Source organism: Zootoca vivipara, chromosome 14 (genome assembly GCF_965207765.1).
Source record: "Zootoca vivipara chromosome 14, rZooViv2.hap1.1, whole genome shotgun sequence".
Lineage (NCBI taxonomy): Eukaryota > Metazoa > Chordata > Lepidosauria > Squamata > Lacertidae > Zootoca > Zootoca vivipara.
In genome coordinates this window covers 32,861,309-32,923,330 of record NC_142597.1, presented here as the reverse complement: position 1 = coordinate 32,923,330, position 62,022 = coordinate 32,861,309, and the positions used below count along the sequence as shown (strand labels likewise).

At 47.1% G+C, this 62,022-nt stretch overlaps 3 protein-coding genes across 6 annotated transcripts in view; 1 reads left to right on the top strand and 2 right to left on the bottom strand.

Moving 5' to 3' along the window:
• Positions 1–8,190: 8,190 nt before the first annotated feature.
• Positions 8,191–20,872, bottom strand: LOC118097250 (uroplakin-3b-like). Its single transcript, XM_060268409.2, has 6 exons — positions 20,444–20,872; positions 15,191–15,340; positions 14,002–14,224; positions 10,041–10,117; positions 9,662–9,791; positions 8,191–8,923 (listed from the first exon to the last, which is right to left on the bottom strand). The coding sequence occupies exons 1-6, from the start codon at positions 20,502–20,504 to the stop codon at positions 8,776–8,778; spliced, it is 789 nt and encodes a 262-aa protein (XP_060124392.1). The 5' UTR covers positions 20,505–20,872; the 3' UTR covers positions 8,191–8,775.
• Positions 20,873–24,895: 4,023 nt separating this feature from the next.
• Positions 24,896–52,579, bottom strand: DTX2 (deltex E3 ubiquitin ligase 2). 4 transcript variants are annotated; one of them, XM_088657748.1, is made up of 11 exons: positions 52,493–52,579; positions 48,899–48,989; positions 46,055–46,448; positions 43,671–44,289; positions 39,452–39,510; positions 36,606–36,740; positions 32,794–32,864; positions 31,742–31,900; positions 29,127–29,288; positions 28,366–28,455; positions 24,896–27,210 (listed from the first exon to the last, which is right to left on the bottom strand). In XM_088657748.1, exons 3-11 carry the CDS (start codon positions 46,332–46,334, stop codon positions 26,986–26,988), a joined length of 1,800 nt encoding a protein of 599 aa, XP_088513874.1. In that variant the 5' UTR covers positions 46,335–46,448; positions 48,899–48,989; positions 52,493–52,579; the 3' UTR covers positions 24,896–26,985. The 4 variants fall into 4 exon arrangements, with proteins under 4 accessions (XP_088513874.1, XP_088513875.1, XP_034995471.3 ...); XM_088657749.1 differs by lacking the exon at positions 36,606–36,740; XM_035139580.3 differs by lacking the exon at positions 48,899–48,989.
• Positions 52,580–61,655: 9,076 nt separating this feature from the next.
• SSC4D (scavenger receptor cysteine rich family member with 4 domains) overlaps positions 61,656–62,022 on the top strand; it is a 21,634-nt gene continuing 21,267 nt past the window's right edge. The window contains exon 1 of the mRNA XM_088657770.1: positions 61,656–62,018. Within this exon, the coding sequence (XP_088513896.1) occupies positions 61,901–62,018 (118 nt within the window). The 5' untranslated portion in view covers positions 61,656–61,900. The remainder of the gene's footprint in view (positions 62,019–62,022) is intronic.

Sequence of the window (62,022 nt, the reverse complement as noted above, 5' to 3'; positions counted from 1 at the left end):
TTGTGCCACAGAGCTGAGGCCAATGGACTCCTGCTTGCCCAGACCAGGGAACATTTTCCAGCATTGTCTTCTGACGTCGACCAGCTTTTGTGATTTTTATTATTGGACATTCACTTGAATTGTAAAGTTCCTCTCAGGTCATAAAAACGTAATACAGAGGTGTAGCATGGGGGAGGGGGGGCTACTGGAGCGATTGCCCCGGGTTCAAAAAAAGTTAGGGGCACGCCTCTTCAGCTGCCGCCTCCTACTGGAGGCAGTCCCCATCTGGCCTCACCCTGCGGCGTAGTGAGGGGAGGGCGCAGCATCGCTACGTAACAACACATGCGTGCTAGGTAGAGGGAGATCGCGCCCCCGCGACTTCTAAATGGTGCCTAAACGGAGTGCCCAGGCTCCAGGTAGATAGCCCACTGGGCACAGTGCACCGTGCCGTGCCGAGCGGCCTTTTTACCGGGAGGCGGGAGGGGCTCGCCTTGGGAGTCGCTGGTTGGGGCGCCGACTGTCACCCCCCACATAGTGGAACCTGGGGCGGACCACCCCCTACACCCCCTAGCTCCACCCCTGGCCTCACCTGAGCAGCACGCTGAGCAGGAGCTGGGAGAGGGCAGGCCCTGGCATCCCTCAGCCACACTGATGGGGAAACTCACGGCACTCCCAGCCCAAGGAGGCACAAACGCATGTCCTGCTGCTGCTCTGTCTGGCAGCAGTGCCGCATGGAGTCGCCAGTTAGGGGATGACATACTTTCCTTGCCCCGGGCTGGCAACCCATGCTACGCCACTGATGATGGAAGAGCCTGCTGGATCAAGCCAATGGCTCATCTAGCCCAGCAGCCTGTTCTTACCTTCCAAGTCCCGGACTGCAGAATCCGGGACCGGCAGCCGCGTGACACCGGAAGTTGTGTCGACGTAACTTCCGGTGTCGCTTTGCCCTTCTATGGGCACCAAAAATGGCTGCCGCCGGCTTCAAAAGTAGCTTCTACGCATGACCGGAAGTGCATCGACGCAACTTCTGGTGCCACCCCGCCAATCTATGGGCACCAAAATGGCTGCCACCGACACCGGAAGTCGCATCTACGCACTTCCGGTCATGCGAAGATGCGACTTTTGAAGCCGCTGGCGGCCACTTTTTGTGCCCATAGAAGGGCAAATCAGAAAAAAATGGCCGCCGGCAGGAGAAAATAACGGAGAAAATGGGAGACGAAGTGATACGGGGGACCACCGGGAAAAGGTAAGTAAAAACGGGGGTTTCCCGGGGAAAACGGGGTACTTGGCAGCTATGCCTGTTCTCATCGTGGTGAAGTAGATGCCCCAAACAGAAAGCCAAAAGCAAGCCCTGATCACAAGAGCACCTTCCCCTTCCTGTGGTTTCCAGCAACTGGTATTCAGAAGCAGGACTGCTTCCAACTGCGGAGGCAGAGCAGAGCCATCATGGGTGGTGGCCGTTGATAGCCTTCTCCTTGATGGATTTGTCCAATTAAAGTTGATGGCCCTCTCTGCCTCCTGCGGAAGTGAGTCCCATAGTTTAATTATGTGCCACGTGAAGAACTTTATCTTCCTGAATCTTCTGATATTCAGCTTCATTGGACATCTACGAGTTCTAGTGTTACTAGAGACAGATAAAAATATATATGTGATTTTATAAACTTCGATCCTGCCTCCTCTTCACTGTCCCATCTTCTCCAACGTTAATCTATCGAAAATCAAGAAGTGTGTCTTTCGGAGCAGCGCTGCCACGCAAGTCAGCTGACAATTGCGAGAGTGCGGCACCAAAAGACGTGCGTCTTCCACGCTCTCGTGGGAGCCAGCTGACTTGTGTGAAAGCGCGGCACCACTGCAAGCACCCGCTCATGCGCAGGACCTTCCAAGGTCAAATCAGAAGCCAGGATGGCTTCTGTAATTCCATGAATGTTCCAAGCCAGGCTTCTTCAACCTCGGCCCTCAAGATGTTTTTGGCCTACAACTCCCATGACCCCCAGCTAGCAGGACCAGTGGTCAGGGATGGTGGGAATTGTAGTCTCAAAACATCTGGAGGGCTGAGGTTGAGGAAGCCTGTTCCAGGCAAAAAGGGACGGTTGGGGGTTATGCTGTTCTCTAAATTTAAAAGTCGCAAACCCTGCAACCTTTCCTAGTACGAGAGTTTCTCTATCCCCTTTATCATTCGTGTTGCCCTTTTCCAACTCTACAATATCCTTTTTGAGGCAAGGTGACCAGAACTGTACATAGCATTCCATATGCGATCGCACCATAGATTTGTATAATGGCAGTTTTATTTTCAGTTCCTGCCCTTCTCATCCCTAACATGGATTTTGCCTTTTTTGCCATGTGCTGGGTCGACATCGGAGGTAGACTGCATCCGAACCTGGAGGTTCTACTGGTTTCTTGTGGCTAATAGTTGTCGAGAGACATCTCTTTCCCGGCAGATATGTCTCACCTCCTTCCGAAGCCGGTGGCCGTGTGGCCCCACCTTATGGGTCAGAATTCCAGAATTATGCGCTGTCGAAGAATTTAAGAACGCTACGCGGGTCGACTTTCTTTCTGCTCATTGCACTCCCATTAAAAAGACCCAAAACCCTGCCCAGAAAGAAAAAGGTGACAGGCAACACAGCTTTTGTCCTTCATGAGGACTCGGCCACACCTGACAGCGTAGGGTTGGGGCCTTGTCGAAACCCAGCCCTTTTGCAACGGGAACACAACACAAAATGTCGAGGAAAAGTTCTCAAGTGCGTGATTGAAAGATCGCACGCTGACAAGCCCAAGCAGGTGAGCCAAAGGCTTCCAATGCGCTGAGATCAGCTTGGCCGCACCTAACAACAAGGCTCGGTTATTTTTAGCAGAGTGGCGCTTCCTAAATTGGGAGGAGCCTGGACTCGGATAGGCAGCTCAACCTGCCTTGGGGCCTTTTGCTCCTCAGGTATTTAATTGTCCAAATATGGGCACAGATTTGCTTAACATTTGCATGTGCCAGTTTATATGCATCGTTGTGAACTTTTTGATAGATTGCAACTGATAAAGAACAGGGAGGGGGGGGGCCAGGGACGCTAACAGGATTTCCTGGGGACAGTACATTGTATGAGGATTGCTGCCCCACTTATTGAAAAGATCTGCTGCTTCTCTGCAAATCTTAACTTAGCCTAGCCTACCTCGCAGGACTGTTGTTGTAATCAGTTTGGTTTCTTCACTGGTAATTGAAGCCCTCCAGGCCCCTCTCTCTCTGGCCCTCACGGTGCCATAATCAGGCCTTTAGTGGGGCAGCACCTTCCCTCTCCAACATCCTTCTGCCTCTTGCTACCTTCTCGGTGCTTACTTTCCAATTCCAGCAAGATTTTTCCTTTTAAATCGCAACCTGCATTGTACTGGATTTGAAACGGTTGTTTATGTCCGTCGGTGTTTTCATTAAAGATTTCCTCGTGTTACAAAACAAGCAAACATGGGAAAGTACACCTAGCACCTTTCAATCCATAGAGCCTTTTCCACAGTTCACTTACGTTAGGGATGAGACACGACTACTGCAATGTTTTTTATTATTGAATCGCTTTGGGGCGCTTGTTGGCAACCTCAGATGCGGCCCTCGAGGCCTCCTGTCTGGCCCTTGGGACCCCGGCTCTGCCGAGGCCCTCACCAGTGTTCCTTTGTACGCTTCTTGAGCATTTCCGCCTGACTGGAACATGTCCTTGAACTCTGATGATAAGATCCTAAGAGGAACCTGCTGGATCAGGCCAGTGGCCCATCTAGTCCATTCTCCTGTTCTCACAGTGGCCAACCAGATGCCTCTGCTGGGAAGCTCACATGCAGGACCTGAGTTCAAGAACCCGCTCCCCCTCCTGTGGTTTTCAGTAAGGTAAAAAAAGAAAAAGGTAAAAGACCCCTGGATGGTTAAGTCTGGTCAAAGGTGACTCTGGGGTTGCGGCGCTCATCTCGCTTTCAGGCTGAGGGAGCCGCTGTTTGTCCACAGACAGCTTTCCGGGTCATGTGGCCAGCATGACTAAGCCGCTCACAACGGAACACCATAACGGAAACAAGAGTGCATGGAAACACCGTTTACCTTCCCGCCACAATGATACCCAGTGCTTTTTTTTCTTTAAAAATGTTTAAAGGTAAAGGGACCCTGCCCTGACCATTAGGTCCAGTCGTGACCGACTCTGGGGTTGTGGCACTTATCTCGCGTTATTGGCCGAGGGAGCCGGCTTACAGCTTCCAGGTCATGTGGCCAGCATGACTAAGCCGCTTCTGGCGAACCAGAGCAGCACACGGAAACGCCGTTTACCTTCCCGCCGGAGCGGTACCTATTTATCTACTTGCACTTTGATGTGCTTTTGAACTGCTAGATTGGCAGGAGCTGGGACCGAGCAACGGGAGCTCACCCCTTCACGGGGATTCGAACCACCGACCTTCTGATCGGCAAGCCCTAGGCTCTGTGGTTTAGACCGCAGCGCCACCTGCGTTAGGTGTGCTCTAATTTTTCTACTCATGTTGAAAGACTGCCCCTCAATGAGGCCACACTTAGATTCACAAAATGTTTAGGGGTATGCGTACCCCCAGGGGGGGGAAAAGCACTGGCGGTACCTACTGTATTTTTCCGTGTATAAGACGATGCTTTTTGCTAAAACAAATTAGGCAAAAATTGGGTGTCATCTTATACACTGGATAGTGAATGCAGAGGGGGGATGTGTGATTAATGGCAGCAGTAAGCAGGAATTGGCAGCGCCGGTTGGGTGGGTGATTGGTGGCTGCAGCAAGGCCTGCTGGCGATTGGCTGTGGCTGCGGCAATTAGGCAGGCAATTGGTGGCTGTGGCAAGTGGGCGGGTGGTGGCGGCAAGTGGGCAGACAATTGGCAGCTGCAGCAAGGTATGCGATCGGCAGTGGCTGTGGCAAGCGATTGGCAGTGGCGGGCAGGCGGGTGAGCGATTGGCGGGGTAAAATAGGGGTCGTCTTATACATGGAAAAATACAGTATTTATCTACTTGCACTGGCGTGCTTTCGACCTGCTAGGTTGGCAGGAGCTGGAACAGAGCTCACCCCCTCGGCAAGTCCAAGAGCCTCAGTCATTTAGACCACAGCACCACCCGCATCCTTGGTTTCCAGTAGCTGGTATTCGGAAGCATTGCTGTCTCAAGCTGTGGAGGCAGAGCAGAACCATAATAGCCTCCTCCTCCTCCGTGAATTTGCCCATTCCTCTTTTAAAGCCGTCCAATTTGGCTGCCATCCCTGCCTCCTGTGGAAGGGAGTTCCGCAGTTTAACTAGGTACTTCACGGAGAAGTCTTTTCTTTTACCTGTCTTGAATCTTCAATCATCCCGGCTTCATTGGACATCCCAAAGTTCTAGTGTTACAAGAGGGAGAAAGATTTGACAAACGTTTCTCTTATTTCCAGCGGCAGGAAGAAGTCCCACCCGGTGGGGTTGGCGGTTGGGGTGGGAATCCCCAAGCACCGTCCCGATCTGTGTATACAGGGTGGGGCTCATATGTCAGCACACTGGGTGACTCAAACCCTTTCACACTTCAGTGGCAGAGAAATATTTTCAGTCTCACCCAGCCCTGCTGCTTTAGGATTTCCACGTTCGGATCTCAAAAGGTCTTATTTCTTTTTTCAAGATTTATTGACGCAACGTCAAGTTGGCACACGCAGAGCTTTCGTACATAGATTCTATCGGCAAAATTAACTCTCATTTTGCATAACTTGCGCCTAAAAGTAAATATAAGCAAAATAGGAACAGGAAAATTCAGGAAATTAAAAGAAGAAGAAAGAATAGTAGATGTGTTTAGCAACGTAAAAACCTGTTGGTTCAGGCCCACTCAGGGCCCCTCTAGTCCAGCATCCTGTTCTCATACTGGCGAACCAGATGCCCATAATGGGAAAACCAGTGGAAATTGGAGTTCTTGGGAAAGTCCAGAAATAAGCGATAAATTGCAAGAACTCAGGCCAAAAGAAGATGATTTCCAAAAAATCTTCACAAGGTTTTATTGATTTGATGCGGAGTTTAAATGGGAATCAATCCCAACGTCGAAGGCAAATAAAGATAAATTCCAGTAAAAATCAGGACAAGGCCCTGTTTCGACTATTCTTCATCAGCAAAGATTCACAGGTCAGAGTGTACCAAGTATGTTTGCCTTTATTTAAAATGCATCTCTTGGTTATTTGTGGGGCATAGGACTTCGCTCACCCCCCCCCAAATATTTCCCCCCCCCAAGGTCCAAGGGACAGTGGACTGAAAAAGTTTGCTGACCCCTGAGCTACGTGGTGCTGAATGTTACCCGGTCATTCTGTTCTAGCCCATTTGTCCTGTTCCCATTTGTGTTTGTTTAAACCAAGAACCTTTACATTGACCACTAATGCACAAAATGTTCCAGATATCACTGCAAATTTATTGTGCTGTTTTTTTGCGATGTACAAATGACATGAGAAGACTTGCTCTCTTTATTCGTATCATTTATTATTCCCAGGACCCTTGTTTACCAACCCCCCCCCCCAAAGTTATTTAAAGAAAAGAAAAAAAAGAGGAAACAATCACAGCCAGCTTAGTCATGCGACATTCGAAAAAGCAAACAGAGGACAGGCTTATTGCTGAGAGGAAGAATAAAAGCTAGAGAAGGTGGTCTAGGTGGTTGTATGAAGTCGTGAGTGCTGATGTAACAGGGCTACTTTTGCGCAAGTGGGTGGCTGTCTGATCTGGATGGAATCAGACTGCAGACAGACATGGGAAGGCAGAGCCACATTTAAAGTATATCCGCAGTGCGCATTTCAAGCACACAACTTCCCCCAAAGAATTCTGGGAACTGTAGTCTTCCTTCCGCACAGCTAACCCGTCCCCAGCGAGCCTAGCCAACTACAGTTCCCAGGGTTCTTTGTGGGAAGTCGTGCGCTTGAAATGTGTGTTTTAGACGTACGGTGTGTGCTGATCTGCCTAGAGACCCAAACGGGGGGGGGGGGTGGTCCCTCTAGGAAGCAGTGTCCATGGCAGGGGGAGGGGGAGGGGCAGGAGGGGCAGGAGGGATGTGGTGCGTATCGTAGCGGCTGGCTTGGAAGGGGTCTTGGCGCGGGGGCTCCTCCTGGTTTTCCGGTGGGCCTGGGCGGCAAAGCTTGAAGCTGCAGAGAGAGAGAGAGAGAGAGGGAGCGCACAGAGCATGAATGTCGGAGGAGAGCTGGGAACGAGTGATGGGGGGCAGCATCAGAAACTGCCTTCTTCTACCGAGTCAGACCACTGCTCCATTTAGCTCAGTACTGTCTACACGGACTGGCAGTGGCTCCCAGGTAATTCAGGCAGGGAGTCTCTCCAAGCCCAAACTGGAGGTGATGGGGCTCGATCCTGAGATCATCTGCCTGCGAAACAGATACTCTCCCATGGTGCTTTGGCCTTAGCCTTGCAACTCAGCGGTGCTTACATCTGACAGCATGCATTTGATCATTTATATATATATATATTGAAATATCCCACTTAATATAAGCACAGATCTTCCAGCGGTTGACGTACGAAGCAATGCAAGTGCAACTTGGTTCTGCTTGTAAGAAAACGTTGAGCTGTAGCAAAATGCGACACAGCTGCTGTTTGAACTGCTAGCATGAATCGGGAACCCCATCAAAGGAAAGGGAAAACGTACCTAGCCTGTGGGCTGAATGGTTTCCCGCATCCTCTGACTCCCCTCACCCCATCAGCATTTGTCTCAATCTGGTTGATCTAAATTTAAGTTTAAACGTAAATTATGATCGTCACTTTGAACCCCCCCTCCCACATTTACCAATAGATCAACACATTATATTGTTTTCATTGGTGACATAAGATGAAAAATGACTATTACTCATACTTCATCGAAGCAAAACCACGAGGGCTCCCAATTGGACTTTTAGCTATGCCATGGGTAGGCAAACTAGGGCCTGGGGGCCTGATCCGGCCCAATCGTCTTCTAAATCTGGCCCTCAGGTGGTCCGGGAATCAGCGTGTTTTTACATGAGTAGAATGTGTGCTTTTATTTAAAATGCATCTCTTGGTTATTTGTGGGGCATAGGACTTTGCTCACCCCCCAAAAGAAATATCCCCCCCCCAAGGTCCAAGGGACAGTGGACTGAAAAGTTTGCTGACCCCTGAGCTACGTGATGCTGAATGTTACCTGGTCATTCTGTTCTAGCCCATTTGTCCTGTTCCCATTTGTGTTTGTTTAAACCAAGAACCTTTACATTGACCACTAATGCACAATATGTTCCAGATATCACTGCAGATTTATTGTGCTGTTTTTTGTGATGTACAAATAACATGAGAAGACTTGAGGTCTCTTTATTCGTATCATTTATTATTCCCAGGACCCTTGTTTACCAACCCCCCCAAAAAAGTTATTTAAAGAAAAGAAAAGAAAAAACAGGAAACAATCACAGCCAGCTTAGTAATGCAACATTCGAAAAAGCAAACAGAGGACAGGCTTATCGCTGAGAGGAAGAATAAAAGCTAGAGAAGGTGGTCTAGGTGGTGGGATTAAGTGAGGGCTACTTTTGCGCAAGTGGGTGGCTGTCTGATCTGGATGGAATCAGACTGCAGACAGACATGGGAAGGCAGAGCCACATTTAAAGTATATCCGCAGTGCGCATTTCAAGCACACAACTTCCCCCAAAGAATTCTGGGAACTGTAGTCTTCCTTCCGCACAGCTACCCCGTCCCCAGCGAGCCTAGCAAACTACAGTTCCCAGGGTTCTTTGTGGGAAGTCGTGCGCTTGAAATGTGTGTTTTAGACGTACGGTGTGTGCTGATCTGCCTAGAGACCCAAACCGGGTGTGTGTGTGTGTGTGTCCCTCTAGGAAGCAGTGTCCATGGCAGGGGGAGGGGGAGGGGCAGGAGGGGCAGGAGGGATGTGGTGCGTATCGTAGCGGCTGGCTTGGAAGGGGTCTTGGCGCGGGGGCTCCTCCTGGTTTTCCGGTGGGCCTGGGCGGCAAAGCTTGAAGCTGCAGAGAGAGAGAGAGAGAGAGGGAGCGCACAGAGCATGAATGTCGGAGGAGAGCTGGGAACGAGTGATGGGGGGCAGCATCAGAAACTGCCTTCTTCTACCGAGTCAGACCACTGCTCCATTTAGCTCAGTACTGTCTACACGGACTGGCAGTGGCTCCCAGGTAATTCAGGCAGGGAGTCTCTCCAAGCCCAAACTGGAGGTGATGGGGCTCGATCCTGAGATCATCTGCCTGCGAAACAGATACTCTCCCATGGTGCTTTGGCCTTAGCCTTGCAACTCAGCGGTGCTTACATCTGACAGCATGCATTTGATCATTTATATATATATATATTGAAATATCCCACTTAATATAAGCACAGATCTTCCAGCGGTTGACGTACGAAGCAATGCAAGTGCAACTTGGTTCTGCTTGTAAGAAAACGCTGAGCTGTAGAAAAATGCGACACAGCTGCTGTTTGAACTGCTAGCATGAATCAGGAACCCCATCAAAGGAAAGGGAAAACGTACCTAGCCTGTGGGCTGAATGGTTTCCCGCATCCTCTGACTCCCTCTGTGCTAACGAACCTGAAAGTTCCGTTATGAGAGGAGCAGGGAGGGCCTGTCGATCCCTTAGGCGTTTTAGCAGAAGGCCTTGCTGGAGTAAAACCCAGGACCTATCCTCTCTGCCACAATTCCCCTCCACTACCCCACTAAGCCTGCCAGCTTCTCCCAAATCTAGGCAGCAAAGTCTTACCATTCATAGCTGACGGTGCTAAGGAAGCCGATGGTGACAACCCCGCAAAGGGCGGAGAGAATGACGGTGATGACGATCATGTCCCCACTGCGACGTCCAGGCCAGGTATCCACTGTGTTCCACCTTTCAGCTGGAAGGGATAACAAAAGGAGGCAATTTTCTTATCGGTCCCTCAGCTGCCTGAAATTCTGGAGAGCAGCTGCCAGTCAGTGTAAGCTAGATGGTCTGACTCAGGTGCCTTTGTGAGGACTCTGCCAGTTACCCTGCTCGCTTGGCGAGCTTCTGAAGACAGGGCGCCATGTTGCCCTTTGCCTCAGGTGGCAAACCACATTGAGCCAGCCCAGATCTTCTCCGCGAGCCTCTTCGTTTTATAACATACCTTTTTTCAACGTAATTGGAGCAGACCACCTTGTTTCAGCTTTGGGTCCTTTGGAATCCATGATGAGAAATTTCACTCTGAGGAGGAGTTTAAAAAGAGACAGAGGTGGGTGGGTGGAAATATCAGGGATGTCTTACTAAACTCTATCGGAACAAATCACTGGTTGAATCTAGATCTAGCGTGTGCAACTGGCCTTGCTTTCTGTCTGTCTCTTGTTTTCCCAGCCTTAAATTTGGCTTTTCACATTTCCACATCACCTTGCCTTAGGAAAATTCACTTGCATTTTTCCTCATAAACACACCTTCGTATGCAGTCTTGCTTAATATACACATTCCTTGCAAGATGTATCCCCCCTGCTATTTATATTTCCCCTAATATAAAGCATTGGCGTATGTTATTTTTTGCTAATATACGCATTCTTCTGCACGCTTTACTCCAGTACAGTATATGCATTTGTGTACGCATAACTTAACTAGAGAAGTGCGAATTTCAAAGGCTGGCTGGGGATTTTTTTTCGTTTGCATGTTCTTTTGGAAATAATTATGTGGGTTCACCTTTCAATGTAAACTGAACTGAATCTAATGGAACCACCTTTGCCATCGAGGCCTGGTGACGACCCCAAGATCTGCAATGATTTTGCAAAGTTCTTTGCAGATAAAGTCGCTCAGATTTGGAAAGAGGTAGACCATGGGAGCAGGGTCAGGGCAGAAGAGTGCTAGGGTCCTGTCAGGTCATGTTGCATGGGATCAATTCTAATCTGTTACCTCCGAGGATGTGGACAGGCTGCTTGGACGAGTGAAACTAACCACCTGTCTCCTTGATCCTTGCCCATCCTGGCTTATAAAAGCGAGCCAGGAGGGGCTGAGCGATGGGCTCCAGGGGTGGTGAATGCTTCCCTCAGTGAGGGAGCCTTCCCAGACCCGCTGAAAGAGGCAGTTATTAAACTGCTTCTTTTAATAAAAAAAAACATATTTGGACCCGGCCAATATGGCAAACTATTGCCCAGTCTCAAATCTTCCATTCTTGGGAAGGCGATTGAGCGGTTGGTTGCTGAACAACTCCAAGCGAGGATGCGGACCATTTGGATCCCTTCCAATTGGGATTCAGGCCTCATCATGGGACTGAAACTGCCTTGGTCGCACTGGTCGATGATCTCCGGCGGGCTAGGGACAAAGGTGAGAGCTGTTTCCCAGTTCTGCTGGATCTCTCAGCGGCCTTTGACACCATAGATAGACCATGACATCCTTCTGGATTGTCTAGAGGGGCTGAGAGCTTGGGCACTGTTATACAGCGTTTCCGCTCCTTCCTCCTGGACTGTGTCCAGAAAGTGGTGTTGGGGGGGGATGAATGTTTGGACCCCTGGGCCCTCACTTGTGGGGTGCCTCAGGGTTCTGTCCTCTCCCCCATGCTTTTTAACATCTACATGCAGCCACTGGGAGAGATCATCAGGGGGTTTGGGCTGGGTGTCCATCAGTATGCGGATGATACCCAGCTCTACCTCTCTTTCAAATCAGAACCAGTGAAGGTGGTGAAGGTCCTGTGTGAGTGCATGGAGGCGGTTGGAGGATGGATGGCGGCTAACAGATTGAGGTTGAATCCTGACAAGACAGTAGTACGGTTTGTGGGGGACAGGAGGCGGGCAGGTGTGAAGGACTCCCTGGTCCTGAATGGGGTAACTGTGCCCCTGAAGGACCAGGTGCGCAGCCTGAGAGTCATTCTGGAATCACAGCTGTCCATGGAGGCACAGGTCAATTCTGTGTCCAGGGCAGCTGTCTATCAGCTCCATCTGGTACGCAGGCTGAGACCCTACCTGCCTGCGGACTGTCTCGCCAGAGTGGTGCATGCTCTAGTTATCTCCCGCTTGGACTACTGCAATGCGCTTTACGTGGGGCTACCTTTGAAGGTGACCCGGAAACTGCAACTAATCCAGAATGCGGCAGCTAGACTGGTGACTGGGAGCAGCCGCCGAGACCATATAACACCGGTCCTGAAAGACCTTCATTGGCTCCCAGTATGTTTCTGAGCACAATTCAGGGTGTTGGTGCTGACCTTTAAAGCCCTAAACGGCCTCGGTCCTGTATACCTGAAGGAGCGTCTCCACCCCCATTGTTCATCCCAATCAGGAAGCTCCAACTTGCTCAATAAATGTCAATCTAAACTTTCTCTGCAAGGGAGACTCTCACCTGATCGCAGGGCGCAGACCTTTTCTGTATCTTCCAGGCCTGTGTTTAAAATAGAGCCCTGACTGCACCCATAATAAGCTCCGTCGCCTGAGGCCTCGTTCCAGTTTCCTCAGAAATGTCAACTCACGTGGAGTGCAATGTGGAATTTCTGGCTGAACAGATCTGCCCTGCCACGGATGTTTCAGTAGAGGGATGGTCCCAGGGCTGTCAGAAACTCAAAGTGCCTCAGGCTTCAAACAAGCCAGGACTGATGACACAGTTGCTTCATTTCTAAGATGGGTGTGTGGCATTTTCGGACATCTTTGGAAGCCATGTTTTAATTTTATTATAGTTTAATTACTTTTTAATGATTGTCTTTGAGCTTTCTATATTTTATCTGTGTTGCTTTAATTTGCGTAAGCTGCCTTGAGCCCTGGTTTGACGGAAAGGCGAGATAATAATAATAATAATAATAATAATAATAATAATAATAATAATAATAATAAATATGTGGGGGGGAGGGCAACCTTCTCAGTTTAAAGGCTCTTGCACAAACCACTCTCTCATTCCAGTTGCAAAACAGCTATCACCTTTTACAGCGGTACCTGAGGTTAAGAACTTAATTCGTTGTGGAGGTCCGTTCTTAACCTGAGGTCCCTTTTTAGCTAATGGGGCCTCCTGCTGCCGCCACCGCACGATTTCTGTTCTCGTCCTGAAGCAAACTTCTTAACCTGAGGTACTATTTCTGGGTTAGCGGAGTCTGTAACCTGAAGCGTCTGTAACCTGAAGCATCTGTAACCCGAGGTACCACTGTAATGTTAAGAGTCTGAGGTGTTAGGTTGTATGCCGAGACCCTTCCAATCCCTGGATCCAGCAAAAGTTAGAATTTAATCAGGCTTCTAATTATTGGAAGAGCCAGGCTAGCCTTCTGGTGAAGCGATAGCCTGGGTGGTGAGCCATTAAGGGGAACAAAGGAAAGGGGCTCTGTGGGAGATGGCCAGTGGGTGAAGCCCCTTCCTCAACTCCAGGTAGTTAGAAAGCCAGAGTGAGAATTGAGAGCAGAAAGATGCAGTGATGTGAGCTAGAGGCAAAGCAGCAAGCTGGTGAAAGAGAGGGAGAGGGAGAGGGAGAGAGAGCATAGCTGCCAAGTCTCCCGTATTCCCCAGGAAACCCCCGTTTTTCCAGCTGTCCCCAGCCGAAAAAACGGATTTTTTTGTTTCCCCCGGTTTATTCTGGCGCGGTGGCCATTTTGGAACTGGGCGGAGCATGCTCAGAAACGACTTTTGATGCTGCTTTGCCCAGTTCCAAAATGGCTGCAGCACGACTTCTGGTGCGGCGGCCATTTTGGAACAGGGCAGAGCAGCATCAAAAGTCGCTTCTGAGCATGCTCTGCCCAGTTCCAAAATGGCAGCAGCGCTACTTCCGCTCTGCTACTTCCGGTCCAGTCCCTTATTTCTCAGGCCGGAACTTGGCAGGTATGGAGAGAGAGCAATGTTTGGTTTCTGACTGAATCCAGGGCTGCGTCCATATGGGAAGCAAGGCCCTATTGGAGTGTTGATGCTGTGAGCCCCTCCATTGTAGGCTCAGGTTGTATATATATGTCAATAAACCATTATATCCTAAATACACCACGGTCTCCGCGGTGCCTCATTTCCGAAAGGGAACACGAACCCTGGGGAAGCTCCTGGAACCTCGCATCACAGCAATAATGGTTGAATTGGCTAAGGGTCTCTCTGTCTGAGTTTCCCATGCAAATTCGGCTCCTCTGCTCTGCATCAAGTCAGCTGATGAATTGTTACCTATAAGAGGCAGGAGAAGGCAGCGGCCCATTGCAGCTGGTCTGGGTGTCGTCGTTCTTGCAAGACGATTCGCCTCCTACCCGGAGGACGGTATTGGAATTGCCGCCTTTGCAGGGGTACTGGGAGATGGTGGACTTCATGGTCATGTAGCCTTGAGTGGTGAACAGAGCTTCGTATGGCGGGATCTGCTGAGGTGTTTTGGGGTTCTTGAAGCTGGCTGTGGCTGTTGGGTGGAGAAGGCATAGCGGAGGCAGGAATGAAACATTTTGCTGGGGAAGGAATATTTCTGTAAGGACCAAGACAGCCCCCTCTGCTTGTGGAATAGCTCCAGCCGCATATAACCAACATGCTTAACTCTAATTAATGCACAAAGGGGTTAATATCATAGAGTAAGCTGTCCTGCCAGGCTTAGCGAGGTCACACACCATCACCTTGGGAGGAAGGACTACCAAACTCTTCTTAAGCCTTTCCCCCATGTGAATCGACCAGTAAGGATGTTTGGGCTGGTTGCTCCAAACCCAGGCTGCATGTTTTTAGCAAGCCATCTTTGTGTTTCTATCGGGACCAGATTTAGGTTTGATGAGGCCCTAAGCTACTGAAGGTAATGGGGCCCTTTATATGTCCAGCTGTCCTTTGTCAGCAACAAATTGCTGCTGTTTTTTTGTGTTGAATATATGCTATATGGTAAATTATGGACCTAAAGCCATTTGCACATAACAAAATATGTATTTTATCAAAGTAATTGTTGAACTGAAATACAATTAAGAAAAAGTATATTAATATTAATATTAAAATTTTGGGGGTCCCCACTCCCTAAGCTATAGCCTGTTTAGCTTATACATAAAATTTAGAAACATTTACCATTTTGTAACCTAAATTCAGCTGCTTGTCTTTTCTTGCTACTTCAAGTTGATTTATTTATTGCTGAAAGCTTGCAGCCCTGGTGTTAAGGCAGTTACATTAACTGCCAACATGCCATCTCTTCTCATCTACAAACCTGGCTTGCTAAAATAGCCGAGTGCTGCCGCAACTCAGACTGGGAGAGAGGTCAAAAAGTAAAAATGGGAAATAGAAAAGTAAAAGTTGCGGCTAGTTTTGAGTTGACAAGTGTTTAAATTGAGAACCACCCACCTCTAACCCCGTTGTCCAGATTTGGGTGGGCTCTACAAAAAGCTCACCCCAGACTCACCGTTTGTGTACGTAACCACCAGCCAGATACTGTCCGAGGCGTTGGCAAATCGGTCAAATTGGCAGCTGGGTAGATCCAGGGCGAAGGTGCTTTGTGTGATTTTCCCTTCCAGTTGCTGGCTGGAGACGTAGGGGGTGTAGGGGATCACCTCTGAAAATACACAGGGAGATTCAGTGGGTTCCTACTCCCAGATGCAGAAAACTGTGAGGTACGCAAACAGACGCCCCATCAGAAGGGCATCAGGAGACGCCTGTAGCTGCATTGGGGACCTGGCATCCAGTTCTCACGGCAGCCAGCCAGATGCTCCAAAGGGAAGTGAGTCAGTGTGGTCTAGTGGTTAGAGCACTGAGACTTAGGACCTGGGGAGACCAGGGTTCGAACCCTCACTCGGCCATGAGGAAGCTCACTGGGTGGCCTTGGGCCAGTCACTGTCTCTCGGCCTAACCTACCTTCCAGGGTTGATGTGAGGATAAAACAGAGAGGGGGAGAACCATGGGTTTATCTATTGATTACATTTACAGGTGAAACTCGGAAAATTAGAATGTCGTCGGAAAGTGCATTTATTTCAGTAATGCAACTTAAAAGGTGAAACCAATATACAGTGGCACCTCTACTTACGAATAACTCTACTTACGAATGTTTCTACTTACGAATGGAGCTCCGTCCACCATCTTGGATGTGGTTTAGATAGGATTTTTTCTACTTATGAATTTTTAGATAGGGTTGCTTCTACTTACGAATTTTTTATCCCAATGCATTCCTATGGGATTCGACTTTTTTCAACTTACAAATGTGCGTTCGGAACGCATTAAATTCGTAAGTAGAGGTACCACTGTATGAGATAGATGCATGACATGCAAAGCAAGATATGTCAAGCCTTTATTTGTTGTAACTGTAATTATTTGTCGTTGGGCGGGTCAATTATAAATGGAATGTAATTAATGAAATGTAATAGCGGTGTTTATTTTTGTATTATTTTAACTATTTGTTTTATTACTGTGGAATTTCCAAAAGAAAGCATTTGTAAAAATTAAAAATAATAAGTTGCATTACTGAAATAAATGCACTTTTCGATGATATTCTAATTTTCCAAGTTTCACCTGTATACAGCACCTCCTCCTCCAAGGAGCTCAAGATGATGTGTATGGCTACCTTACATTTAATCCTCACAGAAACCCTGTGAAGTAGATTAGGCTGAGGAATGTTGATTGGCAGTGCTCCCCCCCCCTAAAAAAATGTTTAAGGTTACTCAAGAAAGCCACCATTTTATGGGTCAAATCGGGGAAAATAAATACAGTAAAAATGGAAAAAAGTACAAAGATTCAGACAAGGATGGCAGTACTAACAGCTATTTAGAATCCCAGGACTTTGGAGCATGGGGAGTCTGATTTTTTTTTTTTAGGATTTGGCATAATATTTGGCTTAATTGATATGTATATGTATAATTGGATATAATTGAAATAATTGAATTGTTTTCTTTAATTGGAAAATTTAATAAAAAGTATTTTTTTAAAAAAAAATGTACAAAGATTCACAAAATGTTTAGGGGTATGCGCATCCCTGCATACCCCCAGGGGAAAAAAAAATCACTGGTGACTGGCCCAAGTTCACCCAGTGAGCTTCCTCATTGCTGAGTGGGGATTCGAACCCTGGTCTCCCAGGGGCTGACCGAACACTCCCCCACACTGTTACACCACACGGGTTTTCCTTGCTGCCTTAAGCTCCTTGCAGGAAAGGTGGCGTGGGAGGCAGATGGAATAAATAAATAAGTACAGTGGTACCTCGGGTTACGTACTCAATTCGTTCCGGGGTTGCCGTTCACACCCCGGCTTTGCGGAGTACGCAACCCGAAAGTACGTAACCCAAAACATACGTAACCTGAGGTATGACTGTAAATAATTAAATAATCCCCTGTAAGGGGGAGGGATTACAGAGAACCCCCCCCATCAGAAGCAGCCCGTCTCCGAGCAGTCAGGAAAGCAAGGAGCCTGAAGGGATGAGTCAGGAGACGGAGAAGGAGTGCCAGAGCTCTGGCAGCACTGGAGAGCCCCTGCTCCACAGGCAGGAAGAGAGAGAGAGACGGGAAGGGTGGACAGGAACAGGGCAGACCGTAGACCCTCCCCCCCCCCCGACACCGGTATTGAGAAGGAGGAGAAAAGGGAGGAGATTCACTGTCCCAAGGCTTTTATGTTGGTCAAAATCGCGAAAAGGGGCAGTGCCGGATTCTGATTCGGAATGAGGAGACATGAAACCAACAGCTCGCTACACTGTAAATAATGTGCACTAATAAAGACTTTTGAAAGACAAGCATGTGGAAGGTCGTTTCTCAGGAGGAATCATAACAACTCTGACATCCCCCCCCATCAGGACCAGGGGCATACTGCCTTCGACGGTGGAGAGGTGACATTGTCATCACAACTAGTAGCCATTCTTAGCTTTATCCTCCACGACTGTGTCTAAGCCCACCTTTAAAGTTTAAACAAACTACTAACTTCCCCCCAAGAATTATGGGAACTGTCGCTTCTTAAAGGTGATGATAGTTGTTAGGAGACACACACACACCCATTCCCCTCCCACAGCTACAATTCCCAGAGTTCCCTGCGAAGCGGGATTGTTAAACCACTCTGGGAATCATGGTCCTCTGAAGGAATTAAGGGTCTCCTGACAACTCTCAGCACTCTTAACAAACCACGGATCCCATAGTGTTTTGAACATATGGTGGGAATGGAGCCTCTATCCACTACTCCCTGCAATTTTTAGGGTGTATAAATTTACACAAGACAAGCTCCTCTTTTTTTCTGGACGGGACAACCAGGCACCCCCCCAAAAAGTCCTTCTGTACCCCGCAAATGGCCATGCAATCTAGTGTTTCTCCAGCTAAGGGCAGCAGGTCTGCTCCCAGGCTCAACAGCTCTGGATACGTCTCAGCTGAAAGAGACCCAGGCATAGGTGCCAACTGTACCCCTCAGAATGGGAGCCCCCCCATGGTACAATCTTTCCTCTCTCCAGTGATCTTAGAAGATGGAATTTCAAGAAAAGCTGGACCACATTCACACCATACGATACTGCTTTAAACAGTCATGGCTTCCCCCAAAGAATCCTGGGAGCTGTAGTTTGTTAAGGGCGCTGAGAGTTGTTAGCAGGCGAATACATGGAAAATGATGTATAGATGGTATTTGACGCCAGCTAAATTAGCAAAAAAAGGGCCGCTCATACCAATGACAAACTTAGTTGGTCTCTAAGGTGCTACTGGAAGGAATTTTTTTATATTTTGTTTCGACTACGTCAGACAAACACGGCTACCTACCTGTAACTTTAAAGATACTGTATGTAAAATCACACAGTGTTTTGTTGAAAACAAAAATGCCAATAAAAATTGTAATTTAAAAAATAGTTGTTTGGAAGCCCCTGTCGCCCCCACCACCACCACTACAGCCGCCGCCAAAGACCTAACATTCCTAGAGTTCCGTCTTACCTGTTAAGCCACTCTGGGAATTGTAGCTCTGCCAGGGGAAAGAGGTGGGGTGTTCGTTAAACAGCCAGCAGTGTGGTGTATTGGGGAGAGTCTCAGACTAGGATCTGGGAGACCAGGGTTCAAATCGCCGCCGCCCCCCCCCCAGATAGCCATGAAGCTCACTGAGCGACTGGGGGGGAAGGGGGCAGTCACTGCCTCTCAGCCCAACCTACCTCACAGGGTTGTTGTGGGGATTAACTGGGGAGAGGGAGACCCACTGTTGTAGGACGTACGCCACCCTTGAGCTCCTTGGAGAGGTAAGGTGGGATAGAGACAAAATAAACAGATAACAAACTCTCAAAATCCTTCACAAACTACAGCTCCCAGAATTCTCTGGGGGAAAGCCATTACTATATAAAATGGTATGACGGTGCTTTAAATGTATGGTCTGGTTCCATTCCCAAGTCATCCTGGTTAACTGGGCAAAGGGTAGGTGGTTTGCTGCCTGAGGCAAAGCAGTAAACAGCGATCCTGCCCTCCTCAACAGAAATGGGCAAATCTATCAAGTTCTACTTCTCGTTTTTCTATTCTTCAAGTCTCCACATTTCCACATCAGATTTAAAAAGAAAACAACTTGCCATGAAAATTTGGTAGCATTGAAATTTGAATTTCTCCAAATCGACATGTTTTCATGCAATTTGGCCTTCCTTCCTTTTTGTTTTTACAAAGTAATATCCGGAATAGAATGCATGTTTTAAATATTTTTCCTTCATGGATATAGTATGCAGATTTTATGCAGATTTTTACCACAGTACTTGCATTTTCGTACCATTTATTCAGTTGGAGAGCGACACTACAAAATTTGGAGAAGTGTGAATTCTGAAGGATGGATGCGTTCTGGTTCAAGCATTGTTTCAGGAAGAGCAAATTTATCTTTGAAGAGGAACTGAATCAAATTTATTCCTTCCATTCCGCCTACCCTGGTCATCATCACTCAAAGCGCATCAAACTACCGACATTCAGCTTCGTTCAATGTCTACAAATTCTAGTGTTACGAGGGAGAAAAACTTTCTTCTGTCCACTTTCTCTGCCTAATTTTATAAACTTCTATCATGCTGCCTCTTACTCAGCTTTTCCTCTAAACTAAAAAACCCCCAAGCCCTGCAACCTTTCCTTACAGGAGAATTGCTCCAAACACATGCCACATTTTAAAACACATTCTTTCCCCCAAAGAATCATGGGAAGTGTAGTTTCCCCCTCACAGAGCTACAACCCCCAGCACTTTGCAAATCTACAGTTACATACCCTCCAACATTTCTCCAATTAAAATAGGGATGCCTCATTCCATAATAAAAAATAAAATAATATTATTATTATTATTTATAGCCCACCCATCTGAATGGGTTGCCCGAGCCACACTGGGCAGCTACCAACATATATAAAAATGCAATAAAACGTTAAAACATAAATAAATAAATCTTCCCTATTCAGGGCTGCCTTCAGATCTCTTCTAAGGGATGTATCTCCTTGGCTGAGGGGGGGGGGGCACATAACTCCATACCCTCCAACATTTCTCTGATGAAAATAAGGACATCCTAAGGAAAAGCGGGACATTCTGGGATCAAATCATAAAATGGAACGGCTTCTGTAAATCCAGGACTGTCCCTGGAAAATAGGGACACTTGGAGGGTCTGCTGTTCCCAGGATTCTTTGAAGGAACTACCCCAAAATCTTGGGGATGAGTCAGAATATATATAAAATTATCTTTAAAATGCACAGTGTTACCAAACAATAGTCACCTATGCCAGCGACGGTCCCTCCAGCTGCTAGCAGTAGAAGAAGCAGAAGGAAGGAGGCCATCTTCACACAGCCCAGATCTTCTCCAGATGTTTCTCCTCACTAAAATAGGAGATGGTCAGGGCCACAGAAACCACTTCTCTTGCTGTCCTGGGTGCAAGTGAAGAGAGGACCACTGAGGCGAAAGGTCTTCCTCCTCCTCCTCCTCCTCCTCCTCCTCAACTGGCTGGCTTTTTCTTTTCCTTTTTTTTTGCTTTGCCTTCAGGGGCTGCCCTAAGCCCTTCCCCACTTTCCACATTCCTCCCGGCCTGTGTAAGAAGGATCTTGACCCTGATAGCGAGCAGGTTTGTCTTGTTTTTAATCTGCCCCACCGAAAAACACACACACAACAGCCACCAAGAGGAACGTGGGTAGAGCTTGCCAGATGAGACCAGCAGCCCCTCTGGTCCAGCTGTGATAAATCAAGATGCTTCATAACCAAATCTGCCTTTGTGTCGAGAATAGGAGTTTTCTTGGACTGAGTTCCTCAACCTATTGTCGTTCCTGAAGTTTATTTTATAATTAACATGCAGCAAGGTCCCCTGTAGACTCCCATCCAGGTATTAGCCAGTCCTGGCTGCATTTTGCTCGGCAAGGCAGTTTTTCATTCATTAATAGTGCCCAGTGCTATTTTTTTTATATAGAAAAAGAGAACTCACCATGAACGCGTCCTTTTTTCTCTTGCAGACACTCCAACTGTCCCTGTTTTCCAAGGACAGTCCCAGATTTACAGAAGCCATCTCAGTTTCTGATTTGATCCCAGAATGTCCCACTTTTCCTTAAGACTATTTTCATTGGAGAAATGTTGGAGGGTATAAAGAATGGCAATGGCACCCACCTGAGAGGTGCCAGAACTGAGTTCCGGTGAGTTCCCCCTGAAAAAAACCCCTTATAGTGTCCTCGAGGTGCAAAACATTTCACAAAGGTAAAGAGAAGAGGCCTTTGCCTTGAAGAGCTTACAACCTGACACTCCACACAGAGGAAACACAGGCAAGAGATGGAAGTGGAAAATGGAAGTAAACAAGGAAGACCATGACATGGTTTCAGATACATGTATATACTTAGTGGCAGAGCACCTGCTTTGCTGCCAGTCAGTGTTGTTGTTTAGTCGTTTAGTTGTGTCCGACTCTTCGTGACCCCATGGACCATAGCACGCCAGGCACTCCTGTCTTGCACTGCCTCCCGCAGTTTGGTCAAACTCATGTTCGTAGCATCGAGAACACTGTCCAACCATCTTGTCCTCTGTCGTCCCCTTCTCCTAGTGCCCTCAATCTTTCCCAACATCAGGGTCTTTTCCAAGGATTCTTCTCTTCTCATGAGGTGGCTAAAGTATTGGAGCCTCAGCTTCAGGATCTGTCCTTCCAGTGAGCACTCAGGGCTGATTTCCTTAAGAATGGATAGGTTTGATCTTCTTGCAGTCCATGGGACTCTCAAGAGTCTCCTCCAGCACCAGAATTCAAAAGCATCAATTCTTCGGCGATCAGCCTTCTTTATGGTCCAGCTCTCACTTCCATACATCACTACTGGGAAAACCATAGCTTTAACTATACGGACCTTTGTTGGCAAGGTAATGTCTCTGCTTTTTAAGATGCTGTCTAGGTTTGTCATTGCTTTTCTCCCAAGAAGCAGGCGTCTTTTAATTTCGTGACTGCTGTCACCATCTGCAGTGATCAAGGAGCCCAAGAAAGTAAAATCTCTCACTGCCTCCATTTCTTCCCCTTCTATTTGCCAGGAGGTGATGGGACCAGTGGCCATGATCTTGGTTTTTTTGATGTTGAGCTTCAGACCACATTTTGCGCTCTCCTCTTTCACCCTTATTAAAAGGTTCTTTAATTCCTCCTCGCTTTCTGCCATCAAGGTTGTGTCATCTGCATATCTGAGGTTGTTGATATTTCTTCCGGCAATCTTAATTCCGTCTTGGGATTCATCTAGTCCAGCCTTTCGCATGATGAATTCTGCATATAAGTTAAGTTAGTGTAGACAACATTGATTAGGATTAGGATTATATGATTATTATTAACTGAGCTACAGTAGATGGGCGAGAGGTCTGAGCTTTCTATGCCCCTAAGGTAGCTATTATTCTGGGTCTTCAGACCGTGCTGCGAGATCTTTGGAGTTACAGAATCATAGAATTGCAGAGTTGGAGGGGATACCAAGGGTCATCTAGTCCAACCCCCTGCAATGCAGGAATCACTTGACAGGTTCCTGTTCGGAGCTCCTGATGTTTTAGTCTGATTTAAACTGGAATACAGCATTTAATGGGGGGAAAAACACTCCAAATGGTTAGAAATGGCAGGAGATGGTGGTGAAAGGAAAATAGGAACTGGTCATTTCAGGATTGAACAATGTTGTAATCACCCAGGTATGTGTCAAGTAAGCTCAAGGATGAGGAGGGATCTCTTGAGGTGGCCCTGGAAGATCATGAAACAAAGCAGGTCACCTTAATTCAATGCAGATTTGAAGTTAATAGAAGTGCAGATTAAACCTGGGGTTGTCTGGGGGGGGGAACGCTGGGGGGCCTAATTTTTGTAGCATTCCAAAATTCTGATATGGTCCGCAGCATGTGTGAACTGCTTTTCAATTTAAACAATTATTTTTTGCCATCTAAACTTCCCTATACAGTCATACCTCAGGTTAAGTACGCTTCAGGTTGAGTACTTTCAATTTAAGTACTCCGCGGACCCGTCTGGAACAGATTAATCCACTTTCCATTACTTTCAATGGGAAAGTTCAATGGTCTCATTAGACAGTAAAATTCGTATTAAATTGCTGTTGTAGTGGGTGTTTTTCATCGTCTGGAACGGATTAATCCACTTTCCATTAATTTCAATGGGAAAGTTCGCTTCAGGTTAAGTATGCTTCAGGTTAAGTACGTACATCTGGAACCAATTAAGTACTTAACCTGAGGTACCACTGTAAATGGTCCATAAATGCTTTTAAGTTAAGAAATAAGCCATATTTCAGGCGAATGTTTGTGAGTCCATCAACCAGGCCAGCGGAACACAGGAAAAGAACAGCGGGGCAGGTGGGAGACCGGAAAGGCAGAAACACTTGAAAAATGCCGACAGACCTGTCTGGATTGGGGAGTGGGTACACATATGTGTAAAAGTCCCAGCCATGCTACCTGCCACACAGGTTACGGACAAGGCTAGGGGGTAATGCAGCCAAACCAGTTCCACGAGGCTGGGTTGTACTGGGCAGTCCATTAATGTGGGTAGGCAGGTCTGAGCCGCCCCAAAGCTCAGGTGTTCCCAAAGAGACTTGAGATTAAATGATGAGTAAACTCCCGAGAGCACAGGGCACTCGTTCGAAGAGGAGGGTGCCTGCTGTCTCTCTGGATGATGCACTGCCTTGGCATTTCCTCCTTGCAGCCAAGCGTCTGAGGGGATGGGGCAGAACAATGATGTCTCTGTGCCTTGGAAGCAAAGATGCACTGGGACTACTTCTACTCAGAGGAGGTAGCTCGCTCTGTCTCTGCATGCAAGTGTTCTGCCCTTCCAATGAGCTCCTTTTTGGTAGGGTGGCCACTTACTGAACCACAAAAAAAAAAGACAAAATCCAGATTTCCAAGGCTCGCAGTCTACAACACTATAGGATGCCTGTTCTTGAACCTTTTCCTCTCTTTAAATTGGGGTTTTCACCCCTTGCCAGATTGAGAAGGATGACCTCACTAAGTGGCTGTGTTTGAATACAGTAATGGTTATTATGTGTGGAATTCTGCAGCTGGAAGAATGCATTTTTATTTTACTTCATTACTGTTAAGTGCAAGAGACTAGTCATCATGACTCCTAAGGTAGGCTTCGTAAAGGAGGTGGGGCAGGGGAGTAGTTTAAACAGGACACTAGAATCCAGTTTTTCTCCATGTAGAATTTCCAACACTCACCGTAAAATGTGAGGAAGAAATGACCAGTTTCCAAGTTCTGTGCAAAAGTATTTATTGTTTAGTTTATCATGCTCTCCGTTCCCAGCAGCTGAGCATTTACGGTCTAGATTCAAAACTCTCAAGCTCACGAGCCAAATAAGTAAGAAGCCTGCAAAGCTCAGCTTTAGGACATTCATACAGATCAGCAAAGACAACACAGGGGTAAGTCGGCTGTGCTTGAAGGATGGGCCCGTTTTGATGTCAAAACCAAGTTCCTAGTCCACAGGCCAGAGAAATTCAAAAAGTGTCTGAATCCTCAAAAGCTGGAGAACCTGGAAAGGTCTGCCAGTAGCTGGGAAAGAGGGGTGGGGGAAAGCCTGGATTGCCGAGCCCTGCCCACTGGGATATGAATCTCACATTGGACAGAGATTTGATCTTCCATCTCCAATGTAGAGCCTATGTCTCCCTCTCATGGTCAGCCTTGGCGTAATCTTTATTCATTTGCTATGCTACAAATAAAAAAGGGCAGCGATCAATGAGTGTGAAGATAAGATAATCTTTAGATAAGATGATCTTTATTGTCATTGTCCCCTTGCAGGAACAACGAAATTACTCGGTTAGCACATCCACATGAGCTTTGTCCCAATAGAAGCTTCCATTCCTTTGTCACGGTGCTTAAAGTGGGAAAATCACTCCCAAACTACAACATCCTTACCTTCCAAAATCTTAGAGCTCAAAGTTCTCTTGCCTCAGTTTTTTGGCCTGATGGCACTCCAGAAGTTACAGAAATTGATTGGAGAAGGGAATAGAGGGTTACACGTCATGTCTGAACAGGGTGCCAAGGCCCCGAGCCTGCTTTTTGCTGACAAATCAACACAGCCCCCAAATAGTGGTTCTGATGGGGAGTTACCAAGAAACCTTGGCGACTCTGTGAGGATTCGAGCTCCGTAGCATTAAAATCAACCAACCAACCAACCACGTAATGGTTATACAATTCAGCATCCTGAGAATCTCAAATTTCAGGGATTGAGGTTCTTTTGGTAAGCAAGTCCTTATGGCTGTGAAAATACACTTCAAAGTATGTAGGCGAAGACAGGCCATATATCTTAGAAGGGTAGCTGAGTAAGACTTTACTTCTCCATATGACTAGCATAGTAATAAAAATTATGCAGAATTATGGAGAACATTATGCAAATCTATTTGATTTGCATAATGCATGCAGGGTGTTAATTCCTGCTTTTACTGATGCAGGGGGTCTATTTTACTTCAACTCCAAAGGACACAGCGCTGCCAGCAGCGTCTCTGTAGGTAGATAGCACATTTCAAGCTGAGTGTTGGGATTCTAGTGGTCATGCGGGCCTCCTGCGAGAGAGTTCCACAATTCAACTATCTGCTGTGGGAAGGAGGACTTCCCTTGGCTGGGAGAGAAAGAGCGTCCCTCTATCCTTTTACTCCACGCACTGTGCATTGTTTTAAACATCTCCCATCAAGTCCCCTCTCCTTTACTTGCCTTCCTGCCCTGAATTCAGAAACTCAAAGGCTGTAGCCTTTTCTCATAGGAAACTCATTTTAGGCCTTTTTGGCTGTTCTGGGTGTCCTGCTCTGCACAGAATCATAGAGCTGAAAGGGACCTCAGAAGTCATCCAGCCTAACCCGCTTCCTGCCATGTGGGAGGCAACGGTGGCCTCCCTGAAAGGTCACCGTCCGGTGAAGGAGAGCCCACCGACTCCCAAAGAGCAACACCATCCTGGATCCCAGCCACGGAGAGAGACCACCTAAAACGAATGCTGCCCTGCCTCTACATCTCCCTGCGCAGAGAAGATGAGCAGATCATGGAGAAGTCTCAACTACAGCTCTTCGCCCTGCTCTGCCAACTTCTGCACACAGGAAGTGACCTTGTAGGTCATCTTATATAAGAACATCATGCTGGATCAGGCCAATGACTCGTCTGGTCCAGCATCCTATTCCCATAATGGCCAACTAGATAGCAAGCAGGATTCGCACACAAGAGCACTCTCTCCTTTTGTGGTTTCCAGCAACAGGTATTGTGAAATGTTGCTGCCTCAAACTGTGGAAGCAGAGCATAGCCAGCGATTGCCCTCTTCTCACATATTTTTTATCTAGCTCTCTTTTAAGGCAATCCAAAGCAGGTGGACATCCCAACTTCCTATGGGAGCGAGCTCTGGAGTTTAACTCAGTGCTGCCTGAAGACAGACGTCCTTGCTCAAATGCAGGAGGCAGACGCAGAGCCCCCAGAGAAGGCAAGCCCACATTGCATGAGAGGAGCCTCCAAGCCCCCCCCCCCCAACGGCAACCACATATTGCGGAAGAAGGCAACGAGGGGAGAGTTAAAGTCACTGTCCTTTTATGCATTTCTTCTATACAGGAGGGAGAAGGCTTCGCTGTGTACATTCAGGCTGGGCTAAGCCCTTAGAAAGATACAAAACGGAGTAGAGAAACCTCCTCCCTGCAACCAGGCAATGCCAGAGACAGCATTATTGCTCAGAGAAAGGGGGGCAAGCGAGCTTAAGGCAACAAGGGCGACTGGCTGTAGCGGCGGCGACCCTCGAGGGGGGTGCCTGCAGTCCGAAGGTGCAGGAGCAGGCTCCGTCCGACTGACGCGGCTTCAGCTGACGCGGGTGATCAGGGTCTCAAGCAGTCTTCCGTGACCCCCTGAGCTGCCAGCTCGGCCAGCACATTGTCCAGGTAGTTGGGGTCCGGATAGCCGTGCCCCGAGATGTTGGAGTCCATCTCTGTCTTGTGGTGGATCTCGTTCCACACCACAGTGTTGCTCTCTCCTGTTGTGCTGGACGTCCCGATGGTGAAGATCAGTCTTCTCCTCCAGGCCACCTTCAAGAGCTCCAAGACCTGGCAAGAGGAAGGCAAGGCAGGGAGGGGTGGAGAGGTCACTCAAAACTGACCTGCTGATTCAATGGAGGCCATCTCTGCTGGTGAAGCCAACTCAGAGTGAGGGTGTGAAGCTTTGCCCTCGCGCAGAACTAACTTCTTGTTGTAATGGAGGCCACCGCTGCCAGTGACAATGCATTGTTGTGAAGCCAAATCAGAGAGAGGGCACCCCTCCCCATCTTAGCCCTGGCAGCTTGGGATGGTAGGTGGCACCCTACAACCATGTGGGCAAATGTACCTTGGCTTTAAGTGTGAACTGTCTCTATGAAGCTGGTGCCGTTTTGAGCTGAATCTGAGTGATGGGGAAGTTCTAATTTGGCTTTGTTCTGCATTCATCGAGAGGTGTTTGCCAGTCCTTACACCTCGCCTCTTTTCTTAGCCTTCCCTGGTGTTGGATGGGGTCTTGGCCAGGATAGTTGCCAATGTCCTCCACTGCATCTTACATTTATTATTATTATTATTACTACTACTGTTAATATTTATATCCTGCCTTTTCCATCATACTGGGGCTCAACACAGCTTACAAAAATCAAAACACGGTACAGATAAAATACAAAAAGGCTAAAAACATATAAAAGATTATCATTAAAAGTAATCAACTTTTAACAGGATCTAAACAATAAAAGAAGCAAATCTATTAACATACAGACAATGAAGACAGACATAAGCTTGTGCTCACCCCTCTCTATTACAGCCTTCACCAACCTGATCCCCTCCAGGTGTTTTATAGGAAAGTTTTCAGCAGGCATTTAAAAATTGATACAGAAGGCCCCTGGTGAATCTCCAGTGGCAGTGAGTTCCACAGTACTGGGCTGATGACACTAAAGGCTCAGTTTTTTGTTATTGTCAAATGAGCCTCACCTACTCGGGGAGCAGCCAGCGCTGCTCCTGCAGATAATCCCGGAGTTCGAGCTGGAATATAAAGGATCGGGAGAGTCCCTGAGGTAACCTGGACCTAAGTGGTTCCAGCGCCCAGCAGCCCTTGCTAGGGATGATGGGACTTGTAGTCCAAAACACCTGGAGTGCATCAGGTTGTCTGAGGCTGACCTCCTAGCTCCTCTGACTCTGTTGAAGGATGACTGCCACAGGTAAGCGCAGGTGCTGACTCCATCTTACCTTTCTTCCCTTTTCGTTATCCGGCAGGTAACAGTAGCGTGGGAAGCCCCTTGCGGAATAGGGGTGGCCTGGGTTGGGGTGCTCTGGACCCTGGAAGAGAGGCAAAGGTCACACATGTGCAATCCAGTCATTGGCTGTACTGCCCACTTAGCTTCAGACGTGGCTGCGGGAAGGTGGCAGCGCTGTATAGGGACACGTTGGAAGGGTTGCTGGTTAAATATCAGATGGGTACTTTGCACGCTGTCAGTCAGGCCTGTTGGCAGACCAACTCTCACTTACAAAGATGTTGCAAATGTGGCATGAAGGCCGGCAACATCAACCCCGCTATGTGGGAATCCCTCACAGATGACCACAGTGCCTGCAGGCAGTCAGGTTGTGAACCCATAGCAGTGACCAGAGGGGGAATGGCTGCTGGGAGGAGCGCAGAGAGAAGAAATGCCGTGGTGCATCTGCAGCAGCACAACCGGACGCCTTCATCTGCCCCAGCTGCAACAAAACATGTCTCTCCCTTATTGGTCTCTGCAGCCACAGCAGGCGCTGCAACCTTCCAGCGGTTTGACATCACCCCCAAAGGCACACTCCTCCATTGCCTCCCAAGACAGATGGATGCCAACAGTAAGGGGTAGCCAACATGCGAACCCTGGCGCTCCACCCCTGAGTTATGATTTCCCTTCTTCCTTAGCTGACGCCACTGCATAGCAGGGGGTTGGAGGAGATGACCCGTGGGGTCCAACTCTATGATTCCATTCTAACTTTCACACCTGAACGCCCCTGTTAATGTGGTACGTGATCTGTATCGAGCCGCAGTCCTCGTTCCCCGGGAGGGACTCGGAGAGTATGGAGACGTCCATCTTCCCGTTGGGCTGGGTGCCTGTCTTCTCCCCATAGATGGTCTTACAAGACGGGCACTGGAGGCTGCCATCCTGGAGGGTAAAAAACCAGGTCAAAAAAAGGTTTAGAACCCCAAGAACCAGGGGACATGTCAGGGTGGGGAGCCTGAGCCTCAGGATCTTTTGAGGCAGGCTGCAGATCTCCTGCGTCTTCTTTTACTTCATTTTTTAAATAGAAGAACTCTGAAGCACAGCAGCCCACCCCTGGGATCCAGTTTACTAGCCGTATTGTCTATGGCAGCCAGGCACACCACAAAGTGCGGAGGAGATTGCAATCACTCACCTCCTTAAGTTTCCAGAAGACCTATTCAACCCTGCTCTGGCTGGAAAAGTTTTTACATAGATTGGCATGCCTACTCTCCTTGAGCCCACAAATACAGTCACCAGTGGCAGCCAGAAATTTAATTTTGACGGCCGGAAGGAAAGAGTTCTTTCCGCCATCATTACAGCTGGCAACAGGAGGCAGAGAGCACCTCTTTCAAATTGGCACCAGCCACTTAGTAATATAGACTTAGTAATATAGAAATATGCCTCATGCTGAGTCAGACCATCTAGCTCAGCATCGTCTGACTGGCAGCAATGGCTCTCTAGGGTTTCAAGCAGGGAATCTCTCCCAGAACCTGGGAGCTTTTGCATGCAAAGCAGATGCTCTGCCCCTGAGCAATAGCCCTTTCTTTTCACCCATTATCTCCTGGGAAACCCGCTTGCCAGGCATGCGACACAGGAGGATGTATTTGCTTCTCCTCTGCAATACAGGAAGGGAGGTTTGATGGCTACCAAGGCCAGGCAAAAAAAAAAAATTGACTCCCGGGTGTGTGTAGTGGGAGGGAGAGGGGACTGCTCAGCAAGAAAATAGGCCACAGCAAAAAATGAAAGCCGTGTGCAACCAGGGGAGTTTGGGGGTGCAAGTCCTTGTACAAAGTCAGAGCTGTTTGACCATCTAGGTCACATTCACCTCATGCATTTACAGCTCTGTGACAGCACATTAAAGAGTCATAGTTGTCCCCAAGAATCCTAGGAGCTGTAGTTTGTTGCTGAGAGTTGTTAGGAGGATGCCTCTCCAAGGGCTACAAACCCCTTTTTCCCAGAGGGCTCTAGAGCAGGCATCCCCAAACTTCGGCCCTCCAGATGTTTTGGATTACAATTCCCATCATCCCTGACCACTGGTCCTCTTAGCTAGGGATCATGGGAGTTGTAGGCCAAAACATCTGGAGGGCCACAGTTTGGGGATGCCTGCTCTAGAGGATCGGTACATGCATATGTTGGATATTCTCTCTCTATGTGTGAGAGCTATTTGTTCCAGAAACAGAGAAGAACAGAGAAGTAGTTTCAAGAAGCAGCAGAAGGCTGAGATTGTTTTGTCTATGCAAGGACATTTTTTGTGGGAACTGTTCTTTGGACATGCACATTATGACAGGAAGCACTGATAACAACGGTTCTGTGTAACTTGTTGTGAGTTTCTTGCTTGCGGTTTTTGGTGAGAGAAGCAGTGAGTGAGTCTTGGACTCTTGTTGGACTCTAAGCATGCCTTGACCACGGCAGTGGTGGATGTCTATATATTTGCTACCAATGTGCTTTTATGCCTGTCAAGTAAACCTCTACTCTCAACTGAATGGCATCCATGATTGTTTATTGCCTACTGTGTGTGCCTTCAACCCCAAAGATGCTTCCAAGGAAGGAGCTGCACTGAGATGTAACTCTGCCGAGTATGGATACTGGCACACAAGCGCAGCGAAAGTGATGCCGGACCCAATCCTCCTTAATCATCCATCAGTTTGATGGATTGATCCAACAGCAAATGCATCAGCTATATGCTTATAGGCATAAGGAGTCCATATGATACTTTGTAGGGGCAGATTGGAGCAGGAAATTAGCAGGACCACAATAATAATACTTCGTTTTAGTAGTCCGTTTCTTGCTAAAGGTGCTTCCTGTAGCTAAACAACCATTGCAGAAGGGCATTTGATGTGGGCACAAGCAAGTGAGTTAGAACATTTCGCAGTTTTCTAAAATTGAAAGAGGGCGTTTCTAAAGTTTAAAGCCTCTTTTCCTCTCAAGGACCAACAATGCAGTCAATCGAACCATTTGCAAGATTTTTGCACAGAAATTCATAATTGTGGGTGAAAGATATTGATATATTCATGAGTTGTTCTGGGCTTCGTGAATTAATGCAAGAACCTTGACCCTGTGCTTGGTTATTTTCTGAGCTAAAATCCATATGGGATATGTGTGTGTGTGTTAATGGAAATCTAGATGGAGCATTTGCTGAAGCTGACGTACCGGAGGAGCTGGCTGGAGAACTGAGACTTCTGCCCCTATCCCTGGTGTTAAGTTTCCAGCAACCTTAAAGGTTACACCTTGCTGGAGAGCCAGCACCACCCCTGCTATAATGATTACCCTCAGCAGCAACTGCACACCATGTCAATTAGGGAAAGGGTAGCTGCTTCTGCACATGAACACATGCAACCGCCCCACCCACCAAGTACCTTATTGCCGCTCGTGTACATGGCCAGCACACAGAGGAGGTGGAAGGTGTGGGCGCACTTGGCCAGCCTCCCCACGCTCTCCGGTCTGATCGTCTTGCTTTCGCAGGCGTCGCTGTAGCCCGAAGGGGCGCCTAGTTTTTCCATGCAGATGATGCAATCCTGGACACAGAGATTCAATATTTCAACTCAAGCAGAAGAGGAGGCTGGAGAGGAGCAGGGTCAAGAGGCAGAGTGGAGGCAGGCTGCTGAAGAAGCCAGGAAGCCTCCCCCCTGGTCTCCCAGGACACGCAGAGAAAGGAAGAGCAGAGGAGAGATTGGCTGTGTGCGCAGTTTGCGACTGCTTGGGAAATACCATGGAGAGAAGAAACCTTAGAGAGCAGTCGGAACGACCTTCAGTCCTCGCAACTGCTTTATTGGGGCAAGACCTACAGGGACGAGTTGCTGTGCTCACTGGGCCTGTGCTGTTTGGCTTTCTTTGGATAAAGGGCTAACTTCACATATGCCATGTTTGCTATTGCTGACCTAACGCCTGACTCTGGCTCCTGACAACTAACTTAAATTGTGATGTTTCTGTAACCGATTTAGCAAAAACTGTTTTGCTAAATCGGTTACAGAAACATCACAATGAAGAAAGCTGCATTTCCCCTTCCATTCTCCCTCAACTTTAAGCAGAGGTAAGGAACCTTAGGCCTGGAGGACAAATGCGGCCCTCGGAGCCTCTCCACCTGGCCCTCAGAACTCTCTCTCCAGGCCACAGCCCTCCCCAGCCCTGCTTTGTACCTGCTGTGAGTGGCTTTGCCTGGCTGGAACATTTGCTTGAACACATGACACTGGCTTGCCTGGATGAAGGAGAGAGGAGGCTGGGTGGGTGGGTGGATGTAGAAACAAGCCTACTATAGAAATTTGCATTCATTGCCCTGCCCACTTTAGGCTCTGCCCCCACCCACCACCTGGAGGTTTGCCTCGGGCTGAAAGAGGTTCCCCATCCCTGGTTTCTAGGGAGGGCTCTGTTCCTAGCTTGGAGGGGCTCCTAGGGCTGTTCTTCAGCTCACCTCGTCAAGAGGGGGTGCCTTCAGCTCCTCCAAATACTTTTTAACCACTTCTTCAGGATTGCTGGAGCCACCTAGAGAGAGAGAGAGAAAGAGAGAGAAAGCACAAAGGGAGACATCAACCTAAGCTAAGGCACAAATCTGCTTGGGAGATAGGAGATGCAAGAGGAGTAAGCGGCCCACAGGCAAGTCAAGGTGACGGGCCAAGGAAGAAGGGTTACAGAAGGTGCAAGAAGGTTAAATCCAGCAAAAGTAATTTCTGAGCAGTCGCAGCCAGCACTTCAATGCTATGTGCATAAGATTACAGAGCAGGGAGAAGCCGTTTCCATCGATGGGCACAAGAGCTGAGTAGAGGCCATTCGTACCATATGTCTGACGTGTGATGAAACCACTTTAAACAATCATGGCTTTCCCCAAAGAATTATGGGAGCTGCAGTTATTAAGGGTGCTGTTAGGAGGCCCCTATTCCTCTCCCAGAGCTATGATTTCCACAGTTGGGTTAACAGTCAATCCCTCTTGCCAGGGAACTCTATGAATTGCAGCTCTAGGTGCTTTCAATGAACTTGGCCTTGGTCTCTCAACTTGCAACGATGATGGAAGCTTTGCTCTGCTCCTGCAGTGGGTCTGTAAGGCCTGCCTAGAGAGATTTCTTAATACCATTCTACCATTGTTCCCCTTGAAAGAAAAGGTAATCTCAAAATGCATTGAGATCTAGTCACTGGGGAAAAAAACCTCTGTGCACCTACTGGAAGCCACAGTTGTCTACTGGGGAGAAGAGCACCCCTGAATATATGCAAAGTCCTCTCCCCTCATCCCAAAGAGGAGATGCAGCTGGCCAGTGACATGCAACACTACCCTTAAACCAGGGGTGGCTCCCCAGATTTTGCTGGACTACAATGCCCCATTGGCACTTGGGTCAGACTAGAGGAGTGATGAAAATGAAGACCCATAACAGCCAGGGGGGGCACAGGTTCCGCACCTGTGCCTTAAGCTACTGGTAGGAGAGGTAAGCAGGTTGTCCACAAACAACCCAGAGCTAAGGATCCAGAATACCACCTCCGAGAATGCAAAAAGATGGGCTTGCGGAGCAATGCAGAGAGAAAACATTAGGACAGTGGTTCTTTACAGTGGGTTCTGACCAGTCTAGAGCCTAAAGCAAAGCCCCTTCCTCTCTTTGTACTTGTTTTACTGCTCTTACCACTTTCAAAGCTATTTTCTTTGGTCACATTTGTTTGTATTTATGATTCTGACTTTACAAGTCACAGGAAAGCCAATTATTATAAACAGCTATTGATTTTCTTATAAATTAGTTACTGTACATCTGCGGTAGGCAAAGATTTGTGTATGTCTGGTACGTTGCCATATATAAATATATACTGCTCTAAATTTCCTTCACCTATATGCTGTCATTGGCAAGGCTGCGTAAAAATATTTTTCATGCACAATTCTTTGTTTCTTCTTTTTTAGCTACAATATTATATCAGAACATAATACATCTATTTCTGCATATATTTATTTTTTAACTACCGTAAATGTGCAATTACTTGCAACTGCCTTGAATGTTACTGGCTTGAATCTTCCTTAGTGGGTTGTGCAAATTGCCCTACTGAATAATACTTTTTATAGCAAGCCTAGGCAAACTCGGCCCTCCAGATGTTTTAGGACTACAACTCCCATCATCCCCGATCACTGGTCTTGTTAGCTTGGGATGATAGGAGTTGTAGTCCAACAATAGCTGGAGAGCCAAGTTTGCCTATGCCTGTTTTATAGGGTAGGGTAAAGGGCACTGGGAATTAGTTTATGGAACCAAGAGGGCAGTGACCCAAAAATGTCTGGAAACCTATCAGAAAGCAGTGGATGGGATTCAGCTAAGGAGTCACACCAGCGGAAGTGCTGCGCAATAGCTTTCCTTTCTGCAAGGACACCCTCTGCTCTCCCCCCCCCCAACCCGAAATTGCCTCTTGTGGGGTTGAAAAAAGCCCCAGAGTAGCAACACGGGGTGAGGATAATTCCTTCTGGCATGCTGAAATCATTGCCCTGTTGGAACGACCCCCCCTAGTATATCTGTTTTGAAATGTGATGCTATTCTGGGCTGCATCAACAGAATTACAGTGTCCTGATCAAGGGAAGAAATTGTACCACTCTATTCCAAATTGTTAGGCCCACACCTAGAGTACTGTGTCCCGTTCTGGGCACCACAATTTAAGAAAGCTATTGACAAACTGGAACATGTACAGAGGAGGGCAACTAAGATGATCAAGGGTTTGGAAGCCATGCCTTATGAGGAATGGTTGAGGAAGTTGGGTATGTTTAGCCTGGAAAAATAGGAGACTGAGAGGAGATATGATAGCCATTTTCAAATATCTCAAGGGCTGTCACATGGAAAATAGAGCAAGCTTGTTTTCTCCGGCTCCGGAGGGTAGGACCCAAACCAATGGATTCAAGTTACAAGAAAGGAGATTCAAGCTAAACATCAGGAAGAACTTTCTGACAGTAAGAGCTGTTCAACAGCAGAACAGACTCCCTTGGAAGGTGGCAGACTCTCCCTCATGGGAGGCTTTTAAGCAGAGGTTGGATGGCCATCTGTCATGGATGCTTTAGTTGAGATTGGACTAGATGACCTTGGGAACTGTTCCAACTCTAAGATTGTATGAAGAAGAAGAGTTTGGATTTGATATCCCGCTTTATCACTACCTGAAGGAATCTCAAAGCAGCTAACATTCTTCTTTCCCTTCCTCCCCCACAACAAACACTCTGTGAGGTGAGTGGGGCTGAGAGACTTCAAAGAAGTGTGACTAGCACAAGGTCACCCAGCAGCTGCATGTGGAGGAGCCTATTGACTGTGTGGCAGCCCAAAATATCTGGAAGGCACCAGCTGCTGGAGAAGGCTGAAAGCAAAGGGGCTGGCCAAAACAGGGATTTTGGAATTTCTTTTTAGGATGAGCCAGGTGGAGCAATAATGGTTCCAAATACCAGTTGCGGGAAACCACAGGGTTTTGCACTCGGATCCTGCTTGAGGGTTTCCCATAATGGGCCTCTGGGTGGCCACTGTGAGAACAGGAGGCTGGACTGGATGGGCCATTGGCCTGATCCACCAGGCTCTTCTTATGTCCCTAAAGGGAAATGTGTCTCAGCATAACAAAGACAATGGCAACAAATAGGAACTTGATTTATCATTCAGTGATCTGGGAATCTTTCTAAATGAGAATTAAGGGGAGCTGTGATGGATGAGCCCTAAGACTAAAGGACACAAACATTTTTAAGGGGGTCAGTATTATGCACATTTGCAACCCTGGGAAACCCAGCTGCAACCAAGGTATCGCTGAGCCACCGTTCAGCCCAACTTGGCCCAAAACATTTTACTAATACAAGTTTAACCATCTGAGACTGTTTTTATGTCAGCCACCAGAAGGTGAACCTCGGCTAATCCAATAAGCTGCAACAGGAGCCTCTGCTGCTATAAATATAGCCTCCTCCTCCTCCTCCTCCTCCTCCCTTCCCTTTGTTCTTGTGTGTACCTTGGTTTCTAAGCATAGACAGTCTGGAGACCACCCGATTTCTCTGTTTGGGAGCACAGAGGCGGCTTTAGAAAAGGTCATGCAGATTCTGGAGAGACTACGAAGCAGCAGCATGTAGGCAGAAAAGGGCCAGGCCATCCAAAGAGCGTCCAAAGCTATCCAATTTGCCAGAGAAGCCAGAAAGGAAGGAAGGAAAGGAGAGCAGAATACCGCAAGGAGGAGGTGGTGGCAGCAGCCGGGAGGAGATCTCCCCCACAACCCGCCCCCCCCCCCGAGGAATCCAAGCAAGTGGGCTACCTTTGGCGAGCTCTCTCCTCCTCCCCTCCTTAACTGAGCTGTGTTTTTTAGAGGCTCTAGGGGCTCTGGCGGGCTGAGGTGCCAGGCTGAGGTGCACAGGGAATCCAGGGACTGACATCAGAAAGGCCATCATGCCTACAGGGGGGGGCACGAGATCAGCATGCAAGGTGGGGAAGGGAGGGAGGGAAGGAGGAGCGAAAAGAAAATTTGCATCACACAATTTGCCAGGAAATAACAAAAGGAAACCTTGATTTGAGAAATTGATTCGACCAATGTAAAATGAAATCGTAAAAAAGCACAAAGGAAAAGGAGGTGATTCAGTATTGCAAGGAGGTGGGGATATAGACGGGTAAGACAGAGACACCTAAAAACTCACTTTCTCCCAAAAGGGTGGAATTGGGGTGTGTGTGTGTGCAAGGGAGTCAAGCAACAGACACGTTCACAGCTGCCCACTTCAAATGACCACATAAATCAGGGGTAGGGTATTTGTAGCCAACAACATCTGGAGGGCCATAGCAGATCTGAACAGTGGCCATGCTGGCTAGGGCGGATGGGAACTGGAAGTCCAAAATCAATGGAAGGCACAAGCTTGAGGAAGGTTAATTGGCACAGGGGAATTTTCCCAACTAAATTTTCCCCAGTAAAAGCACATTGCTGGTGATAGGGAATGCCGGCTCCCAGCCTTCAGTTCAGCAAAGAGCAAAAGCTTCCATTTTTTACTTTAGAATTAACAATAGTTCTATGTGACATACAAGCTTGGGGGAACTGTGGCTTGATCTAAACAACATTCACAAAAAACCCCACAAAGCACAATCAAGCTGGAGATTTAGAGGATGGGGCATGCAAGGCTCGCTACAGTCCATTCTCAATCACTAAACCATGGTTTAGACGAGTCATCTGAACCAGACTAATACATAATACGGCAAGAAGTCACAAACACACCACTGTTTTTCAAGGGATCCCTCCTAGGTTCAGCTGGTTGCTGAAAAGCCCTGAGTCAATGACACAGCACAGAATTTGTGTGTGGCAGAGGATTCTGAGGTGCTCCAAGTTCATGTGAGTCCCGAGGCCTACACTCACCACGGAAACCATATTGAGGGCTGCTGCAGTGCCTACTCTAGTCCCAAAGCGAGAAATGGGCAAGATATCATCCCAGCAGCTGCAAAGTGTTTCTGAGGCATGTAGAAGCAGCAAGGCTCATTGCTGTTCCTAAGCACCCATGTTGGAGACCAGCCACCTGCTTTCCAGAGTCAGGGAAGGATAGGTGGTGAACAGATTTTGGAGAAAAAGAAGACCACACCCTGCTTTTTTTTGTTTAAGGGTGGGGGGATGCCAGGAGTGCATCCTCCATCTCCCATTTTATGACTTCACTGTGTGTTCCCACACCCTCCTGGGCTTTTCTTCCTTGCACCTCATTGCAGTGAGACTGTGCCCAATTAAGGCAGACTCTCACCACGCACAAAGCCAGCCACAGGGAAAAGTAGTATACATTCAAAACATATAGCACCTGGAAGAGAATTTGTGGACTGTAGCCTCCAATTAGATTGCCTGAGCATCTTATGGAATATATGGGAAAGGGTTACATCTTGGCTGTGAGTCCTGCAATACCTGCTCCCTGGCTTGCTAACTATTTGGGGAGGGTGAAGTCCTGACTATTTGTCTGCATCTACAAAAGCTGAGGCTGCCTAAGAGGCCAGGGACCATCTTGGCTGCGAGTCCTTCAAGCCCTGCTTCTCAGGATGCCTGCAAACTCTTGGGACAGGTTATTGTTTAGGGTTTTTTGTTGGGGTCCTGATTTAATTTTGGAGAGGCTTAACCTTGCTGTTATTAATAACAGTTTCTTGTATCTTTGATTTTAGATTTTATTATGACTTAGGTGCAGATTGCTTATATGCTTTTACTTCCTCTGCTTATGTCTACTTTTGTTGTACTTTTGCAATTGTGTATATCTTTTCATATTGTGAGCTGCCATAGGCATGGTTTTAACTATGGAAAGGCGGTCTTCTCAATACCTCTGTCAGGGAAAGGGGACCAATGGTCTGAACTCCAGTAGCAGTAGCAGCCTCTGAGAAGCAGAAGGGCTGAGGGGAATCTGTATCAAGTATGGAAAGACTTGAGAATTCAGAAATCCTCATTTTAAGGTGAAGTGGACTTAGGAACATTCAGGAAGAAGCAGGCAATATGTTTACCCTAACAGGACACAGGTAACTGCTAAAAAATAGGGAACCTGTGACCCTCCAGAGGTTTCTGGACTACAACACCCATCATTCCTGACTATTTGTCATACTGGCTGAGGCTGATGGGAGTTGCAGTCCCACATCATCAGTGAGGGCACAATTTTGTCCTTTTGCTATGCAATTGAACACCTCTAAGAGATATTGCAACAATTATTATTATTTTGCATAATGGACTCTGGGATCAATGAGCATGGGTTGTATCCAACTAACTTTTACTCAAGGGTTGAAGTTAATGGCCATGACTAACTTAGGTTGGTCCACTCTGGGTAAAAGTTAGCTGACTACAATCCCAGGTTTTTGTCTATGTTTGGATGAAACCAGACGCCATTTTGAAACAAGATAGCAGACCGAATCGCTCAATCCTGCATGGATTTTAACCACACTTTGCTTGATGGGTCCTGAGATCAAGGAGGAAATTTTCGTCTGTGCCAACTGGATGCCATTTTGAATCAAGATGGTGGACTGAACCTTTCATAACTGCACCTTTTTTGTTTCTTAGAATTCCCAAGCAACACCGAGTTCCTTGTAAGCCAGTTCCTTGTAAGCCCAGTTGCCAACGTAAGCCATGGGCAGGGGGGACAACGAAAAGAAATAACAGGAGCCATTTACCTGCCAGAGCTCGGCTCACTTTGCTGGATCTGGACATGTTCACTGGTAGCTTTGGGACACTGGGGAGAGAAGAGGACAATGTTATTGAATGTGTTTTAAAGTGGATAATTATAGCAAGCACAAGGAATAGGCAAGAGAATCAGACATACCTAGGGCTGTACTTGCTCTAGGCTAAAAATTGCATCTCTCTGCGTAGGCAATCCAGGTTTGGCCTCCTGAACAGCTGACTCCTACAACCATGGATAAATCAAGGAAACTGTACACATGGGCACAGTTTATAGTGATTTTATTGGATGGGGGAAATGAGGCATACACAAACTCATCACCACCACTGCAAAACCACTGCAAAAAAAAAAAAACCACAGCAGTATATATTGTCGGCTTTCTGAGATTTCAACAAGTACTGCCCAGTTTAAAACACTCACTCACAGCAACTTGCTTTTTTAGAAAAAGAAAACAGCTGATTCTCAGGAAGTTAAATTCCAAACCCAATACCAGTTTCTTATATTCCATCTTGCTTATATTCCAGCTCAAGATATATCAAGTTTTCTTACAACACCACCACCATAAAGTGCTGGGACAGCTCAGTTGGTAAAACATGAGACTTTTAATCTCAGGGTCATGGGTTTGAGCCCCATGTTGGGCAAAAATTATTATACATACTGCAGGAGGTTGGACTAGATTATCCTTTTGGTCCCTTACAACTCTACAGTTCTGATTTGATCCAGTATTCCCTGGCTTTGTATCTAGGCTGATTCATAAAACAAACCTTCACAGTCAGATTAAAGACACTGTCTGCAGCTTTAGGGGGGCTTCTTGCTGTGTGCACAAAAATGAAGTTTCCAAATCTAACAAAAATAATAAGTATTTTAATCTGGGGTGCTGACCAATGAACAGCACAGCCCAAGATCTGGATAGCAATGGCTGGCTGCTCAGATTTCCTTTAATCACATACATGGGAATATTCTGCTTCAAGATGGGTTTTTGCGAGCTTCAAGTATGTGAGCCCGGACAGAAGTAATTACACACTTCTGACAGGAGGCTATTATGTGGAGGAAAGCTGCCCTGGGCTGTCTGCTGGTGCTGAAACAGGACCTTTCCACAGCTTAAGCTTCTACCTTATCCCCCAAACACCAGCATCACCTTCAAGGCCTGACCCCCCCTTAGCACTGGCAAGTGAAATAGGAAGTCTAAACACCTCATAAAGAGCAGCAGCAGCAGCAATACAGTGACCCTAACCTGAAGGCCAGTTCACACGCAGGGTGAATCACTTGGATACTAAATACTGTACTTGCATCCGAATGTGTGAACCCATGCCACCAAGAGGGCATAAGAGCATGTTGCAGTCAACATGGTTTACCCAAATGCCCAACAGTCGGTAAGATCGTGTCCTGAAGGAAAGAGTCACTGGAACATAGGAAGCTGCCTGATATCAGCTCAGACGATTTAGCCCTGCATTTTCTACAAGAGGGGTGTGGAGCCTTTTTTTAAACTCAAGGGCTGCATACCCTTCTGAGCAAGCTTCCGGGGGCCACATACCAGTGCTGCATGAGGCCAGAGGCAAAAGTGTGTGGAATGTGGAACAACGAATGTGATTTTTATATTTGTACAGGAAGCTGGTTTCTTCACACTCAGGTACCCCACACTATCTTGCATCCAGGCAAGAAAGGGACACAATCAGAGTTTAAAGCCACATTTCAATCAGGCAGAAACCCCCAAGGAGGATGTGAAGCTGGGCCGGCGAGAGTTGTGGCCTTAGGAGCAATAAGGGCCAGCAATAAGGGGGCTGGGCATGGGGTACATTTGGCCCCTGGGAGGGAGGTTCCCCACCCCTGGGCTGAAAGAGAGTCCACTAACTATCAACAATTTTATTTTATTTTTTCACTGTGCTGAAGTTGCATCTCTTTTCCAACAAATATTAGATTGGGAGATTGGCATTATTTCAGTTGCAGGCTTCAGAGGCTCTTGTACAGCAGATAAACATCACCATACAAGAGAGAGGGGAACCATCAGCAGTGGGTTCACAGTGACTGGCAGGGGCACTCCAGTCTCAGGTAGAGGGAATCTTTTCCATCTCCTGCTACCTGAATCCAGTGTGCAGAAGCAGAGACAAAGAAAAACCCCATGTTGGGGATCATTAGGAAAGGGCCTGACACCTTCCACACCTTGCCGATATCATAATGCCTGTGGCACGACCCCACATGGAATACCGGTTGATGCATCTCAGAAAGTTTATCGCAAAGCTGTAAAAGGTGCAGAATCAGGGCAGTCAAAACCATCAGGCGGGTGCAACTACTCCCCTACCAAGGAAAGGCTACATCTCGGGTCTTTTTTGTTCAGAAAAAAAGGTGAGTTGGGGTGGAGGGGAGAATGTGACATACAGTGGGACCTCGACTTACGAGCTATTCAACATCCGACGTATTCGAGTTACGAGCAGAAAAAGTGGCCGCGCGCTTACGATTTTTTTTACATCCGAATGGAAAACCTATTCGCGACTAGATGCGGTTTCCTCGACTTATGAATTTTTCCGTTTCCAGTGCATTCCTATGGGAAACAGCTTTTCCTATGGGAAACTCGACTTACGAAGTTTTCAACCTACGAGTGTGCATTCAGAACGGATTAAATTCGTAAGTCAAGGTCCCACTGTATAGAAATTGTGCATGGCTTTCAATAAATTTGCCATTTCTATAAAAGCTGCACGTAAGCAGAACACGCTATTGATCAGCTCAGAAGAGTCTGGCTGATGGGGTCTTCTCCAACACAACTGCCTCATCCTAATAAACAGATTTTTATCCTAATCACAGAGTGACAACTTGCTTTCCCCCCCACAGGATCAATGCTTTTCTCCCCCTCTCTCATAATATGAGAACCTAGGGACATCCAATGAAGGGTGGAAGATTCAGGACAAAAGGAAGTCCTAATTCAGACAACACATAGCTAAAGTATGGAATTTAATACCGGAAAACATAGCCACTGTCTAACCTGGTTGGATTTAAAAGGAGAACACACAATTTTGCACAGGATGAAGCTATTGGTGGGTTGTGAAGCAGAGTGGGAGAGGGGGGTGGCCTGGGGGAGAGTCCTATGGCTGAGAAACAGAGTTCATATACAATGAATCAAATGACAGTGATATTGAAAAACAAGATGAAGTTCAACAGGAAGGGAAAGAGGAAGGAAATGAGGAATATGCTCAACAAGAAGGTTTGGAATTGATTCCTCCTACACTGGGGGAAGGACAAGAAGCTCTCGGACTGACCAAAGTGATGGAACTTTTTGGAGGTCAGAATACACACAAGGAAATGGATGTGCAAAGAAGTGGGAAAATCCAGGGGGGCTACAAGGAAGGTTGGATTGTAAAACATTGGAAAAAGGGGGTGGGATGAAGGAAGAATGGACAATTCGTTATTAGGATGGACTAAAAGGATTGAAAACTGGACTGATGACTATGGAATTTGCTGGACTGAAGGGGGTTGGCTGGGGCCAGGGGAAGAGTAGGTATATTAGTAAATAGATATATAGTAAATCAAAATTTGGAATGATTAAATGGTTTAAAAGGAATGGAGGTCCTTGGAGGATAAAAATTAGGTAAGGGAAGAAAAGAAAGATTAGATGGAATTATGATAGGATTTGATAGAATGGGAATAATGACAAGAAATCTGTTAAATGAGAATTGGAAATGAAAACTGGGGTAGGGGGGAGGTTGGGGAAGCCCTTATAATGTTTATGTAAAACGAATGATCATAATAGTTTTCTTTCTTTCTTTCTTTTCCTTTTTTTCCTTTTTATTATTCTTTTATTTTTTCTCTTTTTTGGGGGGGGGGTTGGGTAGGTTTTCTCTTTTCTCTTTTTTATTCTTTTTTAGTATAAAGTTTAAAAATGCATTTGGATAAATAGCTGGGTGGACACTCTCCTTCTTTCTTCCTTGTTATTCTGGAGCTCCCTGGTGGCAGGAGGGGGCTCTGGGGCGGGGGAGAGGGGACAAATCCAACTATAAAATGGACCACCTTTGACTGTCTACTTTCATGGGACTCTCTGTGGAGCCTGTGGAGGGGGGATGGGAAAAAGGTGGATAAAATGTTATGTATGCTTTGTTTTTAATGTGTAAAATCAATAAAAATTATTTTGGAGGGCCAGATTTGGCCCGCAGGCCTGATGCTCCCCACCCTTGGCTTAGAAGGGATGTTAACAACTCAAGAGTAGATCAACGAACATAGCTCACCTGACTCCTTTTGATGTGGTGTTTGCTGGGCTTGGCCCAGCGACAGCTCCGGACTGCGGCGCTGCCCCGGCACTGTGTACATTCAGCCTTGGCATTGACCGTGCTCCGGACAGGGCTGGCTTGTTATAAGGCACAAAGCCCACCAGAGAGGAAGTGAGCCCCACTGTCCTGCCAGCCCCCAGATTCCCAGCAGAGGGTCTGGGGGCAGTTCCGACGGAAGGTCCAGGGAGGTTCACCATGGAGTGCCGAAACCGTGATGTAATGGGGCCAGTCCCACTGTTCAACAAGCACTGCTGGCATGTGCATGAGGGTCCTGCATGAGGAGGCCCTGTCACTGTGGTGACTGGGTAGGGAGAGTCCACCCGCCGCCGGATCCTCCGCTGGTAGCCCGTGGCCTTGTTGGTCTGGGTCTGCGAGATGAAATCAATGCTGTACTTGTAGCCAAAGAGCCCGAGATCTGCCTGGGGGGTGTTGACCGTGAAGGCTTGCTCCAGGTAGATGCAGACGGTCATCTCATAGGGGAACCAGCCGCCCTCATCGTTCTGCCACTCCCAGACGACTCCCTGCCCAGCGGCTGAATCCAACTGGAAAACGTGCCTGCGCACAGAGCGCATGGTCCCTGCAAGGAGAGAAAAGGGTAACCAGAAAATTGTAAGATGAGGAACAATGGTAAGGAACAAGCCTTGCATCTTTCGACAGAGGTCCAGGCCCCAATTGCTAAGGAAAACTCTTGATCTTAATGATCTGGAGTATTTTGGTACCCCAAGGCTTGGCAAATGGCCCAGTCCTCAGGGCCACGCCCTTCACTGACTATGCTTTGCTCCAACCTTGAGTGCTCTTCTCAGGCTGGAATGGGTTCTTGGGCTCTGATGCATTGCCCTCTGTATTTGGACAAGAGACCAACAGTCCCATTGATTTTGTGCCTTAAGGCTCTTCTCCTTCAGTTGACTGACTGAGACATAACCAGCTAAATTCTTCAGCACATAGCAGAAGTCTCCCTGTAGGAAAGGAACAGAGAATGTGGTGGACTCCAAGTGTCATAGGGCTACAGCTCCCATCATCCTTCTCTGCTGGCCATGCAGGCTGGTGCTGATGGGAGTTGGAGTCCAACACTGCCATTTTGGCTAACCCTACTGTGAAGAGGAAAGGGATCCTGGGGCCAAAGGAACTTGGCTGGGAGAAGACGTTCCTCCTCCTCCAGGTTGGAAACACTTGTAGCTCTTAATTCTAAATAACAGAGAACAGAAGACCCAACAGTGTCCCGCATTCTTGTTCAGCTCCTCTATTATTTAATGTATTTCTATCCTGCCCTTTCTCCCAAGTAGGGATTCAAGGCAGCTTGCAACATTTAAAAACATCTTTATTAAATACAGAATAATAAACACAACCTAGTTGAAAACAATAGTCAAAATATATTACAGCACATTTAGAATCAGCAGTTAAAACTGGGTTTGCCCTGACAGCAGCCCAGTGGTCAGCATGGTCTGCACCTCAGTTTCCAAAAGCCCATCTGAACAGGAAGGTCTTGGCCTACTGGTGGTAGGGTAACAAAGAGGAACCCAGTCTGACCTCTCTTGGGAGGGTATTTCACAACCTGGGAGCAGCTACAAAAAAGGCTTTCTCCCGTGTCACTACCTGCTGTGCCTCTGATGTTGATGGGACAGAGTGAAGGTGCTTACCTAAGGATCTTAGCACCTGAGCAGGTTCACATATGGAGATGGGACCTTTCAGGCAGCCTGGTCCCAAGTCATAATGTCCTCTAAATGCTCTTGGACTCCAACTCCCACCACCCTCAGTCAACATGGCCAGGGATCATGAGAGCTGTGGTCCAGTAGTAACCAGAGAGTGTTTGCTACCCCTACATCTGCTAATCTGTCCACTGCCAACAGCTGAAGTGCCACACTCCTGTGGCCTGACTTTGCATCTGTTGCTCTCTTCTACAAAGATGTTCAGAAACTCAGGAAGGAAGATTTCCTGCCATTCTCTCTGGCTTCTGATGAACATCCCGGATTGCCTGAGGTTTTTTTTTTTACATTGCAATTACAAAGTTTTGCAGAAAGGCATTTCCTGCCCACCCCCAATGGTGTGTGTGTGTACGTGTAACAATGTTGCAAACCAGATATTGCCCTCCAGTATTCGCCTCTACATAATCTCGTCCAGCCCTAGTCTAATCCTCTTTTAAAGCCCTCTAGATTGGTGGTCATCACTGCCTCCAGTGGGAGCAAGTTCCATAGTTTAACTCAGCGCTGTGTGAATAAGTCCTTCCTTCTATCTGTCCTGAATCTTCCAAAATCCAACTTCATTGGATGTTCATGAGTTCTAGTGTTATGAGAAGGGCCACTGCTAAGTCACGCCCAGGCCAGCTGGCATAGCAGCTTTCCTACCTGTATCTTGCCGGAACTGCGTGAGATTCGGTATGTCGATGATGTAAGGTGCTAGCGTGGAATCCGCTTGCCCCAAAGGAATGCTGCCGTTGACAGGCCAGGAGGGCAGCGACTGCCTCCCTTTTGCCATGAGAGCCTGGAAGGACTGCTCGATGTAGCTGCACACGCCGCTTGGGTACGGCCTCCACTTGCCGAACTCATCCTGCCACTCCCATACGGCAACTCCTGGATCTGGCAGGGACGGGGGAGGCCCGGCGGAGGTACCTGGCAAAGTTGCCATCTTCAATGGGCTTTTTGCCCTTCCTCCAAAAAAAGTGGGGGGAATACGGAAGGTCCGGGATGGTGTCAAGTCAGAATTCAATTTTTCATCTTTGACAACAGCAGCTTGTCACATCTGCAAGTTAAAAGGGGGGGGAAATGTTAGCATTGGCTCTCTGTGTTGTTCAAACAAGTGGGTGCCAAACAAATACAGTATACACGGTAATATCACCCTCTACCAATACAATGGTATGAGCAAGAACAGAAGGACAGCAGCTAAGTGGTTAGAGCATCTGCTTTGCATGCAGAAGGTCCCAGGTAGAAGGTCCCAATCTCAGGTAGGGCTGGGAACACCCACTGCTTGAAACTCTGGAAAGCCAATGTCAGTCAGTGTAGAAAATTCTGAACTAGATGGAATGATCTGACTTCCTATGTTCCTAAGAAGAATGATGAATGAGGGGCAAGTTTTCTTTCTTCTTCATTTTTCATATTTCCTACTACATTTTTATTTTAACCTCATAATAGACTCTTGAATTAAGAATGAGTGGAAGGTTACGAGCTGAGCTTAAGCAGCCTAATTCTGCCCCTTTTTCAGTTTCACTGGGACTTAATTTGTCCCATCTTGTGTGGTGTTTTTGAAAGAATGCACAAAAACATCTACATTTAAATTATAAATTCCTTTTTATGCACACTCTGCATGCAAAGTACACATTTTTCAAATCTTTCCCTCCCTGTAAAATACTTTAAAAAATACATAAAATATATATTTTGTGCATATGTTGCATGGACCGAAACTGCACTGCAAAGATCCACACAAATCCACACTATGTTCCAATCCACCACTGCGGAAAGCGGACAGAATGAATTCATCTTCTGTCCCTATGGGAAGATCAAGTAACAGCACAAAAAGCAGGTAATTAAAAAAACAAAACCCAAACAACTAGGATTTTTCTGGTCTGTTTGGTTCATGCAGGAGCCTGGGAACATGGCTTCATGTGGGGTGAAGCCTCTGGCTGCTGGTGGCAACAAGCAGTTTTGACAGCTGCTACAAGCACACAGGCAAAGCCTCCTTCTGCCCTTTCCAACTGCCTGCCCAAGAACCCTGCCTCTGACAGCATCAGCCCTGCATGGCACTCGAAAAGGAGGTAGGAACAAGGAAGAAGCAGGTCAGATAACCAGTATTTTTTCCCACCCAGGAAAGAATCTAGGACAAGCTCAGAAAGAAAGCTTTCCCTTTCAAAGCACAGAGGCTGCACAAAAGAACTGCTTCCTTCTCTTGGGGCTGTTGGAAGGGCAAAGAGGAAATATCAGTTGTACTGGCCCAGCATGTGTGGACAAAGAGGGGTGGTGGTGGTATCTTTCTAACCAATGGCTCAAAGGCTTTCAGGCAGGCTGATTTTATAAGATCAGAAGGTTTCAGTTTTATTCTTGTATCCGTTTTGCTTTCACTGTTCCTCAAGGAGACAAGAGAGCTGTGGAGCCTGCTCCAAAAGCTTTGCAGGAAAAAAGCTATGAGCCAGAAAAAGGCCCACAAGGTCATAGCTGGGGAAATACATGAGACCATGAACTCTGGTCCCAAGTCCAAAGCTGACAGCACGTGCACCCTTTTTCAAGCTGGATGCATTGAACTCAAATGTGAACAAATGACACCGGGGAAGGAGGAAAGAGGTAATCATAGCTTTTGCTGTGTGCTGTAAAGAGTGGAAAAAGCTGTTTTCAAGTCAAAACAGAGGGTTCCCCCCCCACACACACAGAAAGTACTTTGCTTCGAAACTCAGCATACAAGCAAAGTATAACCAGCTTACATAGAATGCTACTGTTGAGTAACCCAGGTTTGTAGGTCAATGGAGAGGCAAGCTGGTGGGCTAAAAGAAAAAAATGGCACCCTGGTATCCCTTATTGGTGGCACTTTTACAAAGCAATAGAAGTAAAGACCCCTGCCTCAAGGAGGCTGCAGTTTAAAGTGTATCTAAAATGCACTCGGGCGTTTGGGTTTTCCTTCATCATTTGCTGCTACAACTACCCAGTGCACTCCTGCCTCAAGAGAAGGGGTGGCGTCCCAAACCGCAAGCACAAAGGAGGACTCGTGGGAGTAGTCTGGTGCAGGGATACCAAAGGAGGATCTTAAAAACACAAAAACGGTCAGTGCTAGTGCTTTATTAAAGAAAGGTGAAAACTTGCAACATTGAGTAAAGAGCCCTGCTGCCTTTACACTCATGGGGCAAACACAGCAGCAACAAGCAGTCGCCATGACTTGTCCACGTGCAGGTAAACGTGTATACATTACTGTACTTATAAAAGTAGCTGTATATGTCAGCTTGGCCAGAACCTCCCATCAATCCACCTGACCCTTGAGGGCATAAGTGGCAACTATCCAAGGCTCGCAGATAGCTCCCCTCTCTCTGGGCCCAGAGCCAGGATCCCAGGGCCCACAGAAAAGCATAGCACCAAAACAAGCCAATTAGCAGATATCCAAGCAAGTGAATATATACATATGTGAACTCATTCTTGCAACAACTACCAATTAGTTTCAAAGTTATTTTGACTACCAAGATGGCCTTGAGGGCCTTCCAAGAACAGTCTCACCTTCGGTTCAACACAGATGGGGAACATGTGGCCTTCCAGGCGTTTCAGTACAACACCCATCACCCCTGATCGTTGGTCATGCTGCCTGCGACTGATGGAAACTGGAGGTCAACAACAGCCAAAGGGCCACAGATTAGCCCACCCCAGCTATGGAGGGTTTAAACGTGACCAGCACTAGTTTGCTGCTGAACACATTCAAGCACTCCAGAACCCTGGCCATTTCACATTTCTGATGCATGCTTCCGCTTACTGGTATTTACATACCGGTATGATTTTGCCTAAGGGCTCAAAATAGCACTCCTTCAGTATTCTTGTTTTTTATATGTATAAATTAGGCTGGTTGTCTGCTCTGGAAAGGGTTGAACTCTCCCTTAATGGGGCTGCCCTTGGAAGGAAACTTCAGCTGGTCCAAAATGCTGCAGCCAGATTACTGGTTGGGATTGCATTTAGATCTCATATAACCCCTGTTCTAAAACAGCTGCAATGGCTGCCAGTGCATTTCCAGGCCCAATTCAAGGTGCTCACAGTAGTGTTTAAATCCCTAAATGACTTGGGCCCCAAATAACTGAAAGACTATTGCGTTCCCTACAGACCCTCTCAGTTGCTAAGATGGGCAGAAGGAGCCCCTTGGTAGTTCTGCAGAAGCTCAGAGCGGAGGTGGCAGCTGGGAAGATGACCTTCTCTGTGGTGGCACCTAAATTGTCTGACTCCTTCCCCACAGAGGTGCACATGGCACTTTCATTCTGCAGTTTCTGGCAAATGTTGAAGATGCACCTCCTTAAACCTGGCTTAAGACACCTGAGCTATGTGTTTTCAGGACCCACCTGCGTAAGTCACTTATTTTTGTTTTTAATACTGTGCTGTGTTTGGATGTTGTAACCCACTCTGGGAAATTTAGGGTGAAGGACGGGCAATCAATAATCATAATTAGTGAGCCGCTGCATAGTTTGAGGGTACCCCAAGATCCATCACTCTCATTGGAAATGTAATAAGCTGGGAATGCCTCTTTTCAGTTTAGAGTCCGGCTGTTTGAACTAAACAGCCAAATCTTTTAACTACAATTCCTTAGAATGACAGCACAGAAATGCTCACAGGCATGTCCAATTAATACCAAAACCAAGGTACTGTGATTATTTTGTCGCTCTTCATAGCAACCCTGGCAAGAGAATGAAGAAGGTCCACCATTCACAGACAAATTGCAGAAGCCACTTCCAGCAACACTGTGGAGATGTGGAAGAAAATTAAGTCCAGAAACATGCAAATACTCCACCAAGGCCTGTGGTGTTGGGGTGGGTATTAAACGTAGGGGAAGCAGTTCCACATGCCTTTCTGGCAACATGGAATGATTACCCAATGTAAGTAAATGGAACCAAGAAAGACACACAGAGGTGCTGGGAAACAGCTGGATGACATCTATCCCCTCTGCCCTCTCACATATACACACAGTTATTACTCATCCTTCCCCAATTAGATTTGCTGACATATGAATGATAAAGGAATGGAGAGGAATTACCCACTGTTAAAATTCCAGCATGGGGAATAGCCGTCTAGGACCATAAAGTTAGTTACCAAGTCAGCCAAACAGCAAACCACGCCAGAGGCAGGCCTGTTTACTCAAAGGGTGATAGATTCTTACAGCTCAAACCCATCAAGTGAAAAGTGGCTAGACCTCAGATGCCTTGTGACCTCTGTCATGAAAAGGCAACCCTGCTAAGACAGTAAGAAGCACAACTCTGGATCAGACCAGAAACCCACCTAGCCTAGCACCCTGATTCCAATCAACAGCCAATGGAATGTCTCCTGGAAGCCTGGCGAAGTTCCCCAGCAGAAGGGACTTAGGGGCATATGGTACTTTTCTTGTGTAAGGAGGACCCCTCACACACAAACATATATACCCACACCCTTAGGGGAGGGACTTACGTCCCAATGTACAATTTTGGCAACAGCTCTGATCACTCAGCAGCCCCCCTTTCTTGGGAGGGGAAACCACAACACCCCAAAATACCCAGCCCACACAGCTTTCCTGTAGAAGAAAAGTTGCACCACAGCATGTGTACCTTAGCGCAAACACACAAAACCTCCCCCAAGAGAAGCCTGAATCCTTAAAGGAATGCCAGCTTGCGCACGGGACCATTAAAGCACCCCTAAAACAAGTCCACCATTTTCTAGGCAGGTGACTATAGCAATGTGTAGTGTATTAAAGGCAGTCAATGTGCTGTCAGACTCCAATCTCCATCGGCCCTGAAGAGCATGGCCAATAGTAACAGATGATTGAAGCTGGATGTCTAACACCTAGAGGCCACCACTCGGCTACCCCCTCCTCCCCATAGGGCTCTGGCCTATGACCAGGCAGTCCTGGGTTCAAATTATCAAGTCAGCCTTGAAGCCCATTGGGTATCGCTGGGTCACACACCATCATCATTACAGTTATACCCCACCTTGCCTCCAAGGAGCTCAAGGTGGTCCACATGGTTCTCTTATAACGGCAATGGCATCCACCTGAGAGGTGCCAGAACTGAGTTCCAGTGCGTTCCAACTGGGGGGGGGGGAGAGCGCCCTGTTAGGTAGGTTAGGCTAAAAGGCAGCGAGTGGCCCTTAAGGTCACCCAGTGAGCTTCATGGCTAAATGAGGATTTGAAACCAGGTCCTAGTCAGACACTGTAACCACACAGGGCTGATCTCCCTTGCACGATAGTTCGGTGGGGCAAGGGGAGAAAAAGAAGTGAAACTTCCTCTGCTTACCTTATGTTCCTCCATCAAGTAAGGGCAGGGTTTATTAAAAATGCAAAATGCGATAAATGAATAAACCACAACCCGCAGGTTTTTGAGAGTCCTCCCTGGGCTAGGAGGAGTGGCGAGAGAAGATTAAGAGGTCTGGGTTCAAACCCCTCACTTAGCGAAAGAAAGAAAGAAATCACAGTGGGTGGGTGGCCCTGGGCAAGTACTGTACTTGGCTGCTCAGTAACACTCTCTGTCTCTGAAGTCTTAACTTACCTCACCGGGCGGGGTTGCTGAGAGGGTAAAATGGGACAGGAGAGGAAGAGAAACAAGAGACCACAAACACAAACAGCCCCCCCCCCCGAGTTTCTGGGAGGAAATGAAAGATGTGACGTTATTAAAGGGCCGCTCCCAATTCTCTCAGAAATAATAATAATAATTTATTATTTGTATCCCGCCCATCCGGCTGGGTTTCCCCAGCCACTCTGGGAGGCTTCCAACAAAGATTAAAATACATTAAAATGTCACACATTAAAAACTTCCCTAAACAGGGCTGCCTTCAGATGTTTTCTCCACATACAAAAAAAAAAATCCCATTTATTTTTAATTTTTTTTAAACCCTGAAAAGCAATGCCGGAGACTGAAAGGCACGAGGGGTCGTGGATCCCCTAAAATCCCCCCCTCAGCCCTTCAACCCACTTCCCTCAGACCCGCAAAACTTCGAAAAAAACCCGTTCCCCCCAAAAAGACCTCCCCAAGCCCCCCAGACCTCTCTCAGCCACCAAAACTCTTCAACCCGCCCCCCTAAAACCCGCCCCACCCGCCACCTCCCGACGTGTGAATGGGGCTGAGCCGCCTCGCCCTCCCAGCCCCTCACCGGAGGCCGCTGCCAAGAAGCTCCTCGTTGCCGCCGCTGCTATTCCTGCCGCTGCTTCCTCTTGGCCACCTCCGCCTCAGCCAGAGTGAGTAAGCACGCATGCGCCGCAGCTATCGTCATCGGCACCGCCTCCTCGCTTGCGAGCAGCATGATGGGAGTCGTAGTCTTTCCTCCCCTCCCCGCTGAAACGACTCTTCTTTTTCCTGCACGAGCGTTACATTCCGTTCCGCGCCCCGTCCCCGAACCACGCATGCTCGCCGCGCGTGCCGCGGTGCGTCCTGGGAAGGGTAGTCTCGGGAAGTGGGAAGGGCTGCAGCACCTCCGCCTCTTCCCACGTGGTGGCGGTGATTCCTTTGGAAAGGACCTTTGCAAGAGTGCAGGTGGTGGTTGTAATCATAATAATAACAACCTTTAGGGAAGCTTTTAATGTTTAATAGATTATAGATTATTGTATTTTAATACAATGATGTGGCTGGGGAAACCCAGCCAGATGGGCGGGGTATAAATAATAAATTGTTGTTGTTGTTGTTGTTACCTGGATTAGGGATCATATTATTAGTTGTGGTCTGGATTAGATGCGATTAAAAACAGCTACTGCTCTCTATCAGGCTAGCTCAAGGCTGAGTTTTTCCTGCACAAACATGCTTGACACATTCTTAGCACAGTTTGAATAAGCAGATTCGCCTAACAATATCTTTAATGCAGTCTGGGTAAGGGGAATAAGCAGATTCTTCTTATGTGTGTGTGTAGCAACTAACCTAGGGTACACAAGTAAAATTTGCACTCATTGCTGAACCCACTTTTGCTTCTGGCTCTACCCATCAGTGGGATATAGCCCTTGGAAGCAGGGGTGCCAACTTGGAAAAAAGGGGGGGGCAGGTAAGCCCTGCCCCACATAATCACTAGTTGCAGTGCAACACACACCATTTGAATGGCAATGCCCCTCATTTTGGGGGAAGGGTGCGGAGCAGCTCCCTCAAATATTTTATTGGGGGTGGGTGGGTGAAGGCTCCTACGCTTTTAATGCTGCCCAGAAGGGCATGTATCCCTTAGGCTGAAAAGGATTTCTCTGAGTTGCACGGCTTTAAAAACAAAACAAAAATGAATAGCAGATTAAGCAGCAGCTGCTGTGCAGTTATTTTGTATCCTGTTGTTGGATCAAGGTCATACAGATAGAAGGGGCTTATTAAGGCACAACTGAAAGCTAATTTGTGCTTGGGAAATGCAATTCAAGGCAACTTTCAGGATCTCTCAAGCTGATAACTGTGAGAAAGGATGTGATATGAATTCCTGGGGTGACAGAGTCATACTTTGACCATCCAGAACGGCCCAGGAGTCTTAAGAACAATTATTTCCAGTCTATTTGTTATTTTAGCAAGGGGAACCTTGCCAAGTTAGCAGCCATCATGGAGCACTTAATCGTTTGGCTGGTATCAAAGAGGTGGCCTAGGAAGGACTGGGCTCCGATGGAGCAAGGTTGATACTGGAGCAAAAGGCTATTAACAGCTGGTGAGCGATGCCAGCCCAGAGAAATGGAGCAGAGGGAAATCACCAACAGCATTAACTCAGTTGGTTGAGAACCCAGGGGCAGTGCAAAGGCATTCAGTTCTCAGCATCATTGGATAAACCTGGGATAGACTCCTGTTAGAAACCCTGGTGAAGGTTGTCAGCTTTCCCCTGCAAATGTCTCCAGATAAACCCATTTCTATAGGCAGTTTTGACTAATCCAAATATTTGCCCAATGTAATGCATCTTTTAAATGCTATGTTCAGTAGTACTGTATATGCATTGCTTGGTTGCAGAACTGTTGCAAAAAGTGGAGAAAAGTAAACTTCCAAGGATAGCTGTGTTTCAGTTCATGTATTGGTTCAAAATTATGGTGCTGGAGGAGACTCTTGAGAGTCCCATGGACTGCAAGAAGATCAAACCTATCAATTGTTGTTGTTGTCGTTTAGTCGTGTCCGACTCTTCGTGACCCCATGGACCATAGCATGCCAGGCACTCCTGTCTTGCACTGCCTCCCGCAGTTTGGTCAAACTCATGTTCGTAGCTTCGAGAACACTGTCCAACCATCTCATCCTCTGTCGTCCCCTTCTCCTAGTGCCCTCAATCTTTCCCAACATCAGAGTCTTTTCCAGGGAGTCTTGGCCAAAGTATTGGAGCCTCAGCTTCATGATCTGTCCTTCCAGTGAGCACTCAGGGCTGATTTCCTTCAGAATGGAGAGGTTTGATCTTCTTGCAGTCCATGGGACTCTCAAGAGTCTCCTCCAGCACCATAATTCAAAAGCATCAATTCTTCGGCGATCAGCCTTCTTTATGGTCCAGCTCTCACTTCCATACATCACTACTGGGAAAACCATAGCTTTAACTATACGGACCTTTGTAGGCAAGGTGATGTCTCTGCTTTTTAAGATGTTGTCTAGGTTTGTCATTGCTTTTCTCCCAAGAAGCAGGCGTCTTTTAATTTCGTGACTGCTGTCACCATCTGCAGTGATCAAGGAGCCCAAGAAAGTAAAATCTCTCACTGTCTCCATTTCTTCCCCTTCTGTTTGCCAGGCGGTGATGGGACCAGTGGCCATGATCTTGGTTTTTTTGATGTTGAGCTTCAGACCATATTTTGCGCTCTCCTCTTTCACCCTCATTAAAATGTTCTATAATCCCTCCTCACTTTCTGCCATCAAGGTTGTGTCATCTGCATACCTGAGGTTGTTGATATTTCAACAACCTTAGACTGAGTCAGGCCTTAGACTGAGCCTTATAGACCAGCGGCAGCTCTGTCTCGTTTGTAAGTTCCTCCTTTACTGAAAGCTGCTCCTCCATCAGAAGCAGGTCTCTGGCAGGAGCTGCTTGGCATACCCAAAGCCCCTTTTCAACAGGGTGCCCTTGGGCTGCTCTCCCTCGCCCCCTTCTCTGGCTTGGCACGCCAGGCTGCTGCTCATGCCCATCATGAAGCAGATTAAAACGGATGAACAAAGGCAATCTTGTTCTGGCCTAAACCAGCCTATGTGCCATGCTGTTGGGGGTGGGAGCAGCCCTTTCTTAGGACAAGCATCACCTTGTGGGTCCTGCCACCTTACTCGCTTTTCCTCTAAACTAAAAAGACCTGTGATGCGATAGGACCAGAAAGACGGGTCTGGAACAATGTATTCAACGCCTCTAGGTCTGAGGTTCCCCAGCCCTGACAGGGAACTAGAATATTGGTTCTTTTTATTTATTTTTTAAAGGCTCTGAAACATAGCCATGTTCAAATATATAAAAGGATGTCATATAGAGGAGGGTGAAAGGTTGTTTTCTGCTGCTCCAGAGAAGCGGACACGGAGCAATGGATTCAAACTACAAGAAAGAAGATTCCACCTAAACATTAGGAAGAACTTCCTGACAGTAAGAGCTGTTTGACAGTGGAATTTGCTGCCAAGAAGTGTGGTGGAGTCTGCTTCTTTGGAGGTCTTTAAGCAGAGGCTTGACAGCCATATGTCAAGAATGCTTTGATGGTGTTTCCTGCTTGGCAGGGGGTTGGACTGGATGGTCCTTGTGGTCTCTTCCAGCTCTATGATTCTATAATATTATTCAGAATTCCAACAATACTATCAGATCCTGCATTATAGAGTTTAATCAGTCAATGGTTCAAAAGTGGGAAATGGACCATTTCCAAATCTAGCAGTCTGCCCCATTCACGTGGTCCCCACCCTGCTCCACACACACTACAAGGAAGGCAAAAGCATACAGTGCCCCCCAAATCCCTGAGAAGCCCCCTCCCCCAACACCTGGCTGTGCTGTTTCTCTGCTAATACGTTGGAAGGAACCACGACGCACTGTGCAAAGGCCCTCAGCCAATATCCTGCAGCCAAATGATCATTACTGTACTGACTTCCTCCCAATTTAGACCTGGTGCTTCCCGCCCCCCCCCCCCCTTCTTAAAAGGGGAATAAAATGCCCGTGCAAAAAACAAAAACAACAAGAAGAAAGTTTCCTCTTGTGAGAGTTGCTAAACTAGCTTCCACTTTCCATCAGCAGCCTGCGACAAGCACCTCTTGAGGGGAAAGTATCTCTTCTGCTGTTTCTGGAAATTTGATCCATTCTGCAGGAAACCATGTATCTTTAAAGGAGTCCGGATTGGGGTTTCCACCCCCTGCTCTACCTCTCTGCCGATGGAGATGATTTCAAATCTAAGCAAAGATGCACTGCTGTAAAGGGTCCTTTTGCCACACAATCGAATCTCAAGGCTCGTCCCATTCCATCTACTGCAAAGTCCAACAAGGTTACAGCAATGACAGTCTGGAACCGCTGAACTGACGGATGAGGGATTTTCTGCCTCCGTGCTTCTTTGTCATTTGCAAGAAAAGGAAAAAGAAAAGGAAAAAAAGGGGGTGCCTTTGCTTGGCATGCGAAGAAAGGTTTTTTTTTCTCGTTTAAAAAGTCACTTTCCCCGCGCACAAACATCTCCACCGCCCTGCCACTTCATCGCCAAAGACTAAAATTGGGAATGTGACCCCAGCATCCGTTACAAAGTGCAAAAGAGAATAGCAAGCAGGTATGTGAACTTCACGACACTTTTTCTCCAACTTTGGGAAGATGGCAAGGGGATTCAGCACCCTTGGGTGCTCTGGAAGCAGAAGAGGGGTGGGTGAGGATGATGAATGATAATGATAATGCTTCGATAGCTAAGAAATTTAGGGGCAAAAACCAGAATTCATATGCAATGTTTTAAACCAGTGGTTTCTAAAGTGGGCAATAGCGCCCCCTGTGTGTGAGGTGGTGGTGGGGGGTAGGATTACCTCGGGGGGGGCACTAAGAGGCAAGGGGGTCCCTGGAGGCAGAAATTACTACCAGACTTTAAAAAACTAGTGTTGCTGGATCAAGTCCATCAGATTTGTTGAATTAATTAAACTAACTAGTTTCAATTGGATTCTGAATAAATATTCAATTAATTGCTCTCATTTATCATTTTATTGTGTTATGATCTTCCTTAGTGGGCAGACAATTTAGGATACTAAATTGTGCCTTTTAATTAATGCTTTTATTTGCTTTTATTTGAATATATTACTTTGTCTGTTTGTTTGTTTTTATTGTTGCTATGGCCGGTGGCTAATGCAGATTAAGATTATTCATTCATTCCTTAGTGGGTTGTGCAAACCGCTGCGCTGAACAATGCTTTTTATAGGGTAGGGGGGCACTGGGGATGAATTTATGGAACCAAGGGGAAAGAGGTCTCCCCACCCCCCAATTATTATTTTTTTGAGAGCCACTGGTTTAAACACTAATGCTTGCTTTTTATCTTCTTGCATTATGAAAAACAGTCATCCTGAACAAATGAGCGAGTATTTTGAAGTCTGTCAATGCAGCTTCCCAAGAGAATGGCATTCTTCATGAAATGATTTGCAACAGAGACGTGCTTTATTAGATATGTCTTAAAGGAATGTGCCGTGATGTTGAGGTTTATCCACTTCCTTAAGCCATCAGAATTGGCCAGTTCTCATTTTTATAATTGGTGCTTGGATATGGATACCCTAAGTAGAAAGCCTGGCAGGTGTTCCTTCAGAATACTTTGAGGCAGTTGACTGGGTTGAGTTTCAGGTATGTTAAAGGGGCGTGTGCTGGGTTTGAGACATGTACCTCATGGATGAGGAACCAGATGTTGCCGAACTCCAACTCGCATCCTCCCGAATGTGTTTTGCACTCGCCTAACCCAGTAACGGGGACGCGGGTGGCGCTGTGGTCTAAACCACAGAGCCTAGGACTTGCCGATCAGAAGGTCGGTGGTTCGAATCCCCACGACGGGGTGAGCTCCCGTTGCTCAGTCCCAGCTCCTGTCAACCTAGCAGTTCGAAAGCACGTCAAAGTGCAAGTAGATAAATAGGTACTGCTACAGCGGGAAGGTAAACGGTGTTTCCGTGCGCTGCTCTGGTTCGCCAGAAGCGGCTTTGTCATGCTGGCCACAAGACCTGGAAGCTGTACGCCGACTCCCTCAGCCAATAACGCGAGATGAGCGCCGCAACCCCAGAGTCGGTCACGACTGGACCTAATGGTCAGGGGTCCCTTTACCTTTACCTTTAACCCAGTAGCATGTGTGATTTGTCTTTTGGTCCCACACTGTAATCAACTGAATATTTTTTCTCTTCCCAAATCAAAGCAATTTTTCACAAGAGAGAAAGAAAAAAAACCCCTCCTGTTCCCTCAGAGTCATGGGTAGCATGCAAATCTGCGTGCTCCAAATTGTTAAGATTGCAGGGTGGGGGATGGGGCAGAGGACTTCCTGAGCTAAGCTACACACCTTCTTGCAGCCAGGACAGGTACATGCTCTTGGCTGGAGACCACCTCATCTGCCATCATCCAGCTCTTCTTAGAAGAAGGGGAGGTAGGCAGGGGCCTCTCGGAGAAACAAAAGGCGACATTATTCCCCGAGGAGCCTCGCACTCTGATGGATGAATAGAGTATTCAAAGACATAAATCTTATGGACTAGATTGTTTTTCATCCTCAGATATAACTATGCCAATTGTCTGCTGGAAGGCGGAGCCCCTGCTGCGACGAGAGCAGGGGAACGGCAGTGTGCCTTAATACAGTGGTACCTCGGTTTATGAACACTATTGCTTCCGGAAGTCTGTTCATAAACTGAAGCATTCATAAACTGAAGCGAACTTTCCCATTGAAAGTAATGGAAAGTGGATTAATCTGTTCCAGACAGTCCGCAGAGTACTTAAACTGAAGCGTTCATAAATTGAAGCGAACTTTCCCATTGAAAGTAATGGAAAGTGGATTAATCCGTTCCAGACGGGTCCGCGGAGTGCTCAACCTGAAGCGTACTTAACCCGAAGCATGGGTGTAATTGGTTCCGGAAGTCTGTTCATAAACTGAAGCGTTCATAAACTGAAGTGAACTTTCCCATTGAAAGTAATGGGAAGTGAATTAATCCGTTCCAGATGGGTCCCCAGCGTTCGCAAACCGGAAATTCGTAAACTGAGGTGTTCATAAACCGAGGTTCCACTGTACTTGCACCTTCTCCAGAACATTTGGGCTGGGTTCTGGGGGGCTGTAAGGAGGAGTAGAGCGATGCTACCTGAAAATGATTCACAGATGGTGTTTAACTCTGAGTAGGCTTGCTACGATGCATAAGACTGAATCAGATAAGTGATGGAGATGCAAAGAGGTGGAGGGGATGTTCTTTCTTATGTGGTGGACTTGTAAAAGGGTAAAAGAATATTGGGGAAAGGATCCATAATGAGCTGGAAAAAATGTTTAAAAGTACTTTCCCCCCAAACCCAGAGTCCTTTCTGTTGGGGATCATTCAGACTGAAATTCCCAGGTGTCCAAAAAAGTTATTTACGTATGCTACTACTGCGGCCCGTGTTTTGTAAGCCCCCAAATGGAAAGCGAGCGAGGTCCCAACTAAAGAAGAACGGCAACTTGAGTTGACAGAATATGCACAACTCGCAGACTTAACATATAGAATAAGAGAACAAGAAGAACATGCGTTTAGAGAAGATTGGAAAACGTTGATTGAATATACAGGAAATAATTGTGCACAGCCGAAATCGCTGGCAGCATTAATGAACCCAAATGAACCATGGAAAGAGAAGAAGGGAAGTCATTGATACTTTAAGGATGTAAAACGAGTATATTAAATTGTAAAACAGAAAATTTAATAAAAATAATATATAGATTGTTTTTCATCCTTAGGTATAACTATGCCAGTTGTCTGCTGGCAGGCGGAGCCCCTGCTGCAATGAGAGTGGGGGAATGGCAGTGTGCCTTAACGCTGGCACCGTCTCCAGAACAGTCACATTTGGGCTGGGTTCTGGGGGGCTGTAAGGAGAAGAAGAGCCATGCTGGATCGGGCCAATCTAATACAGCACCCTGCTTCCCATAGGGGAGAATACTCTTGTGCTCAGGTCCTGAGGGTGCCCTTGGCCTGATCCAGGGGGATCTTATGTTCTTATAATAGTGGCCAGCCGGTTGCTTCCAGGAATCCTACAAGGAAGACATGAGAGCAGGTGTCGGTTCCCCTGCTCTTACTCCATAGCGAACCTAAGGAAAGCCTGCTGGATCAGGCCAATGGCCCATCTTCTTCAGCATCCTCTTCTCACAGAGGTGGCTCGGATGCCTGTGGGAAGCCCACAAGCAGGACCTGAGCACAAGAGCCCTCTCTCTCCCTTCTCGTGGCTTCCAGCAGCTGGTATTCAGAAGCATCTCTTCTCCTCCTCCTCCATGAATTGCCCAATGCTCTTCGAAAGCCATCCAAGTTGGTGGCCATCCTTGCCTCCTGTGGGGGGGAGTTCCACAGGTGCAGCATGAAGAAGTTGGTTCTTTCATCTGTCCTGAATCTTCCAACATTCAGCTTCATGGGATGCCCATGAGAGTGTTAGGAGAGAGGAAAAATTAGTTTCCGCCATCCACTCTCTCTATGCCACGCATAATTTTATACACTTCTACTATGTCATCTCTTATGTCATCATCATCATTTTTTTATAATAATTTTTATTCATTTTTAAACAAAAAACTCCTTACATCATTCATTAATACTAAACAATATAATATAAGTTCCATTATATAATTATATACAATTCAACGTACAAATAACACTAGAAAGAAGAAAGACGTTAAAATTCTTTTTTTCTGACAATGTAAAACATAAACTTCTTTACAAAAGAGGCAGCAAAGCAATTAATTTGGATAACTCAAAAATAAATCATAGAACTTAATTACCGTACATAAAGGTTTGACTTCCCTAAAGCAACTCTTCACTGATTTGAAAAGTATTGTATATAAATAGCCATATATTGACCATTATTGATTTGAAACCATTCATCTAACACTTTTACTCTGATATTTTATCTAATTTTTTATCTATATAAACCCAAATTGTTTCTTTCAAATAAGTCATAAAGCTATCCCACTCATTACCTTTATACCCACCTTGGGGGTATGGAGGGGGGAGGGAGCCTGTATCCCTCCTTCTGCCACCCACCTGAAGATGGCAAGGACAAAACCGGAAGATCATCATCATCATCATCATCATCATTAATCTCACCTTTCCTCCAGGGAGCTCAAGGTGGCCTACATACTTTCTCCTCTTACCCATTTTCCCACAACAACCCTGCAAGGTAGGTTAGGCTGAGAGGCACTGAGTGCCCAAGCTCACCCAGCGAACCTCCTGGCTGAGGGAGGATTTGAACCCTAGTCTCTCCCAGGTCCTAGCCCGCCACTCTAACCACTACACCACACTGTCTCACATCACCTTTTTCTCCTAAGCTAAAAAGTTCCAAATGTAACTGGTGACAGTGACACAGCTCAGCAAAGCTGAGTGATGCTCACCCTGTGTCTTCCCTTTACTCACCAGGTACGGCTCTGTGGTTATTTCTTGGGGAGTCTGTCGGTGGAAGGTCCTCTGTGTCACCCTGGGAGAAGCAGAAATGAAAGTTGGTCCCTCTCCAGGACACAGGAAGAGGGATCAGAAGCCTGGGCTCTGGGTGCCACCTGCCTTGCTGGTCTGGTCAGCACTAGGTTCCTTCCTCTTCCTTTTCCCCACAGGTAA

Coding starts and splice junctions, on each gene's coding strand:
- LOC118097250 (XM_060268409.2), bottom strand. CDS start 20,504: ATGGCCTCCTTCCTTCTGCTTCTTCTACTGCTAGCAGCTGGAGGGACC. Junction 14,225..15,190: donor GGTGGTTACGTACACAAACG/GTGAGTCTGGGG, acceptor TCCACCCAACAG/CCACAGCCAGCTTCAAGAAC. Junction 8,924..9,661: donor AGCACCGTCAGCTATGAATG/GTAAGACTTTGC, acceptor CTCTCTCTGCAG/CTTCAAGCTTTGCCGCCCAG.
- DTX2 (XM_088657748.1), bottom strand. CDS start 46,334: ATGGCAACTTTGCCAGGTACCTCCGCCGGGCCTCCCCCGTCCCTGCCA. Junction 39,511..43,670: donor ACCACATCAAAAGGAGTCAG/GTGAGCTATGTT, acceptor TTCTCTCCCCAG/TGTCCCAAAGCTACCAGTGA. Junction 27,211..28,365: donor ATAACGAAAAGGGAAGAAAG/GTAAGATGGAGT, acceptor TCCTCTTGCCAG/GTCTTGGAGCTCTTGAAGGT.